The sequence below is a fragment of the Euleptes europaea genome, chromosome 18, assembly GCF_029931775.1.
Source record: "Euleptes europaea isolate rEulEur1 chromosome 18, rEulEur1.hap1, whole genome shotgun sequence".
Taxonomy (NCBI): domain Eukaryota; kingdom Metazoa; phylum Chordata; class Lepidosauria; order Squamata; family Sphaerodactylidae; genus Euleptes; species Euleptes europaea.
This window is the reverse complement of record NC_079329.1, coordinates 15535587-15588638: the sequence shown is the minus strand read 5'-3', so window position 1 is coordinate 15588638 and position 53052 is coordinate 15535587. Positions and strand designations below refer to the sequence as shown.

Here is a 53052-nt window from a genome sequence, read left to right as displayed (position 1 = left end):
AGATCATTGGCCTTCTGCTACAACTGCTATGGACTAGGGCTGTGCAAAAAAAAAAAAATCCAATAAATTTTGAGTTCAGGTTTATTGAACCCAGTTTTGGGGGAGAAATCTAAAATAAGCTGAATACCCATACCAGTAAATGGGTATTTCCGCTTTATTTCTGGGTTTCCTGAAAATATTCAGGTCCATTATAGTATATATGGAATTTTTTGGAGCTCTGGGGGGTGTTTTTCAAGGTTGAGTCACAAAATGTTCAGGGTTCATGGGGTCCCGAAGGGGTCACCCCCTCCTCCATAGACAAGCCTGGTAATGTTTACTATGGAGGAGGGGGTGACCCCTTTGGGGAGCCCATAAAATTAGACCCCCTGTCCCAAACTTTACCAAACTTTGGGGTTCATGCAAGGAGAGTCCCTTGCAGCTACCCTGAAAATTTGATGACTCTACCTTGAAAAATCCCACCCCCCAAGATCTTATTAAAAAATTCCCATAGGAAAAAGCCTGGGGAAAGCCGAAGCCAAAAATTTGGCGATCGGTTATCTGGCTTAGGCTTGATTCCCAGTTTTAATATTCGGCTTAAAGTTGAAAAAAGCTGAAAAGGCCTTTTTCAGGTTTATTTTCAGTTTGGCTTTACCAATATGCACAGCCCTACTATGGACCCTCCTCACCTTGAGGAAATTAGACAGCTTTCTTAATCTGTATGTTGTTTTAAATTTGTGTTTTAACTTATGTTTTAATTTATATTGTTTGATACATGTTGTTGTTTGATACTTGTTGTTGGAAGCCACCCTGAGCCCAATTTGGGTTGGGAAAGGGCAGGGTACAAATTGAATAAAATAAATAAATAAATAAATAACATTGGAAAATGTATACAGGGAGGGGGTTTGTGAGAGGAGGAGGAACTCCTTCCCAGAGCCGAACAATGTAATTTTCATTGTTGGCATCAGATGCCAAAATGTCTCCGCTGCTGACACTTTTTGTTCTAGCTCTGCCGGCTCCCTTTCATTAAGGCCTGCCTTAAATGCAAGGATAGTCCTTTATGTATAGTCTCTATAGGGCTCAGTTATTCAATAAATGACTTATTTTATAGATTTTGGATTCTGAATCTGAATACATTGACCATGTGAGGGTGCATTTTTTTTAAACATCCTTGTTTCTATGTTTGCAGGGAGGGAAAAATACATATCCAAGGAACACTGCACTGGATAACTTGCCTATGATGGCTATATGAGAAATGGCTGGACAGGGTGGACCTCTCCTCCTTTGACATCAGCAGAAAAGCTGATTGGATCCAACCCTGTGAAAGCAGGAACAACTTTGTTTTAGCCAGTTGGATCAAATTGGGAAGAAGCTGATTCCCAGATGATTTAGCAGAGTTCTTTTGCAGTAAGATGATCCATTGTTACAGTATTCGGCATCCAGTGATACAAGCATACCTCGAAGATATTGCGGGTTCGGTTCCAGACCACCACAATAAAGCAAATGTTGCAATAAAGCTAGTCACACAATTTTTTTGGTTTCCCAGTGCATATAAAAGTTACATTTAAAGACTTTGTTTGCAAAGAACTGGAAAGAAAGAAAAATCCCAACATTGACAGACTGGATTACAGAAATGTACAAACACGCATCTATGATGAAACTAACCAATTTGCTACAAAGAAAGATAACAGATGACCACATACAGAAATGGAAACCCTTTTATGATAAATATGTTTAGATTAAAAGCTGTTTATATCTCTTGGTTAAAATTAGAAAGATTTAGTTTAATGACAGTATGGGAAAGACCATCACTATAAAAATGACTGACAACCTGGGAAAAATACTTAATCTTGAGAGTTTGTATAGTTAGATAATGTTTTGTATAGTCAGATTATGAGCCCAGCTCCGATTCAAGGCGCCAGTGTCTCACTGTCTTTGCCATTACCTTCTCTCCTCTCTCCTATCCTTTTTTTGTTCCTGTAACCCCTAAAATTCAATAAAAAATTATAAAAAGTTACATTTACACTATACTGTAGTCTATTGAGTGTGCAATAGCATTATGTCATGGGGAAACCATGTACTGGTAATAATAATGAAAAAGTTTGAAATATTGCAAGAATTACCAAAACGTGACACAGAAACACGAAATGAGCACATGCTATTGGAAAAATGCTGCTGATAGTCCAGCTAAAAAACACAATATCCAGGAAGCACAATAAAATAAAGTATGCCTGTACTGATTTTGCCTATTAATCTGAACTGAAAGCTTATTCTGAACAAAGGGAATGGAACAGCCAGGAAACTGATTGCATCCACCTGCACAGACAAAGACAACATTGTTGTGTCTGCATGCCTTTCCTGGAAACAATTGCTCTTCTTCTCTCGTACAAGGAGAACTGTTGGGGATTAGTTTAAAGAAACAAATCGAAGGAATGGCAAGGCATGCTCGTCGGATCAGCATTGTTTTGGAAGGTGAAAATCGTTCATTAACGATTTCTCTGTTTAGATTATGGAATGAAGAAGACTACAAAATGTTACTGAACAAACAATTTTTGGCCAGGTTTACAAGCAGGCAAAGGAAAAATGAAATTATCTACCTGAACACAATGTCACTATGGACTGAGGAGGGGGGGGGGGTTAGTGGCATCACACATGTTTGTTTTCACACAGAAGGTCCTAAGTTCAATCATAGAATCATAGAGTTGTAAAGAGCCAGTCTTCTCTGGAAAGAGCAGTCAAAACAAAGAAATTGATGCCAAGGTCAAGGCTAACCAGCAAAAGACTGGGGGAAAACCTGTTGCTTTCTACATTTTGGCTAAGTTGGCCAATGGCTGTGGATGCAACTGCAGATGTCACCAACCCTACAAAGAATTGTTCTGACCAAGTAGAGGAATTCTGCATTCAAATCCAGATGAAAGAGTATTCAAAATATTGGTTTCTTAATTTGCTGTTATAACCGTTTAAAGACAATAGACCAAGAATTTGTGTTCAGGCAATCACCTTGGAACCAAAATGTGGCCCTAATAAAAAGTAACAAGAAATCATATTTTTCTTAGTTTTCTGGCAACCTTTGTATAATTTTCTTCAGAAAGAATTAAATCTTTCAATTGATTTGTACAATTGTGCAACATTTTATATGCAGTGGCTTGTAGAAATTGTTATGGTATAAAAATTAATAACAGAGAGGTAGAATGGGTGATAACTTTATTTATGATCAGCTTGTTTCGTTCTATTTAACATTTTGTATATGATGGATATAGTGAACTTTTTATATTCTGTTTGACTCGCTGTGAGCCTCAATGCTTTATATCTAAATCAAAAAATAAATAAAATTTTATTACTCTTGAAGCTAAAATGGGAACCCCATGACATATCCCAGGGTTGCTTGCAGATATGGTTTCAAAATTCTTATGAAAATTCTCATTTTGTTTTCATTTCTGCCTTGTGCAAATTGAATCTGACACATTCTTTGTTTCCTCACTTCACGTTTTCCTCATAAAATGGCCACAATTTTCAACAATATTTGGTATCAGTAAATCAGTTTTATACTCATGAATGGTGTACACTGTATGTATAAATACCATATAAAACTGCACAACATGCATACGTAACAGAAATGAATCTACAAAACCAACAATGAAAAGGGGAGGAGCAAAACTATTGATAAATGTACAAATCAATATAAAAATAAATGAAATTGGGAATATTCACAAGCTGTTCAGAATGACAAAGATCTGAGCAGGAAGCAGAAATGAAAAACAGATTGCTGGAAAGGACTCATGAGTTACAATGACTCAACTAGGCAAGCATGCACATAGTCAATCAGTAGATTCTAAATCCAGAAGCATTTGATTAGAAAGTCTTTCAAATACAAGCATTAAGGACATATTTAACTTTCCCCAGCTGAAATTAATGGTACTTAAAAGTACTTAATTTATGAAAATAGCAAGCTGCTTTTCACTGTCAAACCATTGTTTCTTCTAGCCCAGTATGACTGCATGCAGAACACATGAACTCACATGAAGTTGCCTTATACTGACTTAGACCATTGTTCCATCAAGGTCACTATTGTCTGACTAGAACTGGCTTTCTGAGATCTCAGTTTAGAGGACCCTTCTCATCCCTTACAATCTGATCCTTTCAACTGGAGATGCCAGGGATTGAACCTGGGACCTTCTGCATGCAAATCAGATGCTCTGCTACTGAGCCAAGGTCCCACACCATTGATCTTGGCCTCCCTCCCTCCAATAAGCAGACCTCTATTCCAACTGGCATCAACTTTCCAAGAACTCAGACTGTGGCCTTTTCCCAACACTGACACCTAAGCACTTTTTAATTGGAACTACCATGGATTGGGACCGCCAGTGTGCAGTCCAGGTGTTCAGCCACAGCTCCTCTGTGTCCAGCCTTGGCTAAATTGTTTCCTCGGAAAATATTCAACAACAAAAAATGAGTTAAGAGCATATGCTTGACAATTCCCTCCACCCCCTCATATCTGTTTTCCTCCTTCCCTTAAATTTGGGTTTCAAAATCAACAAAACAAGGAGGCCTTTTCGTACCACATGGGGTCTCCCCAATGAATGCAGCTGGCCTGACCAAATCTCAACTTCTGCAAATATTTTTTGAGCTGTCAGTTTCCAGACATACGATGAGAGCACGGGGCAGACGGAGAGACCTATTCAACTTGTCTCCCCACTTTGCTCTCTTATCTTCTGTCACGATCAATCACTTAATAAATTGTCAGTTGCTACGAGGTCTCAACACAACGTGTCACCTGTCTTAGGGGTGCCTTCGCCCAAGGGCTACAAACCTTGTTAGCAGAAAGTCTGTCAGGAATGGAAAATGTTCCTTTTAAGTTCTAGCTGCACATGTAGCAGGTAGATAAGGTAGTAGCATTCTTAAATTTAAGTTAAGCAGAACGTGTAGAACTTATGCAAAGTACTGTTACCAACAGACCTGGAGGCCATAGAGTTTTGCCAGGTTTGGATGATAACCTCTGCAAGGTCTGTAGTTAGGGTTGCAGCTCCAGGTTGGGAAATACCTGGAGATTTTGGGGGTGGAGCCTGAGGAAGGCAGTGTGGGAACGGGAGGGACTTGAATGCCCTAGAGTCCAATTGCCAAAGCGGCCATTTTCTCCAGGGGAACTGATCTCTGTCGGCTGGAGATCACTTGTAATAGTGGGAGATCTCCAGCTAGTACCTGGAGGCTGGCAACTCTATCTGTAGCAGCATGGAGCCAGTGGTGCATGTTAATGTATTCGTGTGATATATAACTGGCTGCTATAACTGTTCAGTTCAGACAAAGGAATGGAGTTAGTCTCTTGAACTCTTGTAGGGATAGATGCTTTCCTTGATCATGCTCAAGTAATAAAGACTTTGCTTCTACTGCATACAGTTTTCCTTATTTGGATCCCTTTGATTTAACCCTACAAAACTGTAATTTCTCCGTCATAATCAAGCATAGAGAAACTCCCAGATCTCATAACTTGTGTCATCTGTCATACTAGAGTGAGAACGCCTTAAGTGCCATGCTTACAACTTAAAACCAACGTAAGTGTGTTTGTTACCCTTGACTCAACCTATGTAACCCACCGCAGACTCTACAGAATCCAGAAAAAGTGTTCCTGATTGGTATCAGCTGTGTTCTCTGTTTTAAGGATTAAGTGATCCCGTGTGAGGAAAAATTAAAAATGAACAAAATCCACTTTGCCTAACACTCCTAAAGATTATGGTGGGCCTTTTAATAGAAAAATGGTGTGGGTGGTGAGGTTGTCCCCAGCCTGAGGGAACTTGGTTTAGGGTGGTTAAATATAAAGAGTTATGAGCCTGGATCAGGGGTTTTGACAGAGGGGTCACATTTCACCAGAGCCAGCCTGGTGTAGTGGTTAGGAGCAGCAGACACTAATCTGGAGAACTGGGTTTGATTCCCCACTCCTCCACATAAGCTGCAGACTCTAATCTAGTGAACCGGGTTGGTTTCCCCACTCCTATACATGAAGCCAGCTGGGTGACCTTGGGCTAGTCACAGTTCTCTCTGAACTCTCTCAACCCCACCTTCCTCACAAGGTGTCTGTTGTGGGGAGAGGAAGGGAAGGATATTGTGAACCAGTCTGAGTCTCCTTGAAAGGTAGAGAAAGTCAACATATAAAAACCAACTCTCCTCCTCCTCTTTTCTTCTTCTTAACAGGCTTTGATCGGGGGATCTCCATGAACAAAAGCCATGTGGCATGGGGTTAGGATTGCCAGGTCCCTCTTCACCATTGGTGGGAGGTTTTTGGGGTGGAGCCTGAGGACAGCAGGATTTGGGGAGGGGAGGGACTTCAATGCCATAGAGTCCAATTGCCAAAATAGCCATTTTCTCCAGGTGAACTGATCTCTATCAGCTGGAGATCAGTTGTAATAGCAGGAGAATCTCCAGCTAGTACCTGGAGGTTGGCAACCCTAGTCAGGGGGCAGTAGTGAGGAGAACCAGATTGAATGAAAAAGCTGGCTGGATCCAGCCCAACATGTGCAAAGATATTCTGACTGGCAGCATCTTTCCAAGGCCTCAGAGGTCTTTCACGTGGTCTACGACAAGATCCTTTTAACTGGAGTGGACAGGGATTGAAATTGGGGCCTTCTGCATGTCAAGCAGACATTCTCTCACCAAGCTAAAGCCTCACCTTCAATTATAAGAGTCTGAAGTATGCCACTGCTTGCATTTAATATATTGATTTAACTGAATGGGCAAATAAAGGGCAACAAAGATGGTGAGGGGTCTGGAGACCAAGTCCTATGAGGAAAGGTTGAAGGAGCTAGGGATGTTTAGCCTGAAGAGGAGAAGACTGAGAGGGGATATGAGAACCATCTTCCAGTGCTGTTTTCTGTTGCCCCAGAAGGTCGGGCCAGAACAAATGGGTTGAAATTAAATCAAAATAGATTCCGTCTAGACATTAGGAAGAATTTTCTAACAGTTAGAGTGCTTCCTCAGTAGAAGAGACTTACTCGGGAGGTGGTGAGTGCTCCTTCCCTGGAGGTTTTTAGCCATCTGTCAATAATGCTGATGCTAGGACTTTAGGCAGTTCATGAGAGGGAGGGCATCTTGGCCATCTTCTGGGCATGGAGTAGGGGTCACTGGGAGTGTGGGGGGAGGTAGTTGTGAATTTCCTGTATTGTGCAGGGGGCTGGACTAAATGACCCTGGTGGTCCCTTCCAGCTTTATGATTCTATAAACTTCCCTGTCGTTTTCATCTGCTTTCATTGTGGATTAAATACTGGGAGCCCAGGAGATATGAGGATTTTTCAAAGCTGGCAGAACCTCAGTCCTGCTTTCTGAATTTTCAAAACCTGGCAGAGCGGCCTGCAACCTCTCACACAAAAGCCCTGTGTACAGTTTACTGAATTACAGGAAAAGGAGAATTTTCTTAAAAGTTGGAACAGGCAAGCAAGCCCTGGAGCATGTTTTGAAATTTCTCTTGCTGTGTCTTTCCAGCTTGGTGGAACACAATGTCCAAGCATTTAGCAAAAGGATGCTTTTTTAAAAAATTCGGAAAGAAACATGAGTACAGATAAGGTCAAAGAATAGTAGAAAGGGTGGGGAGATTTGTGGATTACAAGAGAATACTTGATCTTCTCCACTTCTTATGGGGATTGTTGAAGACCTTTTTAGGTGATCTGGAATGTTAGATGTAAAGTAAGATACTGCTACCTAAAAGCCCTAATTTCAAATCAGGAAAGGCATGTTCTCTCTATTGGCCTAGATGGACTTTTGGTTTAGGGTTGCCAGCTCCAGGTTGGGAAATGCCTGGTGATTTCGGGGCTGGAACCTGAAGAGGGCAAGGTTTGGGGTATAGTGTCATAAAGTCTACCTTCCAAAGTAGCCATTTTCTCCTGATGAACTGACCTTTGTCGCCTGGAAATCAGTTGTAATAGCGGGAGATCTCCAGCCACCACCTGGAGGTTAGAAACGCTATTTTGGTCTGATCCAGCAGGGCTTTCCATTCATTCTTGACCTTTGAAACTAGTATGGAATTATTACTAGGAGCCCACCATTTTCTCAAGTATTCATATACAGCCCAGCATATAATAGTCACAAAATCCAAGCATCCAAAGAGAGAAAACATGTGTATATCTGAACATCTGAACTGATGTACATGATGGTTGGATCCAGCCAGCTTTTTCACTCAATCTTGCCCATTATCCCCCACTCCCTTATTACAGCCCCTTTCCCACATGGCTTTTGTCTATGCAGGTCCCATGATCTCAAAATAACCTTTTTGGTGATCCAATGGATTCCCTCCTCCCTTTTTCACTGGAAGAAAAGCTGTTTGGATCCCACCCAATGTGTCTGCCTCACTTTATAAACGTCTTCCATTGCCCAACAGCTGTTGTAGCTAGACAGTTTCTTGTCTCTTCAAAGTCATCCTGATCTTAGTGTTTTGGTCAAGGGCCACTAAGAAGTATCTGTTTTCTTCCCGCTGTAGACCCAATTTGCTGTACATTCACTGAAAAGAAGCATCGTTCTCCCCAATGCAAACTCTCTCTTCTCTCAGCCAATTTCTCACGGTTCCTTGCAAAGACTTTGGACGGGCAAATGGAAAAATGAACAGGCAGAGAAAAGGGGATAATCATATAGACACAGATTTAATTTAACTGAAATGTAACTTTAGAAGTATGGTCAGGGTGTATTTAGATACAGAGATGCAGGAATTTCATGAATGGCTTTGCAGAGAGAGCAGTCCAGGAACAAAAAAATATATCTCAGGCTCCGATTGCATTGGGATGTCGTGTTAGGGGACGGGATTTGTGCCATCTGAAAATTAAATATCACATTACATTAGATGTAACAAATGGAGGACCTGCAAGGACTTGTGGACAGCATCTAATTTTCTTCTTCACCACTGCGAGTGAATCAAAAAAACCATGTATATATTTGTATATTTATAACTAGAAATAGAAATGTATGTGTATTAGAATGAATTTAAGGTCTGTATAAGTGTTAGAAAGCTTGAATAATCATGGAAATTAAGGGTTTATAAAGTTAACCTATTAGAGAAGAAGGGAAAATAGAGCTGTTGCATTGGTCCCTTAGCTTGGTTAGAGAAGAACCAATCAGACAGCAAGGACAATGTAGCAATCCTATTGGCCCTTTTAGGAAACTGCAACAAGAGCCAAATCAAAAGTTACACTTTTCCATCCCCCTTAAATGTATAAGTAGAATTAGCTTAGCCAGCTAAAAGGCAGACGCAGGAGAAAGACTCGGCAGACACAGAGACTCAGAGGAAGAGTTCTAAATAGGGGCGTGCACCAAATTTTTTCACCCAGCATTTTTTGGGTTCGGGTTTATTAAACCTGAAAATTTTCAAAAAAATTCTGGAAAACCCAGATTTTTTGAAAAATTTTGGGTTTAATAAACCCGAACCTGGAAAATGCTGAAAAAAATTCAGCAAGGGGGGGGGCATTCCTAGCCCCCACTGCCTGCAGGCTCCAACTCCACAGAGCCCACTGACTGCGGGGCTAGGAACGCTCTCGCCTCCCTATCCAAGCTGCATGCCTGATTGGGCTTCCACGTGGTCCATCAATGACTGAGCAAATGATAAGCAACAGGAACCTTCACCAAGGTTCAGGTTTATTGTGTGTGGCCAAAGGCAGGAACCTTCATATTCAGAAACAGTAAACCTCTGAAACCTAGTGCTAGGAAGGAACAGCAGGAGGGAATCTTGGTCTCTATGCTCTGTTTGTAGGTCCTCTGGGGCAACTGGTTGGCCACTGTGTGAAACAAGATGCTGGACTAGATGGAGCACTGGATGAGAGAGATTGAAAACAAGTAGACTGGTCAGAGAAGATGCTGTCTGGGACACCTGACAAGGAGAAGGTGCAAAGGCATTATCACTGTCAAGTCATTTATGTCCACTGCATTTGTATCACCTTCTGCAAAAATATACTCAGGGTGAATGGGGGCCAGACACAAGAATTCTGGGCTGATGAACTAAGGAATGACAGGGAAATGGGAAGGGGGTGAGAAGAGGGAGAACCCCACAACATATGTCCACCTGTGGCTTCTTCTTTCCACAGATCCTATGCCAAGATTCGATTAAGGGTCCACACTAAGGCCAGCAGCAGAGCAGTGATGAAGAAAGATGGTCCCATCCCATTGGTTCTACCAGTGCCTGTATTCTTGACCTTGACGTTACCCTGGCTAGGCTGAATGAACTCCATGTCAGGGATACGCCGCTGAATCCAGCCCTGGTAGGAGGTTAGACGGATGTACACACCGGGGCGGTTCCTCTCAGCACAGCCTTCCCCCCAGCTCACAATACCAGCCAAGAGCCACTCTTTGTTCATCTTGCACATCAATGGGCCACCAGAGTCACCCTATGGAGACACAATAAGGTATATGAGATGCCCGGAGCCCTAGCTGAAGTAAACTAGATCTGTGGGGAATAGGGTTGCCAGCTCCAGGTTGGGAAATACCTGGAGATTTTGGGGGTGGAGCCTAGAACTTATTTGTTTAAGAGTGCAATTTAATACCCAGAGAGGGAACTGCTCCCTTCACAACACAACACTTACACATTTCCTTAAATGGCACCCCTAACTCACCGGGATATTTTAACAGTTGGGAAAGACCTTGAAGAAACAACTTGTGGAGCTCACAGGCCTCAGTGCGGCCATAGCAACCACAACACCCCTTTATCATAAGTGTTTCAGGTGGTGACAATGATTCTAGGCTGAGAATTTGAGGGGGCTATGGACATTATGGGAGAGAGACCTCATCCATGAGATCTGGGAGGAGAGGGTGGATTGCTGGGAAAAATGGTTCTTGAGGAAAACAGTCCTTTACCTTGCATGTGTCTTTCATGCCCTCAGCATACCCAGCACACATCATGTCATTCTGGATGGATTTTTGGGGCAGATTCTGACCCATGTCGATGCTGTAGAGTCTCCTGCAGGTCTGGGTGTCTATTATGGGCACCTGGAGTTTCTGGAGCTTCTTCGGAGCTGGTAGATCCTCTGCAGTGAAGAACGCAAAACAATGGACAGGCAATGTAGGAAGAGACACTCAGAAAAGACACCTGCCTTTCTGCCAGTAAAAGCAGTGGGTGGTGGGTACATGTGGCTCTCAAACTGGAGCTCCCAGCAGGCCAGCCCTTGCCTGGCCTTATCTCTTCCAATAGCTCTGTGCTTCAAGTAGGGTTGCCAACCTCCAGGTGGTGGCTTAGGGTTGCCAACTTCTAGGTTCTAGGTTGGAGATCTCCCATGATTACAACTGATCTCTATCCAATAGAGATCAGTTCACCTGGAGAAAATGGCCGCTTTGGCAATTGGACTCTATGGCATTGAAGTCCCTCCCGTCCCCAAATCCTGCCCTCCTCAGGCTCCAACCTCAACATCTCCAGGTATTACCCAACCCGGAGCAAGATGAATAGCACCGGCCAAAGCAGAATCCAGTGAAGTCATTGGACTTAGACGGTTGTGATTTTGTTTAGAACCCACTCTATCAGAGGTACAACTTACAGAGACTCGAGCAAGGAGTTTGAATCCTGAAGAATAACAAAGTCAGCAACTCACACGAACCAAATTTTAACAAGGCCACCCCCAAGATAAAAATTAGAGTTAGAGTTGCCAGGTCCCTCTTCGCCACCAGCGGAAGGTTTTTGGGGTGGAGCCTGAGGAGGGCAGGGTTTGGGAAGGGGAGGGACTTCAGTGCCATAGAGGCCAATTGCCAAAGTGGCCATTTTCACCAGGGGAACTGATCTCTATCAGCTGGAGATCAGTTATAAAAACAACAGATCTCCAGCTAGAACCTGGAGGTTGGGGAGAAAAACGGCACCTCTGTACTCGTACCAAAAGGTTCCATCGATGATTGTGGCTCTATATGAACTTTACACAAGGATTACAATATTAGCATTCATTTGGTACTCAGTTGAGACCTTTGGAACTTCCTCTATATATTTGTGGTACTCAGTTGAGACCTTTGGAAATTTCTCTACATTTTTTGTGTGAACTGTACATATTGTATATAATTGTGTTGTATATATGTCACGTATATGGTCTATGTTTCACCTCAGTAGCTTATAAATATTTGCACTTTGTGTATATACAGTACCTGGAGGTTGGCAACCCTAATTAAAGTGGAATGAGAGATCTACCTGAACCGAGGAAAAGAAAACAGGAAGAGCTGAAACATATGGGCAGGAAGAAAATTCCATACTAATCTTAGTCCATCTCCCCATACTTACGTCCTTCACTGATATCCCCCCAGCCTGTGACCCAGCACTTCATGCCTGGGGGAAAGTGCACATTGGCTGCAGGCAGACAGATTGGTATGATGTAGTCAGTGAACCTGACTGGCTGGGCCAACCGCACCAAGGCGATGTCTCCACTCGTGGCTTCTCCTGCATACCGGGGGTTTCGGAAGATTGCTCCAACCCCAATAGAGAGCCTGTGGGGCCAAGAGTTCTCCAGTTTGTAGGCTCCCAACAACACGTTGAATTGAGACGGAATGCTGTTCCTGTAGGTGGATGGATGAAAAACTGCAATGAGAGTTCTAGGATAGCCTACAGCAGTAGTTCCCAAACGTTTTGGGCCACCACCTCCTTGGTTCCACAAACTCAACCCCAGCACCCCCTACCCTATCCAACAACACAGTTGAAGGGGCCCGCCTCTTAGCACCCCCTTCTGCCCTAGGGTTGCCAGGTCCCTCTTCGCAACTGGCAGGAGATTTTGGGGGCAGAGCCTGAAGAGGGTGGGGTTTGGGGAGGGGAGGGACTTCAATGCCATAGAGTTCAATTGCCAAAGCGGCCATTTTTCTCCAGGTGGAGAAAAATCGGCTGGAGATCAGTTGAATTATCAGGAGATCTCCTGCCGCTACCTAGCAGTTGGCAACCCTATTCTGCCCCCTTGCCTCTTAGTGCTCCCCTAGGTAATCCCACCACCCCTCGGGGGTGGTACTGCCCACTTTGGGAACCACTGGTCTACGGTCTTTTTGATAGAATTAAATGGAGATGGGATGTTATCAGGAGCAAGGTCTGAGAGGCAAGCAAGATGAAATCTTGAATCTGGCAATGGAAGGGTGGACTATATTGTGTTGCAACCCCTTAGAGCACAAGGGGGCAGATACTTTGGCACTAGTGTCATGCGCCGTCACATGTAGGGATGCCATCTTCCAGGTGGTGGCTGGAGATCTTCCACTATTACAACTTACCTGACAGAGATCAGTTCACCTGGAGAAAATGACCGTTCTGGAAGGTGAGCTCTATGGCATTATACCCCATTGAAGTCCCTCCCCTCCTCAAATCCCACCCTCCACTGGCTCTGCCTCCAATCTCTCCAGGTATTTCCCAACCTGGAGCTAGCAACCCTAGCCCCATCACTTCTGGCTGCATAACCACAAGTGACCTTGCAATGTCATGTAACACTCTAGGAATTTCTGGGGGGCAGATGGAAGGGATTCCCATAATTCTATGTGCTGCAAAGCTGCAGAAATCAGTAGTGCTGGCATGAAGCATTCTGCCATAAAGCATTTTTGCTGAAAAATGCAGTAAGACTCAACAGGGTGTAGAAATAAACAAAAGGGGGTATCATTGGGCACTTTTGCACTTTGAGCAGGCAACGGTAAATGTTTAATGTCTATCTGCTTCTCGTAGGAGCCCCATGACACAGATTGTTACGCTGCAGTACTGCAGTCCAAGCTCTGTCTGAGGTTGTTAAAATGAGGGTCCCGCTTGCTGGGGGTAAAGGGAAGATGACTGGGGAAGGCACTGGTAAACCACCCCGTAAACAAAGTCTGCCTAGTAAACGTCGGGATGTGATGTCACCCCATCGGTCAGGAATGACCCGGTGCTTGCACAGGGGACCTTTTCCTTTTTTACCTATCTATTCTCATTCCCCATTCTTTTTTCCCCTTTCAGAAATACTCACGGTTGAAAACAGTGTGCTGCTGTTACAATCCAGTCATTGGAGATTAGGGCCCCTCCACATACATGCTTGCCCATCCTCATCAAGCTGACCTGCCACGGCCATTCACCCGCCACAGAGTCTTCACCCCCCACATTCCTGTTGAGGGCAGTGGGGCGCCCACATACTACAGAAAGGAGGAGGAGGAAGAAGAAGAAGAAGAAGAAGAAGAGGAGGAGGAGGAGGAGGAAGAGGAGGAGAAGAAGAGGAGGAGGAGGAGGAGAAGAGGAGGAGGAGGAGGAGAAGCAGAAGAGGAGGAGGAGGAGGAGAAGAAGAAGAAGAAGAATTGGTTTTTATACCCCAATTTTCTCTACCTTACGGCATCTCAAAGCAGCTTACACTCGTCTTCCCTTCCCCTCCCCCACAACAGACACTATGTAAGGCTGAGAGAGTTTGGCGAGAACTATGAGTAGCCCAAGGTACCCAACAGGCTTCATGTGTAGGAATGAGGAAGCCAACCCAGTTCACCAGATCAGAGTCCACCGCTCATGTGGAGGAGTGGGTAACCCAAACCGGTTTTTTGGATTAGAGTCCGTCGCTCTTAGCCGCTACACCACACTTGTTCTCAAGGAACAGAGAGGGATTAAACTTCAAACCGTTCAGGTTCAGGGTGCCTGGTTGTCTGTAAGGGGCAGGGAATACTTAAGGCATGGATCCCCAAGCTTGGTGAGCCTATGAGTGATTTTGGAATTTTGAGAAAGTAGTGGGTGCCATCACAAAATGGCTACTAAGGAGAGGACAATTACAAAATGTTTGGAAGTTCCAATAGTAGGGGTGCCAACTTCCAGGAACTAACTGGATAAGCCTACCCTGGAGACCACTGACTTTAGGATCTGTTTGGGCTAAATGAAAACTCACCTTGCTGGGAACGAATTACCTGGTGATTACCTGTAATGGAAAAAGGAAGAATCAGGGTGTGAGTCACGGCAGTCCACAATCAATCTTTATCAGTTGTCACTGCTGCATTATTATTAATGTTTAGAAAAAGGTAAATGCTGACTCTCCAGAGACTTGCTTGAGGCTGCTTAAAACTAAAGCCATTAAAACACAGTCATTAAAAAGAAAGCCACCAAAACAAGCTGAGACCATTAAAACGAGTCACTAAAAACAAGCCATTGCTATTAAGACAAGACAGGGCATGACAACAGCATAAAATACACATTGATCAGCCTAAAATTATATAGGTAAAATGATCCTCAGGCAAGAAACAGACCATAAATATTCTCATTTTGATTTTCAGGTCAAAAGCAAATAGTAATTTCAATGAAGTAGAGATGTTTCCCAAAAGCATCTTGATTTTTTTGAATATTTTTTTCCAGTTCTGTTTGATGCCATTTTTCCTCTTGGCTACCAAAATTGCTTTGCGGTCATGTTTTCATCTCTGTCTGGGGTAGGGTTGCCAACCTCCAGGTGGTGGCTGGAGATCTCCTGCTGTTACAACTTATCTCCAGGCAATAGCAATCAATGCACCAGGAGAAAATGGCCGCTTTGGCAATTGGACTCTATGGCAATGAAGTCCCTCCCCTCTTCAAACCCTGCCCTCAGGCTCCGCCCCCAAAATCTCCAGGTATTTCACAACCCGGAGCTGGCAACCCCAGTCTGGGGTTCATAAATTCTAAGAATTTTCCTGAAAAGGCCAGGATATTTTTCAGCCTAGGCCCTTGGTGGCTCCCCTGAGTTATCAACTGGTCATTGTGAGCCTCTAAGGAACTGAAAGTTCTTCTTATCAGAGAAAACATTTCAGCTCTTTTTATGATCTGGGATTTGGAGGCATAATAACTAGAGGAGCATTAAAGTTCAAATAATTTCGATAATGTTGAAGAAGTTTTCTATACAAGTTCCGTCTATCTGAGTTTGCTGCTGAATTTTCACTGAAGTGAAATGCGAAACAAACTTGGATAGTTCTTCTAAGGTTAAAGATCTGTAGGAGCTTTAAGTGATGGTTAGGGTTGCCAACTGCCAGGTAGTAGCAGGAGATCTCCTGCTAATTCAACTGATCTCCAGCCGATAGAGATCAGATCACCTGGAGAAAAATGGCCGCTTTGGCAATTGAACTCTATGGCATTGAAGTCCCTCCCCTTCCCAAACCCCGCCCTCCTCAGGCTCCACCCCAAAAATCTCCTACTGGTGGCAAAGAGGGACCTGGCAACCCTAGTGATGTTAGAAGTATTTTGATAAAACTAGCAACAGAAATGTGCATTTCTTTTAAAGGACTTCTTAAGAAGGTCTACTCAGAATCCTACTTCAGTTTATTCAGAGGGGGTTATTCCAAGGAGTTTTTTGGATTGCGCTGTCTACAGTGGAGATTTCTTTTTGGAATTCCAGAATGTTTCTTGTTGAGGTTTAGATATTTTTCTTCATTTTCCCTCCTCAAGAAAATAACACATTTACCAGAGTAATTCTCTTTACCTTCTTGCAAAGAGGTATTGAAAGTTTGCCTATAAACAGTGTATTGTTTCAGCTCTGGATGTATTTCTCAGTTTTAATGCAACATACTTGATTTGAACTAATTTTCATCTTCACCAAAACCCACCCAATGCAATCTAATAATCTCTAATTATGTGTAATGGACACAAAGTAATCCATTTCCAACCAACTAGAATTGCTACTTTTCATTTTATATTGCCTGTAAATTATTCTGCGGCATAATCCAAAACATAATCTATCCCATTCCAGGCTCTGTAAAATTTAATTATGGCCATTGTGGGTAACAAGAGAGTGCCTCAATTTTTATGCCCCAGTTAAATATCTACAGGCTTCTGGTTCATTCACTCGCAAGAAAAAACATTACTTTCACTGCAGCATGACAGATTACATATTTTCCTGCATGGAAATGATCTCCATAGGGGAAACATATAAAATCAGATCGTTCTACCAATAACACCCTATCCAAGATGCTTTAATGGGCATTTTAAGTTACTGTTCCACAACTACGACACTGCTCCTTTCATTCAGAACTCCCAAAGCCCAAGGTCAAGCAACTTCCTGAATGCTTCAGCATTCATGGATGGATGGATGGATGGATGGATGGATGGATGGATGGATGGACGGACCGACGGACCGACGGACCGACGGACCGATGGACAGACAGACAATATCTGTTTTAGAAAATTGAAATCTAAGGGCAATACAAACATGGTAGTTTGAACCAGGGAAAAGGGTTTTTTTTTTTTTTTAATGCACATACACTCTACAGGACTGCTCAGACGAAAGCATTGGGTTGGATCCAACCAGCTTTTCTGTGGGTGAAAAGGATCACCCCAAAAGACTATATTGGGGGTCATGGGTAGGGTTGCCAGGTCCCTCTTCGCCACTGGCGGGAGGTTTTTGGGGCGGAGCCTGAGGAGGGTGGGGTTTGGGGAGGAACTTCAATGCCATAGAGTCCAATTGCCAAAGCGGCCCTTTTATCCAGGTGAACTGATCTCTATCGGCTGGAGATCAGTTGTAATAGCAGGAGATCTCCAGTTAGTACCTGGAGGTTGGAAACCCTAATCATGGGACCTACCTTAAGAAAAGCCATGAACGGTGGGGGCTATAAAAAGGAGAGGAATTGGGTAGCGCTGAGTAAAAAAGCTGGCTGGATCCAACCTATTTGCTTTAAAGTACACATAAAGACATCAGGAAAGTTGATCTCACATGTCAGATAGCTGACAGCCATGGCCTCCGTGCTTTTACTTCTGGAAAGCTGTTTTTCATTTAAAATGGGCTATTTGAGAAGGCGTTGCATGGGTAAGTTTTTTAATTGACGAGCTGATTTACGATAGACATATTTTTATGACATTCTGTAGCTGACTTGTTTTTCTTTGTGACTGTAATGAGGGGTTATTCTTTGTACACGCTTTTCACCAATGTTTTTATATTATGTCATTAGCTGCCCCAAAGGCACACAAGAACCACATTTGGCAGGCAATTCGATATAGAGTGAAATCAATAAATAAACCAAGTTTCAACAAGATCCCCTCAAGTGCGAAGAAACCTGACAAATACATTTCAGAGTGGAAGCCTGAAGCGACAAGGAGAGATTTTTTTTCTGGCAAAAGTTCAGGGCCGGGAACTGACAGAAACATATGATCTCAATCACAAATTTCGCCTGAAAAATCCAGATAGGTTTTCAAGGGCATCTGGTGGAAACAGCTTGACGGTACACTGCACTATGATCTCCGCTTACCGTTCCTCTATTTTATATACATTCTGACCATTTACTTGAAAGGATGACTAGGTGCTAGGGTTGCCAGGTCCCTCTTCACCACCGGCGGGAGATTTTTGGGGCGAAGCCTGAGGAGAGTGGGGTTTGGGGAGGGGAGGGACTTCATTGCCATAGAGTTCAATTGCCAAAGTGGCCATTTTTCTCCAGGTGATCTGATCTCTATCGGCTGGAGATCAGTTGAATTAGCAGGAGATCTCCTGCTACTACCTGGCAGTTGGCAACCCTACTAGGTGTTCTTTCGCATGTGCCATCGAGACAACCATCTTAAATGCACATATATGTTATGTTTATGTACAGTAATAAAAAAACCCTCTTTTTTTCGTATAACCTATTGCAGGGTTCACAGTGGGTAGCCGTGTTAGCCTGTCTGCAGTAGTAGAAAAGGGCAAGAGTCCAGTAGCACCTTAAAGACTAACAAAAATATTTTCTGGTAGGGTATGAGTATTTGAAGAAGTGAGCTGTGGCTCACGAAAGCTCATACCCTACCAGAAAATATTTTTGTTAGTCTTTAAGGTGCTACTGGACTCTTGCCCTTTTCTACTATTGCAGGGTTGTTTTTCTTTCTTCTTGGTAAATACGGTGCCACCCTTCTTGCCACCCATCCATTTTGTTACCACATCCCATTTTAACATTGTGAAATAAAGGTAATGCTAGAGTCCTGCATTTAACGTTTTGGTCGGTAAATTCTAAAGCAGGCAATCCCTGGGCACCCCTTCTCAATCAAAGTACCCTACAATAATCTCTCTCCTCCAATCTCTTATGAATGCTCATTTTCTCATTTGCCTCTCTTCTCCATTACGGTCTTTAACTTGACATTGGTGGGTACGCTTTTTCTGTTCTATGCACTTCAAATAGCACCAAGAATTCTTGAACCAAGAATTACTGTGTTGTGAGGACAGCACAGCAAAAAGAACCACCTGTTGTACCTAACTGAGAGCCATTTGTTTGCAAAACTATTTGCAGATTTCAGGGGAACCTTTGACTGTGTGAGCTAATCACACAAACCGTTCTCTGACAATCTGGTGGAGACAGACTTGCGTGGTTTTCTCATTGCTGGTGCAGCTGCCGTAGGGTTGCCAGGTCCCTCTTCGCCACCAGCAGGAGATTGGGGGGGGCGGAGCCTGAGGAGGGCGTGGTTTAGGGAGGGGAGGGACTTCAGCGCCATAGAGTCCAATTGCCAAAGCTGCCGGGTCTCCAGGTGACGTGACCTCTGTCGGCTGGAAAAGCAGTTGTAATAGCAGAGATCTCCAGCTAGTACCTGGAGGCTGGAACCCTAAGCTGCTGATAGGGATTCCACATGGCAGGTTTTCCTGCATTTCCCCTACCCCTAGCCCCTCACAACAGCCATTCCCCCCCATTGCCATGGGGAGGGGGTTTAAAAATCAGCACGACGTATCATTATAGCATTATAACAGTATAACAATCTGTCTACCAGATTCTCTGAATTCCCAGATTTCATTTTTTAAAAAAGAAGAAAAGTCATTCTCTGTATTCTTTTGTTGTGGAGATATGGGAAAGGCATGGAAGTTGGCTAAAGACTTACTTTTTCCCCGTTTGTCAGCTGTTGCCAGCTTTCTCAATACATATTCAACCCTGTTTGTATATGTGTTTTTAATTGTTGCTGCATGGGACGGTAGGAGGAAGAGAGGAGTATCCCTCTGAGAGATTAGCTATTTCTCAACCAGTGACAAAGCCGCAGTGTAAAGACTGTCCTTGGAAAGGGCGAGGCATGTGGCCACATCCAAAGCCAGGATTAGTGCCAGTGATTCAAAAGCTACTGGCAAAAACCCTGGATGACGGAAAGTTTGAAAGGTTATGTACCTCTAGAGTGGCACTCCTGTGGCAACGGCCAAAGCAGAATTCATTCAGAGTTGTCTTGAAAATGGTAGCATCTCAGGAGGAGGAAGACAAGAGAGCTGTCATGCATATCCTCCCACATGTCACAGTTGAAAACAAGGATGTGTTTGTGATTCCCTGATTCTCATACAGACAATCCCTGTCCAAGCTCCCCACACCCATCCAGTTCCTGATGGCTCTGCCTTCAGTGTACTGCACCCATTTATTTTCCAATCACATTTTTTTTCCCCTTCAAGGCTTTTGCCAGCCTCCTTTTCTCAGGAGAGCTGCATTTCCAGGTTGGATTTTAAAGAAAGATAATCTGGGGTTTCCTCACTGCTGACAAAACCTTCTACAACCTGCATCTGATAGCCAAAAGTTACTTGCCACCATAAAGGGGTCACAAGACTCTTGCGTGGTATAGTGGTTAAGAGCAGTGGTTTGGAGCGGTGGACTTTAATCTGGAGAACCGAGATTGATTCCCCACTCCTCCACATGAGTGACAGACGGTAATCTGGAGAACCAGGCTGGTTTCCCCATCTCCTCCACAAGAAGCCTTGGACTAGTCACACTCTCTCAGCTCCACCTCTCTCTCAGGGTGTCTGTTGTGGGGAGGGGAAGGGAAGGTGATAGTAAGCTGGTTTGATTCTTTCTTAAGTGGTAGAGAAAGACTTCTTCTTATTCTGTAACCTAGTTGTTCAGTCCTATGAATTGTGCCATTGGCATCAGATGTATTAACTGATACTCAAACAACATTCGTGTGTGACAAGGGTTTATATGTTTTTACTGAATTATTTTACATAAACCTAATCTTAAATGGGCCCAGACCTGGATGGCCCAGGCTAGCCAGATCTCAGAAGCTAAGCAGGGTCAGCCCTGGTTAGTATTTGGATGGGAGACCACCAAGGAAGGCCAGGGTTGCTGTGCAGAGGAAGGCACTGGCAAACCACCGCTGTTAGTCTCTTGCCATGAAAACCCCAAAAGGGGTCGCCATAAGTCGGCTGCGACTTGACGGCACTTTACACACACAATCTTAAATGGTGTTTTAATGTTGGACTGTTTAGATGTTCACCATCTTGGGGGAACCTATTTGGGTGGAAAGGCAACATAGAAATGTTTTGAATAAATAAATAAAATCAACTTGAATAGATCTTGTAGTAAGTAAACACGGGTGGCTCATCCCAGTCACCAAAGCAACAAAATACAGTCCAGCCTTATTTGTTTGTGTGTTTATTTTTATTTGTTTTGTGTAGTACAGAGTATGAAATGGCAGGCTGTACAATGCATCAGACCTTTGTGTCCATGTGTCCATATTAGTGTGCATGCATGCTACAGGCAGGATGCATTTCACACATACACACTCCAAGATTTAACTTCTGGAGACCCTGGGAAGGGAGCTACACCCTGAGGAATGGCAGCGCTAACAATTCACAGTGAGGGCATTTTAATAAAGCATTTCCCAAAGGGTAATAAAATCAGTATAATATATATTATACTCATCCTGATTGAATGTGGATGTAGAAGAGAAAAAAGGGGGGGGGAAGAATGTGGATGTAGAAGAAACATGCAGGAAAATTCAGCAGTGTAGAATGGACTGAACCACTTCAGACTCAGGTAGAGGATCACATTTTTGGAATGTTTCCCTCAGTTAAAAGCTCCCTGCAAATAGAAAACCAACACCATACCAAAAGAGACAGGATAGAACATTCTGTACTGTCATGCTAGCTTTCTGTTCACAGGGAGTTTTTTGTTGTTGTTTTTTTAATGTGAAGGAACATTCAAAGCTGGAATCCATCACCTTCAGTTTAAAGTTCATTCACCTCATTCTCTTGACTGTGTGAATCGGGTTTAAGAAATTATCAAAAATTCATTCTGAAATTGTCATGTGAAGTTTGATGCAATTTTCAATTACTTTGGCTCATTTGTATCTCTTCCTCCAGATTCCCACCTAGGTGCGCATATGCATATTGCCCAAACATTGCAAAAAAAAAAAAAGTAGTCTTGATGTAATTGCAAATAGGTTCGTATGTAGATTTTTTGTGTGTGGTGTTTTACTTATATACATACGTATACCTGCACATTAGGAGAAAAAATGTGACCTGCATGTTTTCCCCAGCAGAACAAACAGCTTGGGATCAAATCATGGAAATGGTACAGGGTGTAAATGTTAGAAAGGCTCAAATGAAGAAGAGTTGGTTTTTATATGCTAACTTTCTCTTTTTTTCTTTTTTTAAAGTTTTTATTATGTTTTAAGGAATACTTTCTCTACCACTTAAGGGAGACTCAAACTGGCTTACAATCACCTTCCCTTCCCCTCCCCACAACAGACACCCTGTGAGGTAGGTGGGGCTGAGAGAGCTCTAGCAGAGCTGTAACTTGCCCAAGGTCACCCAGCAGGCTTCATGTGGAGGAGTGGGGAAACAACTCCAGTTCACCAGATTAGCATTCGCCGCTCATGTGGAGGAGAGGGGAATAAAACCTGGTTCTCCAGATCAGACTTCACCACTCCAAACCACTGCACCACAAGCAAAAAATATTTTAACTAATTCCAAGCAAATGAGAATCTTCCGAAACTCCAGTACTGTTACATCAGATGAGTTGGAGCGTAACAACCAATTTGTCGAGAGCAATCAGCTTGGCATTCCATATTCATTAGTTCAATTAGTGTCAAGACTTCGTCTTCATTATACCCATGCTTTGGAATTCATTAAAAAAAAAACTCGCCCAAATCACATGATAACAAAAGCAGGCTGTCAATCATGCCATGCTGAGTTATTGAGCCATCTGCTATAGAGCGGCAAGGCAGTGAATGCAAGAAGGAGCAGGAAATTTAATTTACAAAAGAGTAATCCTCTTAATCAATATCCACTTATCAACCCAAAAGTGTGTGTGTGTGTTTCAGACATTGCTTGCAAGTTTAATGACAGGCACGCCTATGTCAAATAAACTACTTAGACATCAGCCTAATAAATATAACATTCCTATTTGGATTATTATTCCTGCCAAAATCATCATATTCTTCCATATAGAATACAACTATCATGTATTGTCGTTTTGTGAAGGAGGCTAGGGATCACTCACAATAGCCTCACCAAACTACAGCTCCCAGAATTCATAAAGATGTCATAAAGGTTAATTTTATGACATAGTTATACTTTGTACAAAGGTACAACTTGTCCTGTGGAACACCTCTTAAATAGGGCCGAGTGGGAGTGGACCGTATTTCGTAAACATTTTCTCCTCCCATGAAGCAAGTTCTCATCCCTCTTTTTAGCAATATTTGCGACAGCTTTATGAAGAAGGTGTGTGTGTTCACCAAGTGCCAGGGAAAGAAGGAAACCATAGCCAACGAAACCATAGCAATGCTCCCTCAGAATGGGGTGCACATAGGGTTGCCAACCTCCAGGTACTACATGGAGAGCTCCTGCTATTACAAATGGCTGCTTTAGCAATTGTACTCTACAGCATTGAAGTCCCTCCCCTTCTCAAACCCCGCCCTCCTCAGGCTCCTCCCCAAAAGAGGGACCTGGCAACCTAGGTACACATCCCATTGAATGTAAGGCAGTGCTGAAGAATAACCTGCTCGCTCAGCTATCCCACTTTTCTCCCACTCTTTGTCCAAAGAGTTCAGGGAGGCATACATGATTCTCTCCTCCTCAATTTTATCCTCAGGCTACCCTGAAAGAAAGGGACTGGCCCAAGGTTGCCAAGGGAGCCTCATGGTTGAATGGGGATGTGAACCTGAAGTCTTCTCACCACTTTACCACAGCAGGACAACTAGAAAGGGAATAAAGGGACACATTTATTTGGGGCCCTGGTCCCCCCAGGGGTCCAAGAAACCAAGCAAGCCATGTGATGATGTTTGGGTAGGGTTGCCAACTACCAGGTAACAGTTGGATTGTTCGGATTGTCAGAGGGTTGCCAACTGCCAGGAAGTAGCAGGAGATCTCCTGCTATTTCAACTGATCACCAGCCGATAGAGATCAGTTCACCTGGAGAAAATGGCCGCTTTGGCAACTGGACTCTATGGCATTGAAGTCCCTCCCCGTCCTAAACCCCACCCTCCTCAGGCTCCACCCCAAAAACCTCCCACCGGTTGCGAAAAGGGACCTGGCAACCCTATGTTTGAGGTTGGTTTTAGGTGGCCCGAAGGACCTCTGACTAGGGTTGCCAGGTCCCTCTTCATCACCGGCGGGAGGTTTTTGGGGCGGAGCCTGAGGAGGGCGGGGTTTAGGACGGGGAGGGACTTCAATGCCATAGAGTCCAGTCGCCAAAGCGGCCATTTTCTCCAGGGGAACTGATCTCTATCGGCTGGAGATCAGTTGAAATAGCAGGAGATCTCCTGCAACTTCCTGGCAGTTGGCAACCCTCTGACAATCCGAACATGATTAATTTGAACTTCAAGCAAATGAGCTTCCCAGTGCGAGCTGGTTTGGGGAACAATGGCTGCAAACCGATGCAAAGCAATCAGCAAAAAGAGTAGAAGGTTGGGTTATTTTTGTGAATATTTCCACATGCCATTGTTACCGCAAAATAAAAATGTGACCTCACATAACACTGACACGGCACTATACCCAGAACTGCTCCTGTAATCATTCAGTCCTCGGACATTTCACTGGAAAATCATTTCAGTTCTGTATATCTCGCCCCCTCGAATATTCACACACAGAGGGATGCGCTCCCTGCCCCAGATTGCACACACCCCAAACAATGCGCTCCCATAGACCATTAATCCTATCCGTCACACCGCCCAGATTGCTGTGCAGCGTAAATCAAGCAGCCCTGAACACTCTTATCCCATAATCATTTGGATGGCATATAACATTCCCGGAAAGCTCACGTGCTGTTCTTCCCACAAAATATCTCCACCCCACTGCCATGGCAATTCACCAGTGATTACTGGGAGGTCACCAGTGGTTACTGGGAGGAAAGCAGCCATTAACAGTGAACTTCAGCTATATAAATTTTGCCTGATTCAAGATGTCTTTCTTTCATTTACATTCCAAGTTTTTCAAAAAGAGGTAGGGTTGGATTCAGACCAGATTTCCCACTCACACAAATCACTTCTGTCAGTGGAACATTGTTATTTCTCCCCCCACCCCAATTGCAGCCCACGTAACTCCCCAAAACGCTGCTTCTGGGGTATAGGGGACCCTCGGGAAAGCATGAGTGACAAATAGGGTTGCCAACCACCAGGTACTCAGCAAACTAGAAACAGCACTTCACAAGCTAGACACAATGATTATAAAGTAGTGGTATTTAATAACATATCCACCACTGATAGTATATAGGCAAAAACATGTGTTGTTAATTATTGCCTTAAAAGTAACACCAAAGAGAGGACTATGCCTTGTTACAAACAAATAACAGTATTATAGGTAAGTCCATGAAAGGGGGTGCCAACCTCCCTTTCTTCCACAGATATGCTTCTTGAGAGTAGCAATTCAGTAGTGCAGTTGTTCTCAACAGAAGCCCGGTGATCTTTCTGTTTCAGCAATTAATGCCTTCTTCAGGGACCACTATATCATAAATTAGTACATAATACTAATTAACAAATAATAATTAATATAAATATGCTAGTAATTGGCTTAAACAAGGGAGAAAATAGAGAGAAGATAGAGCATCATACTCACACGCTGGCTGTTATTAACATTCTCTGCTGTTTCTAGTTTGCTGAGTATCCTACAGCACGCTAACCTTTGTTTACCACACAAACCACCAGGTACTAGCTGGAGATCTCCTGCTATTACAACTGATCTCCAGCCAATAGACATCAGTTCACCTGGAGAAAATGGTCGCTTAGGCAATTGGACTCTATGGTATTGAAGTCCCTCCCTTCCCCAAACCCCACCCTCCTCAAGCTCCACCCCAAAAACCTCCCGCCGGTGGCAAAGAGGGACCTGACAACCCTAGGTGCAAATCTCGGACCTGCTGCAGGAAGAGACAATAGGTGGAAATTACCACATTCCCTCTGTTAGCAGAAAATTTAGCCTGAATCCAGTTCAACCTGTAGGCCAAAAGCTTCTCTCTTTTGACGGCAAACCTGCTCTCTGATATGTGAAATTTTTGCTGTATGATACCACCAATAACAATCTAGATGCTGCTCCTAGTATAGTTGATGAAACTCACTGCATAAAGGTGTGCTAGAAGGAGCTTCCCAGGGCAGACTGTAGGGTTGCCAGGTGCCTCTTCACCACCGGCGGGAGGTTTTTGGGGTGGAGCCTGAGGAGGGCAGGGTTTGGGGAGGGACTTCAATGCCATAGAGTCCGACTGCAAAAGCAGCTATTTTCTCCTGGTGAACTGATCTCTATCGGCTGGAAATCAGTTGTAATAGCAGGAGATCTCCAGCTAGTACCTGGAGGTTGGCAAGCCTGCCCTGAATGGAATGGAAAGGTGGCATAAAATAAATAAAATTTTGCACAACCCTACTGGAATTAGGGCAGACAATTAGCAATTAGGGCTGACTCCACCTCATTATCTTTGCGCCTCATTTTATCTCTATTTCTTTCAAATGACCCCCTGAATGATCCCCAGAACCAGAAATAGCTTCTGAGTTTAAGCCCTGAGTTCTAGTTTGTCCAGTTCCACCAAAATCTATAGGACTGAAAAGCCTTTCTTCCTAAGAGATCGCTTGTGTGAACAGATCCTCCTCACAGATACAACTGGGAGAACTCCCATTTCACCTCAAGAATAATGCATTTTAAAGGGAGTCTGTTCACCCTTTGGCAGGGATCCAACTGACTTATCCACAGGTGAACAAGGGGGAGGAAGGATCCCTTATGACCACCCAAAAAGGCCAGGCTGGGGATAATGGAACCCAGACGGAGGGAAAGCTGGGTGGAATGAGGGCTGTAGCAAAAAAGGAGAATTGGGCAAGAATGAGCAAAACAGCTGGCTGAATCCCACCCACTCAGCTGTTAGTCACCAAAGGTACAATAATTAAAGGGTAGACAAAGCAAGTTATGGGCCTGCAGGTGTTAACAAGCCCCTGACTCTAACTAGATTCCCAGATGGGCTGCATGCCTGTGTTTCGAGGTCATGCTTCAGTGGAGCAGCATATACTTTATACGGGAAATGCCCCCAGTTCAATCCCTGGTGTCTCCACGTAAAATCTCTCAGGTAAGAGGTCTGTACCAAGAGCTGGTGTGGTTGGTGTTTCAGGCAGGCTAGAGAAGCTTGGGTTTAAACCCCTCCTTGATCATGGAGCTCCCAAGTGATCATGGGCAGTCATTCTTTTGTATTGTAACCTACCTCTCAGGGTGGTTGTGAGGGACCATGTGCACAACCCTGAGCTCCTTGGAGGGAGAACAGGACAAAATGTGATAGATAGGAAGTATCTATCCAGCCGAGTGATGTAGAGTTAGCATGGTATAGAAGCTAACGTAGTGTTGCGGTTAGGGTGTCATCACAGGATCTAGGCAGCCCAGGTTTGAATCCCTGCTCTGCCATTAAAGCTTGCTGGAGACTATGGGCACACTGTCAGCCTGGCCTTCCTCACAAGGTTGTTGTGATGATAAAATGGAGAAGGGCAGGATATCATAAGCCACTTTGGGTTCCGATTGGGGAGATAAATGAGGTAGAAATGAAGTAAATAAATAATGCAAGAGTTCTGGCTTCCAACTGGCTTAAAGACTCGAATACCCCAAATCCTTCCTTGATTTGGGATCTTGAAGTCCAGGAGCCCTGATCTCCATGTCCTTCCTTTGAGTGCCAATATTCCACCCCCTCCCCAAGAAATCAGCTGGGTTGGGCTCTTCAACCCAATTAATTTCCTTTTGCAGAGTGGGAAACACCCAAGCCTTGGCTGTCATACTTCCCCCCACCACTCTTCAATCATTAGGCAATCACTCGCCTAAAGATGGGATAAGAAACCAGAATCCTCTCTCCTGTTGTTTATTTCTGTTGTTCCACTTCCACCTTTTCTATGCCACGCACAGAAACATCACACTTTAGTAGTTAATCTAGAGTTGTCATCATCCACTGTACTAGAAGTCCCAAACACCAAACTTTACTCCTACTTCACCCACTGGAAAGGTAAAAATAAATTAATTACTCTGCTTTGCCCATAAAAAATCAGGAGCATGGAAACAGATAATTAATCCGCCTTCAGCAACCATGAGTATTTTGTCCTTGGAAACCTCAGGAATCCCTGGTTGTTAAATCTACAGTCCACTATGCTCAGGACTGGTTACAATAATTCAGAAATCATAGAATCATAGAGTTGGAAGGGACCACCAGGGTTATCTAGTTCAACGCCCTGCACAATGCTGGAAATTCACAACTATCTCCTCCACACAACCCCAGTGACCCCTACTCCATGACCAGAAGATGGCCAAGATGCCCTCCCTCTCACCATCTGCTTAAGGTCATAGAATCAGCATTGCTGACAGATGGCCATCTAACCTCTTCTGAAAAACCTCCAGGGAAGGAGAGCTTACCACCTTCCGAGGAAGCCTGTTCCACTCAGGAACCGCTCTAACTCATCCATCACTCTTGGTTTCAGTCACCTATCTTCCAAGAAAGTTCTGTGTGACACCTGTGGCTCTCTCCTCCCTCGCTGACTATCTTCGTAATGACCCTGTGAGATAGTTTAGATTGAGTAACTGGCCAAAAATTATCCAGGGAGTGTCACGACATGGTGGAGATTGAACCCCTGCTCTCCCAGACTGTATCCCAACACACCAACTCCTAGACCATGCTGGTCCCACAGCAGATCCTTCTGACTCACCAGATCTCACTCACCTCCAAATGTGGAAGAATCATCAAACCCTTACCTCTGTTGGGTGCTGCTTCCTCTTCACAAGGATTATATCCATAATAATATGTACAGGTCCCGCTTCCTACCAACAAGGTAGCCAACACCAACAGAAGGACTCCTGCCAGTCCACATTGGGTTACTCCTTGCTTCTGTACCATGATTCTCTTTTTGGAACCCACTGAGATCTTCTGCTATTAATTAGTCCTTCCCAGGAAGGGAACAGCAAAAAGAAGGATGCCCTCTTGGAGACTGGGCTCGCTTCTCCGTGAGACTCGGATGCTTTAATACTCAACTGTGAGAAGGGCGGTCAAAATGTCACCCAACCGGTTTGGCAGATGTTCTAGATTGTGAGTGTAGCGTCTGACAGCCAAGTGGGAAGCCAGTTGCTGGAGTCTAAGACATTTGGAGTCTGCCAGATGTGCTGCTGCATCCCCTGGGGATGTGCTAGTCCCCAATGAAGAAATGGTACCCATGCAAAGCATGGCAGAAATCAAGCAGAAGAGGCTACTTCTCCGTAGCATGAGTCACAAACACATGAAGCTGCTTTATACTGAATCAGAGCCTTGGTCAATCAACGTCAGTATTGTCTACTCAGACCGGCAGCAGCTCTCCAGGGTCTCAGGTAGAGGTCTTTGACATCACCTACTTGCCTAGTCCCTTTAACTGGAGATGCCGGGGATTGAACCTGGGACTGTCTGCATGCCAAGCAGAGGCTCTACCACTGAGCCATGGCCCCTCCCCAGCTGTGAGCAAACCGTTATTGTGGGCCATCTTTGTTCCCCATGTCTGCCTGATTATTCAGCGCTGTGGTTTCATTATCATGTATCGGTTTGCTTATTGCAATGTTCCAATTAATATGCCTGTCTGTATTGGACATGCAGACAGATCTATCTATCTGTGGTTTCTCCAACACTAGCTATGACATCAATGGAAGAGGCATAAAGGAACAGCCATGAGATTTTCTTATCCCTTAAAAAAAAAAAAAAAAAAAACTCTGATCCCATAGGAGATGCGTTTGGGTTTTGCATAGCAGGGATCAGACTTGATAGAATTAACAACGGGAAAGATCGCTATCTGACAAGTCTTTGTCTTCTCAAATCATGTGCCTGCAAAGCCGAACAAAAGGCTATGGCATGACAGAAAGACAACCTGACAGTTCCCCTGCCAGGCAACCGCCCGCATTTGCCCAGGATGGCCTACCAGCTTGACAAAACGCTTGAGTGGCTCACTCAGAAAATAGGAGATTTCTCTCTGGGGTCTCGGGCACACAAGCATCCTCCCCTGTTCTATTACCTCAGATCTCTTTTAACAGGAGATGCTAGAGAGTGAACCTACAACCTTCTGTAACAATGTATCTACCCCCCACCACTGAGTTTTGAACCTTCCCTGGCAAATTATTTGGAGGTCTATGAAGCCCCCCCCCCCAAAGAAAATACTGAACACCTGTATTTTGGACTCCAGTGGCTCTCCAGTCTCAGGTCTTTCTCAGACCTGTTGCCCAACATTATTTTAACTGGAAAATCCAGGAGTTGATCTTGGGATCTTCTGCAAGTAATTCATCTATTCTACCTACTAAGTGATCAAGGGCGGGCATTCAAGCATATGAAATACCCTTGCTTGAAGTGTAGGGTTGCCAACCTCCAAGTAGTAGCTGGAGATCTCCTGCTATTACAGCAGATCTCCAGCCGATAGAAATCAGTTCACCTGGAGAAAATGGCTGCTTTGGCAATGGGACTCTATGGCATTGAAGTCCCTCCCCTCCTCAAACCCTGCCCTCCTCAGGCTCCACCCCAAAAACCTCCCGCCAATAGCAAAGACATACCTGGCAACCCTACTGACATGGTACAGTCCAGGAAAACATTTACCTCCTTGATTCACCTCAATTGGTCATGAGCCTGCAGTCCTAAGACCTTTTCTTAGAAGTACATTCCATTGGCACCCAGAAGGTGCACATCTAAACATACACTTAGGGATGCCACAGGGCTCTCTGTTCGTCTTTCCAACACTTCAGAGTCTTTTCTATGTCACACCCACTGCCCTGGCCGGACCCGTCCTTTAATGTCATCTCCTCCCTTAGCATACATACCTTTTCCCTCTACCTCTGCAATTGTGGCTTCTCCCTCCACCCACTCTAAGTTCAAGCCTTTTCACCAAGGTGTTGAGCTAACCAGGAAAGAGGAACAGAAATTGCTGAGCTAAAGAGTCGGCACCAGTCCGGACCTTTGGATGATCAATCTGAAAATAGATTGATGTAATATCATAGATGTTTGGTGAGGTTAATTCCTCACAGACTTATATCCTATCCTTCCTCCAGGGACCTCAGGGTATCATTTGTAACCTCAGAGTAACCAGAGACCTTCTGCATGCAAAGCAAATGCTTTACTTGAACTCCAGTAGGGTTGCCAGGTCCCTCTTCGCTACCATCAGGAGGTTTTGGGGGTGGAGCCGGAGGAGGGCGAGGTTTGGGGAGGGGAGGGACTTCAATGCCGTAGAGTCCAATTGCCAAAGCAGCCATTTTCTCCAGGTAAACTGATCTCTATCGGCTGGAGATCAGTTGTAACAGCAGGAGGTCTCCAGCTAGTACCTGGAGGTTGGCAACCCTAACTCTATGGCATTGAGTCCCTCCCCTCCCCAAACCCCGCCCTCCTCAGACTCCACCCCCAAAATCTCCAGGTATTTCCCAATTCAGAGCTGGCCACCCTAGCTGATCCCCAGAAAAGACATGTCCAGTGGTTCAGTGAGCTGCAGCAGGAGAGGGAAGCTGCAAAGAAGACCCCTCCCCGAAGCCCACAGATAGCCAGATACACATTAATAAAGCTGACAGATTTATAATAAGTGTATACAAAATTACTGCAAGCCTCCAGCTCTTGGTGGAAGCAGAGAGCTGGATACCTCCCCCTCCACATTTGGCCAGTTGAAGGCTTTTCAGCGGAAAAAGCTATGAGGGGGACATGGAGGGCGGGCTTTCAGTATCCCCTTTGCAGACAGCTAGAATGATCAAGTCCAACACAATTAGGGTTGCCAACCTCCAAATACTTGTATTTATTTCTTTTGCACATAGAATTTTTAAACAGAGAAATATTTCAGCAATTCCTATAAGAGGTAAGTATTGCAATAGTTTAAAATGTCCCCTATAAGGTATATAATGTCCTATAAGATGTATTTCTTTTCTTTTGCAGCAGCTGGTTGGTTGAAGGAGAAAACGATCGTTTCAAGGCACAAAGGCCAATTCTTCTTCAGTTCTTCAAAAATACGTCCTATGCAATTACTCATCATCATCCATAGTAACAGGTTTCAGTCGAATAACCATTTATGGATATAATATACAATAAATCCCACACAGGGTAAGTGACAGGAATCGATCCACTCCGGTAACGATCCTAATGGCCATTAGGATCGTTACCGGAGTGGATCGATTCCTGTCCCTGTGTGGGATTTATTGTATATTATATCCATAAATGGTTATTCGACTGAAACCTGTTACTATGGATGATGATGAGTAATTGCATAGGACGTATTTTTGAAGAACTGAAGAAGAATTGGCCTTTGTGCCTTGAAACGATCGTTTTCTCCTTCAACCAACCAGCTGCTGCAAAAGAAAAGAAATACATCTTATAGGACATTATATACCTTATAGGGGACATTTTAAACTATTGCAATACTTACCTCTTATAGGAATTGCTGAAATATTTCACTGTTTAAAAATTCTATGTGCAAAAGAAATAAATACATGTTTTTGTTGGTAATATGAGATGTTGGTGGGTATATTACCACATACTGAAAATATATAGCCACAAATTTGTTGGCATTATTTACAGCTATTCCTATACTGAATTTCTCATCTTAGGATAAGTGTATAGAGGTGTCTGATTTGTTTTCCAACCTCCAAATACTAGCTGGAGATCTCCTCCTATTACAACTGATCTCCAACGGATAGAGATCAGTTCACCTGGAGAAAATGGCCGCTTTGGCAATTGGACTCTATGGCCCTGAAGTCCCTCCCCTCCCCAAACCCCACCCTCCTCAGGCTCCATCCCCAAAACTTGCCGCCGGTGGCGAAGAAGGACCTGGCAACCCCAAACACAGTGAGTATTTGCTTAATTTCCCCAGTCTTGCAACATAAATTTACAAGTTGCTTGGTTTCACTATTTCCAATTGCATCACTGTATCTGTGAAAAGTTGAGAAACCAACAACTGTAGGTTCCCTTGACAGCTCTTAGAAGACATATTATAAAATAACAAGGAAACCACTTTTTATGATAGTTTGATTTAGATAGGTATTGGGCAGCAATATGAAACTGGTGGCTATCCAAAGATGAATGGAAGTCAGTATTCGCTATTGACCAGTAAACTCCGTTTGTACAAATATGAAAGAAAAGTTTTACGAAGGAATAGCCATATGGTTTGGACCCGTAAAACACTGAGTCAATGTTAAACGGTTATAAAGGTAAATTTCCACTAATGCTGGGAAAGCAGAGAGGTTGTCCATGTGTGGAGATCATGGCTGTTTGTGCAAATATTTTGGGCAGGGGGTTAATCATATGCTAAATCTCCAACCCCCAAGACACCCTTTTTTTTTTTTTTTTGGTCTCATTTCAGATTTTTGTTTTTGAAAAAAAAACTCATAATTCGAATTAGAGTTAGAGTTTTATATTGGCAGCCAAAATACTAATAGCTCAGAACTGGAAATTTGTGGTACATATGAACATTAAAAGTTGGATTGGCAAATAGCTAAAATTCTGAGATTAAGTGAAATTATTCATTTGAAAGACAGAAAGCAGTTAAAGCTTTCATATCTGACGGCTTGGAAACCTTTTCTTACATTTTGGCAGCTAAAACTGAAATTGGGTGGTTGTTGATTTAATGTGCTTAATTGTTACGCTCTCTTTTAAAATGAGACCAGATCTAAATGTTCTCTTTAATTTCAGACTTTCTATGTTTGTATTTTGGAAGTGTTTAATGGGTTCTCTTTTATACTGTGGTTTACAGTTGTATAAATGTTTGTATAATCAAAATAATAAGAAGAAAGCTTGCAGGCTGTTTCACCACAGACATCGATCCAATAAAGGAGAGTCTTCTATAAATAAAAAGCCAAGTAACATAAAAATTCTAGAGCAAGACATTCGCAAAGAGCCAATATAAGAAAGCCCGTAACTGAACGTATACAACTTAACATTACTGATAATTGACATGTCGATTAATAAACCATAAAGTGTCCACAGCCCAGACAATTATTGTTGCAAGCAATTTATTAGGAAAGTGACACTCACAAACCTTCGCAATACATAACAGATATATACAGGAGTGCCCTGCCCAATTGTTTTAGTGCACGGACATAAATCTGCACATGGTTCACACTCAAGAGTCCCGATAACTGTTCATCTCTATCATTTGTCTTTATGTAAAGCATCTCTCAAAGACCATTCAGTCCCATCATGTAAACACGCAAAAAAAGAAAGAAAATTGACTACCATTCCTTTCACATACTGTCTCCTCTATCTCTCTGACTCACTAGTCTTGTCCCCCTCTGGAGTCTGAGGTTAAGAGACAGCGCAAAGTCCTTCACTTCCAACAATTTGGAAGGTTATAAGAGAAGGACTGGAAGCCACAAAGCCACCACAGGGATAAAAATGAAACGGGGGGACTGGAAGCCAGGCCAACTTTTCACTCAACTTTGTGCAATTCCCCCCCCCCCTTGCTACAGCCTTCACTCCACTTGATTTTTGTTCATGTAGGTCCCATGAGCATAGCCTTTTTGCTCGGGGATGGAGGTGGGTTAAGGGTGACTCCTCCTTCACTTTCCACCAGCAGAGAAGCTCATCAGATCCAACCCCAGGGCTCTTGGGAGGAGGAGGAGGAGGAGGAGGAGGAGGAGGAGGAGAACTGGGCAGTAGTTGGCCAGGAGTGGGGGCTGGAGGAGAAGAAGAGTTGGTTTTTATATGCCGCCTTTCTTTACCACTTAAGGAAGAATCAAACCGGCTTACAATCACCTTCCCTTCCCCTCTCCACAACAGACATCCTGCAAGGTAGGTGGGGCTGAGCGAGCTCTAAGAGAGCTACAGTATGACTAGCTCAAGGTCACCCAGCTGACTTCCTGTGTAGGAATGGGGAAACTAACCCGGTTCACCAGATTACCATCCGCCGCTCATGTAGAGGAGTGGGGAATCAAACCCGGTTCTCCAGATGAGAGTCCACTGCTCCAAACCACCGTTCTTACCCACTACACCACACTTGGAACAGACCTTAACTTTAAAATGTTGTTTTCTTTTTTAAAGGGGAGGGAAGAGTGGGGGGATCATCAAAGAGCTGGGAGAACCAGATCTTCACCTGCCACCAAAGATCCAACAAAGTCGGTGCCAAACGAGTAGCTATGGGGAGGGTGTTCCACATTTGGGATGCCATGACCAAAAAGTCCCTGGTTCCAGTCTGCCTCACCCCAAACAAAGGAGAGCGGCAGAGCAGTGCCTCTAAGCAAACCTTAACTGATGGGCAGGAACATACAGGAGAGCGAAATGTCCTTTAGATTCCATGGTGTCCAAACATTCAGAGCTTTATGCCATTCAGGTGTCACTCTCCGGGGCTGTCATTCCCATTAAAAATAGCTGATAACCCTGCATGCTGTACTGCCAGAACCCCATTCACAAATTCCAGGTGGCCACTATTTAATACTTATTTACAACCAACTCCCTGCTGGGTTCGTTGGGGCTTTCTCCCCAGTATGTGTGCCCAGCACCGGCGCGTTTGCAGTAGCTTGGGAAAGTGCCTTTAAGAAGCAGGAGTCTCTCTCTGACACATAATTTGACTCTAAGCAAGCCCCAGGCCTTTGAATACCGCATTTTTCCATCTGCAACACGGAGATAATGATCGCTTCTTTCGTTAATGAGCCAGGCCCCGCCCTTGCTTATCTTCGTAAAACACTTCGGAGGTGCTAAGCAAACACGGTTACTGCTGTTACGCAGCTCCGGGAATGAACAGCCTCAAGATTACTACCCAGCTGTCAGAAACTCGGGAGAGAACATAGTTATCTCTATCAAGACATGTGGGGTCTAGTAGCGAGAAGGTACAAGCGGAGACCTCCTGGGTTCTGTCACTCATTCTAAGAGGAAAGTAAAGGCCAGGAGGTTACGCTGCAGTGGGTTGGGAACCAAGACGTGAGAGCGTTCTTGCGGGGGGGGGGTCCTTCTTCAGATTTCGGGCAAGGGATCAAATCCAATGGATTGGAAGAGCCCTTCGGCGGTACTCAATGGCAGGCTTAAAAATATTCCTTTTGAGAAAAGGTTATGTGTATGTGGCTTGAGTCAACTCGATACGCTACAGCATAGAATCATAAATTGCCCTTGTTAAAAAAAAACAACCAATTCTACCCTTGATTGATAAAATGAAATCTAGCCAAGCATTCTCTGTATGCCGGTTTTTGTTGGATTATACTATTCCTGAAGTCACTTTAAAGGTGATGGAATTTTTGATGAAAGTTGTCAATATTAGGACTAAAGTCTAAACCATATTTAAATCAAAAATGTATGGACAGTGAATTTTGTGTACTGCTTACGTCATGTTTCTGAGTATGTGCCAATAAAGGTCGATTGATTGATTGGAAGAGAAGTCCAAAACATCAGTATGTCTGAGTGGTGTTCAATTCCATAGGTAGCTACGTTAACCCCATATCAGCACAACTTCAAACCAAAAAAGAAATATTATCGAAGGCTACAAGAACCAAGAAAGAAATGTCATCGTCCTCACTCAGTTGACCATGATGGCTCTCACACACTACCCTATAGTGTTTTTTCCAAACGAATGTAGGTCCCCTGTCATCTGAAGTTTAACCTCAGCAACCCCAATGCCTTTCCAGATCAAGGCCAATTTCCGATTTCTTGGAACCATGTTGACAATCCAGAGTCGCTAGTCCTCATGATGAATGTGCGGCTTTGACAGGCCAAAAGAATCAGTCTGGGTTCAGAAGCCGGGAGGAGACTCTGAGGCAGGCTGGCCATCAAGTAATTAACCATTTAATTGAGCTTATATAAAGCTGCGAAGTTTTGCAAGGGAGGTGTAGCTTGCAGGATATAGGTGAGGCAAGGTGAGTTGACAGTACTGCGGGATGTGGTGGAAATTAGAGTATTGTGTTCAGTTTGGGGCACCACAATTTAAGAAAGATGTAGACAAGCTGGAACGTGTCCAGAGGAGGGCAACCAAGATGGTGAGGGGTCCTATGAGGAAAGGTTGAAGGAGCTGGGTATGCTTAACCTGAAGAGGAGAAGACTGAGAGGAGATATGAGAACCACCTTCAAGTACTTGAAGGGCTGTCATATAGAGGAGGGTGCCGAGTTGTTTTCTGTTGCCCCAGAAGGTCGGACCAAAACCAATGGGTTAAAATTAAATCAAAAAAGTTTCCATCTAGACATCAGGAAGAATTTTCTAAAAGTTAGAGCGGTTCCTCAGTGGAACAGGCTTCCTCGGGAGGTGGTAAGCTCTCCTTCCCTGGAGGTTTTTAAGCAGAGGCTAGATGGCCATCTGTCAACAATGCTGATTCTATGACCTTAGGCAGTTCATGAGAGGGAGGGCACCTTGGCCAACTTCTGGGCATGGAGTAGGTGTCGCTGGGGTGTATGGGGGGGAGGTAGTTGTGAAATTCCTGCATTGTGCAGGGGGTTGGACTAGATGACCCTGGTGGTCCCTTCCAATCAATGATTCTATGATTCTAAATCTTGATGCAGAGAGCAGGTAAAAATGGTTGGTCTTCCAGATCTTCTAAAAACTGTGTTGGTGCCTATAAGCAACGGCTTAACACTCTCTGCTTTCAAAACCCTCAATATCTTGTGTCGCTAATCCTTTTCTTCCCAGACATTTGTCCGCTCAAACTTTCCTCCTTGAAAAGATTTGTTTCTATGTGATTCTGTCTTTCAACCAAAAATTGGCCACCAAAGCAGCTTGCGGCAGTTTAAAATACAGGTGTAAATCCAGAGTAATAAAATGTAATACTAGGTGCTTAGGGAAGCAGTTTCTAGTAGATCTGAGTCTAGGCATGTTGGAAAGGTGCCTGCCTGCTTCCTCCTCCATCTCTGGCCTCAGGAATGGCACTTTTGTGTTCTGGGAGGAAGACAGCTCTCTGCTAGATCTGGGTCTAGGTATGGATGTCTGGTTCCTCCCTCTGGCGTTAGGAATTGCACCAGGTAACTAAACAAGGTGTAAATCCTCAAATCTCTCACCTGTCAGAGAGAAAACCAAAGAGGGGGAAGATGTGATTTAATTTTAGTACAATTGATTTGTCCTCCTTTTCTAACCTTAAAGATAAAAGGAAAAGGTCCCCTGTGCAAGCACCAGGTCATTCCTGACCCGTGGGGTGACGTCACATCTCGACGTTTACTAGGCAGACTTTGTTTACGGGGTGGTTTGCCAGTGCCTTCCCCAGTCATCTTCCCTTTACCCCCAGCAAGCCGGGTACTCATTTTACCGACCTCCGAAGGATGGAAGGCTGAGTCAACCTTGAGCCGGCTACCTGAAACCAACTTCCGTTGGGATCGAACTCAGGTCATGAGCAGAGCTTTCGACTGCGGTAATGCAGTTTACCACTCTGGCCATAGGGCTCCTTTCTAACCTTACAGGATCGTAAAAACTTAGGGTCGCCAGGTCATTCTTCATAACCAGTGGGAGGTTTTTGTAGCAGAGGCTGAGGAGGGCGGGGTTTGGGGAGGGGAGGGACTTCAATGCCATAGAGTCCAATGGCCAAAGCAGCCATTTTCTCTAGGTGAACTGATCTCTTATCGGCTGGAGTTCAGTTGAAATAGCAGGAGATCTCCTGCTACTACCTGGCAGTTGGCAACCCTATAAAAACTACTAACCATCATAATAAACTTTTCCAAGAATGACAAACAGATTACTGATGTTTTTGAGATGAGGGGGTACTTTACTAATGTTATTGGTTTCGCTGTTTTATTACAGTTGGTTTTAAGTTGGGTCGGATAGTCCTCGAGCTGTATTTATTTTGTTCTGGTATTTTATGCATGGCTATTTCACTTGCCAGCACCCCTCCGACAACTTCAGGTCTTTGTCTGGATTAGGCATGCCATTTCTGACCGTCGGAGGCCACCTCACTCTCCCCGTGTTTCCCTGCATTTTCTAATTTGAAATAAAGCAGGTCTCTCGAAACGAGGGCAAAATGCAGGGAAACGCAGGGAGGAGAGTGTGGCGACCTTCGACAGCTGGAGGCATCAAGGTCAGTTTTACTTACCTGCTGTGGTTTCCTTTGCTGTCAGCAGAAAACAGATCCAGATGTTGCACTGATGCCTTTCAACACATGGACCATGGAAGGAGAAGCAGAGGCCGAGGGATGTAAGACGTATTCATGCATTCCCGATTGTATCACTGCCCCCATGTGGCCAAAGAGAGACACAACCACAGAATTCATTTACTAGGGGAAAGGTGTGATTTGTTTCACTGGGCAGGGACACATTTCTATACGTGTCAAGCACAGAAGGACACCAAAATGTCAAAACCCCTGGTCATAAATTACAATATAAGCTAACAGTATCTGTCCCAAGTTGATACCATCTATTGCAGCAGTGAGAAAGTCAAATTTAGGGAAGGATGAAGGATAGACCACCAAGGGTCAAGGGACCATTTATGGGGTGGCCATACCTAAACAGTATATGTTGTGTCCAGTGTAGCGCAGGGGATAGGGGCCAAAATATACATGACATGTGAGTCAGGATCATGGCTGCCTGACCAGACACTCAGTCACATGTTCTTTGCAAACCTCTCCATTACCCCATACAGCTCCAAATGCTGCAAAGGGAAAGGAGGGGATTCAGGATTCCCTCCCACACCATTTTTGCCAGCAGAAACAGCTGCAGGGGGGCCTGTTTGCCCCTTCCGTGGCTTCCACAAGAAGGGGAGGTTTTTTAAAGGTTAGTTCCCCGTGTGAATGTGCAATTGAGCTCCGATGCAGGAGGTCACTGGTTCAAATCTCCATTCGGCCATCAGATTTCAACCAAATGCTCACAGCACAACCCAAAGCATACTTATACCCTTCTAAGTCTGTTGAAGTCAATGGGTTTAGAAGGGAGCCACTGTTTAAGATTGCCCTGTGTTTGGCCACAGGCAAGATGCTCTCTCTTGATTTCAGACTCCAGACTGTACTATAGGAATTATATTGCTGGCCTTCCTGATGGCGTTCTAAGGATCACAAGGTAATAGGCTGGATCCAAATAGGTTTTCTGCCAGTGATCAAGTGGAAGGCTATGTCAGGGATTGTGGAGTCTGCATGGACAAAAGCCATGTGGGGAAGGGGTTGTAGTAAGGAGAACTAGACTGAGCGAAAAAAGCCAGCTAGATCCCACCTTCTGTGTGTGAAGCACTTGAGCAGAACGTGCTATATAAATGCTAAATGTGCGTGCAAAGTTCCTTCAAGTCGCAGCCGACTTACGGTAACCCTGTTGGGTTTTCATAGCAAGTGATTTAGCAGAGGTTGTTTTGCTATTGCCTTCCTCTGCAGAGTCTTCCTTGGTGGTCTCCCATCCAAGTATTGACTATACTTGGCTTCCGAGATCTGATGAGATCGGGCTATACTATACCATTCCCCAATGTAAACACTAAATGTGTATGTGTGTAAAGTGCCTTCAAGTCGCAGCCGACTTATGGCGACCCCTTTTGGGGTTTTCATGGCAAGAGACTAACAGAGGTGGTTTGCCAGTGCCTTCCTTTGCACAGCAACCCTGGTATTCCTTGGCGGTCTCCCATCCAAATACTAACCAGGGCTGACCCTGCTTAGCTTCTGAGATCTGACGAGATCAGGCTAGCCTGGACCATCCAGGTCAGGGCAAACGCTAAATAGGATTACTCATATCAGAAAAGATGTCATCAAGTTAGAAGGTGGCTACCAAAATCATCATCAAGGTAAGTTCTCCCCCCCCCCTTTAATTATGAATGCTTGAATTTGCTCCTGGTTTACCTGTATTGTAGCCCCTCCAGGTGATCATCTATTCTGTACCTTTTTAAAACACGTTTCAAAACATTTCCCCTTTCCCCTCTTGAAACTGTAGCCAGCTCTGCAGAGGGACAGAGTTAGATTGCCTGTTTGTTTCGCAGCTAAGGAAACAAAACAACCCCTCGAACGTCAGACGGCATACATAAGAAGGGCTTTAAGAGTTGTATCCCTTCACCGGTTGGGAATCGGACCAAGATTCTTGAGTTCACACCCTTTGCCTCAAATTGCCCCTGCCTCAATCAGGCATTTGAACATGCGTTTGTCGAGGTGTGCAGGTGTGGACTTTGGAACACGGCCAAGCCCCCTCGGGCGCAGCAATGAACTATCGCTAATCAAGAAAAGATAAGCCAGACAATTTGTATGTCAAAAAACTGAAAGCGAGAGCAAAAGTTCAGCTGCTCTCCCTCCTACTTTGGGATTGGCAAGAGTTCCGGGTGTCAAGATATTTAGAGGGGTCGTTTGTGTTGGATTGTGAGGGCATTATTATGCCCAAATTTCTGTTAAATTAGCAGAGCGTACAAAGGCTGTTGTGCGCAGAGAAGCCCATCCAAACCTCTGTGTGTGCCAGGAACAAAACTGGTAGGAGCCTTTTGTCTATTTAACTAATATACTTCATTTATTGTAGGAAATTCATTTCTGGATAGGATAAAGTACAGTTGCCTATCTATTCTAACCAACTAGGATGGAGGGAGATCCAGGACATGCGTCCTTCCCTCATGGTGGCAAGATGGAGAAGAGTGCCAGTGGGTGTGAGGAGGTGAGGAAGAAGCAGGAAGGAAGGAAGTTTCCCTAAGAGTAGCAATCTACACATCCAAGGGATAGGTCAGAGCAGTAGAGAAAGGATGCCCCAGTGTCTTGTCCCCTCTATTTCTCTGACTCACTAGTCTTGTCCCCCTCTGGAGTCTGAGGTTAAGAGACAGCGCAAAGTCCTTCACTTCCAACAATTTGGAAGGTTATAAGAGAAGGACTGGAAGCCACAAAGCCACCACAGGGATAAAAATGAAACGGGGGGACTGGAAGCCAGGCCAACTTTTCACTCAACTTTGTGCAATTCCCCTCCTTGCTACAGCCTTCATTCCACTTGATTTTTGTTCATGTAGGTCCCATGAGTCCCTCCCAGCATAGCCTTTTTGCTCAGGGGTGGAGGTGGGTTAAGGGTGACTCCTCCTTCCTTTTCCACCAGCAGAAAAGCTCATCAGATCCAACCCCAGGGCTCCTGGAAGAAGAAGAAGAAGACGACAACCCTCCAGCTGTACTAGTTCTCTTTTAACTTTTAGGGAGTATTTTTAACAGGGACAGAAGGTACAAACAGAATTTCCCACCACAATGTTTTGCAGAGGTTCAACACAGCCTAGGATCAACTAAGGATGGCATGAATTCCGCAGCACCCGTATTTGACAGTCCAACTTACCTTGTCTGACTGGGTCAATTGGATGTGAGCTGATTGCCAGGTCTGATCAGTTCACCATGAAATAACTGGAGCACACGTGCTAAACAGGTTTCCAGTGGATTTTTGCAAAACTGCACAAAAATGCTACCAGTTCAAATGGAACAGCAGTACTATTAGGAAGGAAGAGCTGAAATCCCTGCTAACGGTAATCTAGCATTATAATGGACTAGAATGGATGCTAGAATGGACGCTAGTCCATTCTACTTCCTTTCTTCCAGCCGTACAAGTTCTCTTTTACCATTAATGGTAGGGTTGCCAGGTCCCTCTTTGCCACCAGTGGGAGGTTTTGGGGGTAAAGCCTGAGGAGGGCGGGGTTTGGGGAGGGGAGGGACTTCGATGCCATAGAGTCCAATTGCCAAAGCAGCCATTTTCTCCAGGTGAATTGATCTCTGTCGACTGGAGATCAGTTTTAATAGCAGGAGATCTCCAACTAGTACCTGGAGGTTGACTACCCTATTTAATGGAGTATTTTTTTTTAACGGGCGGAATATTAAAAATGACATTCCCCACCATTCTTTAGAAGTAGTGCAGTCCAATTCAGCCCCCGAAGATTTTCTTGCCTTGTTCTGCTACATCTACCACCCACTGGAACTATTTGTGGTTATTTTGTGGTGAGTTGAATGTTGCACATGTTCAGAAACACTGTGCTGCTATTCCACACTAAGTATCCCTGCCTTGTTCCCAGATAGGTCCAGTTCTGGTTAGACTTCAAGAGAAAGAGGAAATAGTGTGAGAGGGAGAAATAAGATCCCTCCCCACGCAACTCCCCACTTGTACTTGAACATTAATAGTGCTGTTGCTGAATCGGCCCAAGCCATTTGTCCTGGACTTCACTGATACTTAAGAAGCATTACTTCCCGCTCACCAGGTTCCTGCAAGACAACACCCCTCCCTTCTTCTCCCTCCTCCCATTCATCGTAACAACAACATAATCACTAGGGTTGCCAACCTCCAGGTACCAGCGGGAGATCTCCTGCTATTACAACTGATCTCCAGCCGATAGAGATCAGTTCCCCTGGAGAAAATGGCTGCTTTGGCAATTGGACTCTATGGCGTTGAAGTCCCTCCCCTCCCCAAACCCAACCCTCCTCAGGCTCCGCCCCAAAAACCTCCTGCCAGTGGTGAAGAGGGACCTGGCGACCTTAATAATCACTAGCATAGAAACACAGACCTGCTTTCCTTTTTCCCTGTCGTTCCTCCTCTCCACCGGATGGCAACAATAGTAACTTTACATTCCCATTTCTGACTTTATGCGACTTCCCTGTGGCCAAGAGGCAGGAGTGAGATTGCAAAATCTCTGGGTTCCTGCTGCGAAACATCAACTCAAACTACTTAACGAATTTGAGTGTGGTGCCTGTCAGTTTCTGATCTGCCATTATGCACTGAGCATGGATTATATGACATCAGTCCAATATTTTTTACAGTCAGGTTATATGGGGCAGAGTTTAGAGGGCTGTAGATAGGGTTGCCAAGAGCCCCGTGGCGCAGGGTGGTAAGCTGCAGTCCTGCAGTCCAAGCTCTGGTGATGACCTGAGTTCGATCCTGACGGAAGCTGGTTTCAGGTAGCCGGCTCAAGGTTGACTCAGCCTTCCATCCTTCCGAGGTTGGTGAAATGAGTACCCAGCTTGCTGGCGGTAAAGGGAAGATGACTGGGGAAGGCACTGGCAAACCACCCCGTAAACAAAGTCTGCCTAGAAAAAGTCGGGATGTGACGTCACTGCATGGGTCAGGAATGACCCGGTGCTTGCACAGGGGACCTTTACCTTTTACCTTAGATAGGGTTGCCAACCTCCAGGTAGTCTCAAGACAAGAAACAGCACGTAGCTCAAACTAAACACTATATTAAAACCATACAGAACAGACAGGAATGGATACAAAACTCCCAAGTACACGATACATACAAAACACATATACAACACAGCAAGCCTATAACACCAACTATGCTACAATGATACCCTTCCCAGATAGTCCATGTCTAAGAGTTTGTAAACGATGTATAACCGTTTCCAACAAGCTAAATCTTCAATGACATGCAGGGAGACTAGTCAGCTTTCACCATGCCATGTGGTGGACTCCGGCTTGCGAGGTGAACGTCTTGCTTCTCAGCCCGGATCAATAGCACTGGGGTTGTGGGTCAAAGGCAGACGGATAGCGTAGGAACGTGTATCCTAGGTAGTTTAACACATTTCACCATAAGGCTTCTTCAGCCTGTAGCATTCCTTACGACCGCAGAAGGTTCTTCCAACAGGTTTTTCTAAAGACGCGTATGGTGGCAATATAGTGTTTAGTTTGAGCTACGTGCTGTTTCTTGTCTTGAGTTATCCTCATTACAGCATAGGGTGTTATATTTGGATTTCAACCTCCAGGTAGTAGCTGGAGATCTCCTGCTATTACAACTGAAGTATTTTTTCACACAACGCATAGTTAAATTGTAGAACTCCCTGCCCCAAAATGTGGTGATGGTGGCCAACTTGGAAGGCTTTAAGAGGGGAGTGGACATGTCCATGGAGGAAAGAGGTATTCATGGCTACTAGTTAAAATGGATACTAGTCATGATGCATGCCTATTCTCTCCAGGATCAGAGGAGCATGCCTATTATCTTAGGTGCTGTGGAACACAGGCAGGATGGTGGTGCTGCAGTCGTCTTGTTTGGGGGCTTCCTAGAGGCACCTAGTTGGCCATTGTGTGAACAGACTGCTGGACTTGATGGGCCTTGGTCTGATCCAGCAGGGCTTTTCTTATGTTCTTATGATCTCCAGCTGATAGAGATCAGTTCACCTGGAGAAAATGGCCCCTTCGGCCATTGAACTCTATGGCTGCCCCTCCCTCTATGTCCCGTCCCTCCCCAAACCCCACCCTTTTTAGGTTCCACCCCAAAAACCTCCCACCAGTGGCAAAGAAAGACCTGGCAACCCTAGCTGTAGACTATACTACTATGTGTAGTATATATTATCTGTATGTACTATCCTGCTTTCACTGCATTGTTTTCTACTTATGTAATACCCTTTTCTGCATTGTGTAACATATCATGTCTAATACTTTATGCTTTGTTTTAGATTTCTGTAATCCTAGTCTTATTACATTGCAAGCAATAGGAATAGGGGGAAAAAAATAAAAGGGCCGCACCCATAACAGGAAATAAAAATAAGGCCAAGGCCAATGGTGCAAAATAGGTAAAAATATTTCTTATTACTCAGAATAAAAATTCCCTAAGTGTTTTGCCCAAAGGGCTTCTTCAGGGGGATCTGTAGTTATTGCATTAGTTCTTATGAGCAAAAGGTTATGAATTGGTTTTTATACTCCAATTTTCTCTACCTTTAGAATTGCTTCTAAAGAGTGTATAGTCATACACAATAATTTTCATATCCCTCATAGGGTAAGCAATTCTCTGTAAGTATATTTTATTTATTTAACTTTGTATCTTGAATAGCTGTAATCTAGAATATGTGACTATGTACTACAATTTTAAAATAGAGGAGGGACTGAAGAAGGATTCTGCACTATTGTGAATTTGAAACGGCCGTATCCTATTGAAGATTGTGGCTTCTTATTCATCTGAAAATTGAACTTGAACTTATACATACTTGGTACTCTGCTGAGACCTTTGAAAGATTTTTTGCTCCTTTATTGTATATTTTGTGCATACTATGTGTTGGTTATAGTGTGGTTACTTGTATTCGTACATTGTATGTTTATAGGAATCACAGTAGCTTATATAAAAATTGCACCTTGTTTGTAAATGTTTTTCGCTCCTATACTGTTTTCCTAACCTCCTGGTAGTAGCTGGTGATCTCCTGCTATTACAACTAATCTCCAGCCAATAGAGATCAGTTCACCTGGAGAAAATAGCCACTTTGGCAATTGGACTCTATGGCGTTGAAGTCCCTCCCCTCCCCAAACCCTGTCCTCATAAGGCTCCACCCGAAAAATCTCCAGGTATTTCCCCACCTGGAGCTGGCAACCCTACCCCTCAAAGTAAAGAATTAAATTAAGAATCAAGGTTTAAGATCAAAGGAGAAGGTGTATCTGAGCTCATTGCTGGAGGTAGGATGGATACCCTTCTATAGCTTCCCGTTGCAGAGGTCGTGTCCTTCAGCCTCGCCCAGGTTAAGTCCTGAGGCTTTCAAGACAAACTGTATGGAAAGCCCTAGCCTACCGCCTTTAAGACAAACATTTTATATACAGTTAACTAGTGGAACTGTGAGCTGCAAGCCAAGGCAGTCACATGGCAGAATGTTTATGCCACAGTTCTTAAAGGGACATTAATCTATTGGGATTACGCACGGATGTCAAGGGTGGAAAAACAATGTCACTCGCAGCCTGCGTAGTTTGAAGAGAAACTCTTAATCCCTATCTAGGCCATGAATGAGCCAGTCATCTTTCTGAATCAAGTATTGTTCCTCCACGTCATATTCTACACATCCACCCAAATTCAGCTATCTGTGGTTAGCAATTCTGAACTTTCTGATGCCAAGGAAGGGGGGGGGTTAAAATGTTCACCCATAGGTTTTTATGGGATCTTTGTTCTTTATATCACATTTCTGCCTGTTTAATTGTTTTCACAAACACTTGCCTGTCTGGCCAGCATAGACACCTGAAGGACATTTTCAGCAAGTGATTGCATATACAACCTTGGTCGAATTGTATGTGCAAGCATCGGCGCAGATTTCCGTACCTATCGACCAAGAAAATCAACCAGTGAAAAATGTGTATTCAACTGCCGGAAATTCTTCACGGAACCCATATGAAATTGGAGGGTAAGGCTGGAGATCTGGCTCCAAACCCCAACTCTAGCACGAAGCTAGGGTTGCCAGCTCCGGGTTGGGAAATACCTGGAGGTTTTAGGGGTGGAGCCTAAGGAAGGCGGAGTTTGGGGAGAGGAGGGACCTCAATGGGGTATAATGCCATAAATCCCACCTTCCAAAGCAGCCATTTTTTTCCAGGGGAACTGATCTCTGTCGCCTGGAGATCAGATGTAATAGCGGGAGATCTCCAGCCACAACCTGGAGGTTGGTAACCCTACATGAAGCCCACCTTGGGCCAACCACTATCTCTCAGAAGAATCTACTTCACAGTGTTTTTGTGAGGATGGAAATGGGTGGGGGAGTAAATGATGCCTACAGCTCCTTGGCAGAAGTGGGGGGAAGAATTGAATTAAACTGTGGTTCCTTTCGCCTCTGTTAGCTTGAATGCAAACAAGGAAAGAGCATGCACACACAGCTATATGTCATCCTCAACACTCTCCAGCAGAGGGCAGGATCATTCCCTGCACATCTTCAATCCTCTGCTATCAGGAATACCTCTAATTACTCAAGCCTATTTTCCCTGTCCCGCGGGCTTTTTTGTCACAACCAAGTCAAAGCCACCCACGATTTCCCTTCTCTCTCCTCTTGCACCAGATCGTTGCACAAGAAGCCACCGCGGGTGGGGGGTAAAGCCAGCCTGCCAGATGAAGCAGGTGATGCTCCTCACCCCATACCCAATCATTAAACCTCTGACCATAGCATGAGCTGGCCAGAAACTTCAGACCCCGAGGAGGAAGTTGGTGATAACAAACTTTACCTGCTTTGCCTCTGGCCAGCAGGCTAGAAAGGATTGAAAGGGGCCGTGGCTCAGTGGTAGAGCATCTGCTTGGCATGCAGAAGGTTCCAGGTTCAATCCCCGGCATCTCCAGTTAAAGGGACTAGGCAAGTAGGTGATGTGAAAGACCTCTGCCTGAGACCCTGGAGAGCCGCTGCCAGTCTGAGTAGACAATACTGACTTTGATGGGCCAAGGGTCTGTTTCAGTATAAGGTAGTTTCATGTGTTCATGTGTCATTTCTCAGTCAGACACCCAAATGGATGAAAGAGCCCAGCTGAAAGAGCTCTGAGTGTGGTAAGTGGTTATTGTATGGAGGAGGAAGCCATAGATGATATGAATTTTGTGGAGTGTTTTTTTTTTAAACTGCTCTTACATAATGTTGCTTTTTTCCCTTTGTCAACAGCTGGGAGGAGTCACCTCTCATGATGGTAGCTTTCCACCAGAGGTCATTGATGCTATTTCTGAAGTTTTTGCGCCCTCATTTACTGTGTCACGAAATTGTGTGCCACGAAATTGGAACCTCCCCATTTGATTTAACAGAAAAGTCAAATACAAAAGGTCCCTGTGGTCTTGGAAGTTCCCTCAAAATGTGCCCCGAAAGTGCACGAAGCCCAAGCATATGCCACCTAATGTATGTTTTTGCCCTCAGAAGTCTACCCCTGTCTTGTGAAAAGCTGAACTCCTGCCTGCTTTCCCTAGATGGCTTGGATCCAGCTAGTTTTTTCCTCACTCTCACCCAGTTCCCCTCCTTACTATAGACCCTATCCCACCGGTACTTCAGCATTGCCTCTTTGGGGAGATTGAATGGAATCCTCTCTTCCCATTTTTACCAGCAGAAAAGCTGGTTAGATCCAACCATGTATTTTTGCAATGAAAGAAACTAAAAACTAGGGTCCCACTTTGTCACTGGCGGGAGGTTTTTTGGGCGGAGCCTGAGGAAGGCAGGGTTTGGGGAGGGGACGGACTTCAGTGCCATAGAGCCCAATTGCCAAAGCGGCCATTTTCTCCAGGTGAACTGATCTCTATTGGCTGGAGATCACTGGCAATAGCAGGAGATCTCCAGCTAGTACCTGGAGGTTGGCAACCCTACTAAAAACTTACTTTAAAAAAAACCTATAAATTCAGAAGGCCTAGTTAATAGACCACTGTTTCTGATTGGAGCCAGTACCTGGAGGTTGGCAACCCTATTAATCGCCTAAATGTTAATTGCAGATTTTTTAAAAAACCCTCTGTTTTATGAGGGGAGGGGTCGTTGTTGTGTTATGCTAGTTTTAATGCCCCTAGCTTATTTTAGCTGTGACCTGGCTAGTCCCAGGCTAGCCTGATCTCATCAGATCTCAGAAGCTAAGCAGGGTTGGCCCTGGTTAGTATTTAGATGGGCAACCTCCAAGAAATACCAGTGTCGTGATGCGGAGGCAAGCGATGACGAACCACCTCCAAACATCTCTTGCCTTGAAAACCCTATATGGTTGCTATAAGGGAGCTGTGACTTGATGGCACACCAAAAAAAAGCTTATTTTAGTGACTTATTGATAGGTTGATAAGGGTTGCCAGCTCTGGGTAGGAAAATACCTGGATATTTTTGGGGGGGATTGAGCCTAAGGAGGGCAGGGTTTGGGGAGATGAGGGACTTCAACAGGGTATAATTCCATAGAGTCCACCCTCCAAATTAGCCCTTTTCTCCCAGTGAACTGACCTCTGTCACCTGGAGATCACTTGTAATAGCGGGAGATCTCCAGCCACCACCTGGAAGCTGGCAACCCTAAGATAGATAGATAATTTATGATAATTGCAAGTTGTTGTTTGTAGGCCACCTTGAGAAGAACTCTGCAGAAGTGCCATATAAATACCTAGGGTTATCAGGTCCCTCTTCACAACCGGCGGGAGGTTTTTGGGGTGGAGCCTGAGGAGGGTGGGATTGGGGGAAGGCAGGGACTTCAATGCCGTAGAGTCCAATTGCCAAAGTGGCCGTTTTCTCCAGGTGAAGTGATCTCTATCGGCTGGAGATCCATTGTAATAGCAGATCTCCAGCTAGTATCTGGAGGTTGGCAACCCTGTTAATTCCCTAAATGTCAATTGCAGATTAAAAAAAAAAAAAAACCTCTGGTGGCATGGCTGCAGGAAGCTGAGACAAGGAAAGTGAATGAAAGCTACATGGGGAATTGTCACCATGTGGAAGCAGCCTTTGTTACCGATCTCTCTCTGGTGTTCTGGGGGGTTCTTTCCATTAGTTGTAGAGCTGAAGCCAGGCATCAGGATTGTGAAGCAGTGGAAAGTTTTCTTCTTTACGCTCAGGCTATAGGAATAGGGATTTGGCCTTAAACTGGAACGTGGGGATTATTCATGCTGACACATCTCTAGTATACATGTGTCTTTTGACCACAAGCGATAACAGATAACATGAAGTCATTTCAAGTCACAGCCCACACGAACATAACGCCAATCTTCGCAACCCATCAAAGGAAAACTGGCATGCTTAATCCTCGTGGAAATCCTTTGGCAGAAAGGAAGAGATTCAGCATGCCAATCACATTAGAAACAAACACAAATACAATATGAAAACAAGGAAATGCACATGGTGGGTGAGATCGAACCAGCTTTTCCACGGGCAAAAGGAGTAGGAGGGGTCCTGTTTGGCCATCCACAAAACTATGCTGAGGACAGGGTTGCCAAGTCCCTCTTCGCTACCGACTGGAGGTTTTTGGGACGGAGCCTGAGGACAGCCGGGTTTGGGGAGGGGAGGGACTTTAATGCCATAGAGTCCAATGGCCAAAGTGGCCATTTTCTCCAGGGGAACTGATCTCTATCAGCTGGAGATCAGTTGTAATAAGCAGGAAATCTCCAGCTAGTACCTGGAGGTTGGCAACCTTAACTGAGGACCATGGTACCTGCAGGGACAAAAGCCATGTGGGACTGGGGGCTGTAATAAGGAAAAGACTTAGGCATCATTGAAAAGAAGAAGAAAAACTCTGCCTGGATCTCCCCAGAAAAGTTTACAATCGAATCTCTAATCTCTCCAGGATCAGAGGAGCATGCCTATTATATTAGGTGCTGTGCTGTGGGACACAGGCAGGATGGTGCTGCTGCAGTCGTCTTGTTGGTGGGCTTCCTGGAGGCACCTGGTTGGCCACCGTGTGGACAGACTGCTGGACTTGATGGACCTTGGTCTGATCCAGCAGTGGCCTTTCTTATGTTCTTATGTTATGAAACTAGAGCTCAGTCCCCATCTTTCAGGCTCAATAGCATTTTACTGTATTTTTAATCTTTTTTAATGTTTGGAATTGTAAGCTGCCTTGAGCCACAAGGGAAAGGCAGGGTATAAATATTTTAATAAATAAGCAAGCAAGCATAGCTTACAACGTAGGGTTGTTGAGAGAGTATAAATGGGGAGAGGGCAATGTAAATGGTGCCAAGCCCCTTGGAGGCAGGGTGGGGTAAAAATATAATTCATCGTGCCTATTCAGTAAGACACCCTCACCCAACAGAAGGAATAATCAGGTTCGTCTTTTCCTGACGTGGAAATGAGGTGATGAGGAAGACATCATCTGCTGTTAGCCATCTTTTTTTGGGAGGTGGGATATCTTTAAGATTGCCAGCTCCAGGTTGAGCAATACCTGGAGATTCTGGAGGTGGAGCCTAAGGAGGGTTTGGGAAGGGGAGGGGCTTCAATAGGGTGTAATGCCATAGATTTCATCTTCGAAAGCAGCCATTTTCTCCAGGGGAACTGATCTCTGTCACCTGGAGATCAGTTGTAATAGCAGGGGATCTCCATCCACCACTTGGAGGTCGGCAACCCTCAGATCCCTCTGGGCCAGGGCGCTGAGATCCTATCTTTGTCGCTAGGAAATCTGTGGCATAACAGGATGGGAATCAGAGTCCAGCATAGGCTGCTGTACATCACTCATCGAGTAGATATTTATGAATTTGTCACATTGCCAAGGTGAGCAAAAGGAAACCCTGCTGAGGAAATCAGGACAGAGAAACAACAAATGACACAATATTCAAGGAACAGCCAACAGGAAACAGAAAGCAGTGAACTAAGAAATGCCAGGCTAATGACTTTTCTATGACAAAGAGAACAGATAAACAAGAGCTCCTGTCACAAGCAGGAAAAGTGGGGCAGAAATAATAAGTAATCTTCAAAAAATAAGCAGATGATGAAATCAGTACATTTTATAAAAAGCATCCACTCATGACCTTAAATATCTAGATTGGTGATTCTCAAACTTTGCAAAGTAGGGCCCACTATTAAATTACTCCGCTTCTTGGGAACCCAGGGTTGCCAGGTCCCTCTTCGCCACCGGCGGGAGGTTTTGGGGCCGGAGCCTGAGGAGGGCGTGGTTTGGGAAGGGGCTTCAATGCCATAGAGTCCAATAGCCAAAGCAGCCATTTTCTCCAGGTGAACTGATCTCTATCGGCTGGAGATCAGTTGAAATAGCAGGAGATCTCCAGCCAGCTTCATGTGCTCATGAGTTTACACTGTATACACAACCATTCACATACAGATTGGGCTTCTTCCAGGGGTAATGTTCGACAGTTCTTAAAATCATAATACATAGTCATCTTGATAGTTTGTAAAATCATTCTATTCTATTTGCACTATGCTATAATGTATTATTTCTAGATGTTATATTTAGAATTGTAATGCCTATCTAGTATTTCTTCTACAATCTTATTTGTCTTCTTAGCACATTTTCGCTCAACTTTTACTATCTTTCTTTCAATAGTCACTGCATCTAATCACAAAACCAACATTCCCCCCTACTAATATTTTATAGATTCAAGTTTGCATATTCAAAACAGCACATCCAATTCTCTGCCTTGTTATAAACATATATTGTCACAATATAATTGCAACTGGTAATTTCTTTTTCACTTCCTTGCTAATATGGATGATGGTTGATTAAAAGATAACCTTTGTGAAGGAAGGAGTGTACCTTAAATAAATAACACACCCAAACATTTATAGTTGCTGTAATCCCCACATTAGCATAAGAACTACATTTTGGAGTTACCAAGTTGAAGAGGCCTAAAAAGACATTTTGGATGTCAGGTTTTTTCTAGCATTTTACTACTGTTGTCAACAGTGTGAAATTTAAATTAGCTTGGATGCAGAAGGTACTTCCGCGGCTTCCACACAGGGAAGATTTCCTGTTCCTCGGGAGGTAGTAAGCTCTCTTTCCCTGGAGGTTTTTAAGAAGAGCCTAGATGGCCATCTGCCAGCCATTCTGAGTCTATGACCTTAGGCAGATCATGAGAGGGAGGGCGCCTTAGCCGTCTTCTGGGCATGGAGTAAGGGTCACTGGGGGTGTGGGGGGGAGGTAGTT

At 44.4% G+C, this 53052-nt stretch overlaps 1 protein-coding gene across 1 annotated transcript; it reads right to left on the bottom strand.

The window, feature by feature from the left end:
- Positions 1-10031: 10031 nt before the first annotated feature.
- LOC130490466 (serine protease 27-like) lies at positions 10032-28869 on the bottom strand. The gene is made up of 6 exons (XM_056864294.1): positions 28728-28869; positions 14769-14798; positions 13875-14037; positions 12194-12465; positions 10795-10964; positions 10032-10328 (listed from the first exon to the last, which is right to left on the bottom strand). Exons 1-6 carry the CDS (start codon positions 28867-28869, stop codon positions 10032-10034), a joined length of 1074 nt encoding a protein of 357 aa, XP_056720272.1.
- Positions 28870-53052: the final 24183 nt, after the last annotated feature.

Coding starts and splice junctions, on each gene's coding strand:
- LOC130490466 (XM_056864294.1), bottom strand. CDS start 28,869: ATGGTACAGAAGCAAGGAGTAACCCAATGTGGACTGGCAGGAGTCCTT. Junction 12,466..13,874: donor GCAGCACACTGTTTTCAACC/GTGAGTATTTCT, acceptor ATCCACCTACAG/GAACAGCATTCCGTCTCAAT. Junction 10,965..12,193: donor GGGGGATATCAGTGAAGGAC/GTAAGTATGGGG, acceptor TCTTCACTGCAG/AGGATCTACCAGCTCCGAAG.